This window comes from Littorina saxatilis, linkage group LG7 (assembly GCF_037325665.1).
Source record: "Littorina saxatilis isolate snail1 linkage group LG7, US_GU_Lsax_2.0, whole genome shotgun sequence".
NCBI lineage: Eukaryota > Metazoa > Mollusca > Gastropoda > Littorinimorpha > Littorinidae > Littorina > Littorina saxatilis.
In genome coordinates this window covers 14,581,407-14,653,495 of record NC_090251.1, presented here as the reverse complement: position 1 = coordinate 14,653,495, position 72,089 = coordinate 14,581,407, and the positions used below count along the sequence as shown (strand labels likewise).

Below are 72,089 nucleotides of genomic sequence, written 5' to 3'. Positions count from 1 at the left end.
GCTTTCCATATTCCATAGACGTGCATGCACTGCGCTTGTCAATACCGATTGGACGAATGATGATATTCTGTATTGTGGTGTGAATTTTCGCCGCAGAAGGGGAATCTAATTATACGTCTTTGCGTGCTGACGAGAAGTGTGTCTAAGTGCGCACGCACTCAGGCTGACAGACTCAGTGCAACGTGTTTGTGTGACATTGTTTGAGATTTCACTGCAACACCGAAGAAGTCACCCACTTTCCGCAAGATCCACGCCGGACTGAGGAAGCCACTGGCACGTACCCCTGTAGAATGTCGAAGTGGATAAGCCAGAGTGCAGGGTGGGGGGCACACCCACTCGTCATCCAATGTGCTGCAGTGTTGCTGGTGATGTCATTTGACACCTGTTTGGGCGATACGAACGAACATCATGCCATGGATCTGCCCGTTTCATTTTATTGGGCGGAAGTCAAAGCGACCTATATTGACCCGATCACAAATACACTAGTGCACGAATTATATGACGGGAAATACGGTAACCAAAGTCTGGTGGAATCAAGGACTGGCTTGGCACTTCATGTACGAAACAAGATCAACAGAACACATGGCTGTGACGAGTACCATGGAATTATACCCACAGAACCGTGGATCGCACTTGTGGAGAGAGGGCACTGCTATTTCACGGACAAAATCAGAATCGCCACAAAAAAATATAAGGCGTCTGCTGTTGTGATTTATAACAATGCTGACAGAGGCATCGTCGTCATGCAGCACGCAGGTAAGTAGGCTACAATGTGACTCCCCAAAATGCCACCCAATAAAATGCTAATAACTGGATTGGCAACTCATGCATATTTCGTTTGGTATGCTAACATTGCTCAATTACGCTTATTCTATTTGTTTTAATCTAAACAAACATTTTTGCCAGGTCGATTTGGGGGGCAGGGGCGGGGGGGTACTCTATATTGAGTGGTGTACAAGAATTCATTAATTCAAAAGTGCGAAAAGCAGCTAAAGCAGATATGTTTTACGGATGTAGAAATGTTGGTTTAGATATCACAGGAATGTTTTTTTGTAACTTAGGTGCAATAAGTGCTATACTTTAAACGCTCCAAATGTATCAATCAAAAACATTGGTTGCATTTGCAATGAAAAAAATACATTATTTTCTGGATGTTTCTTTACATGTTAGCAGAACAATGGAGACTGCGCGTGAGGGCGAGAAACAAAAAGACCAAACAGTATTGTACTGTATTGCTTGGTCTTTTTGTTTTAATTATTAGGTTTATAATAAAAAAACAAGAAATGTAGATTGTTGGAACGTTTGTTATTTTGAATGTATTGTTTTGTCAATAACAAACGTTCCAACAATCTACCTTTTTTGTTTTTTGATTCTGAATTTTGGAACGTTGGCGGTCTCTTTGTTTTTGGATTTATTAGATTTATATAAATGCTCTTTGTCAATAACAAACGTTCCAACAATCTACCTTTTTTGTTTTTTGATTCTGAATTTTGGAACGTTGGCGGTCTCTTTGTTTTTGGATTTATTAGATTTATATAAATGCTCTTGTGAGCTCCTTTATAAAAAAAAAATTGTAAAAGCAACTCGATTTTAACATGATCCGTATAATCAGTTTAGCTTATATTCTGTGAGTGTAGAGAACTGTAAATGAAAAGAACGGATAATATGATACGTACGGTACACTTTCTGCATGACAATCCGGGACGTCCCACCAGACAAGATTTTTTTAACTCTTTAAAAGTAAATCAAGATTTTTCACGAGATTTGAAGCAATTCATATTTCAGTTTAATTTTCGAGTTGAAAAGAGCAAGAAACAGAGGGACCCCCAAACCAGCCCAACATCTTAGAAAGAACCTCAAATATATAACATTGCTAATGCTTCTCTCTCCAGTACCACATCATAGAAAGTACTTTATATATATAACTTTGCTTTTCTGTCCAGTACCACATCATAGAAAGTACTTTATATATAACTTTGCTTTTCTGTCCACATCATAGAAAGTACTTTATATATAACATTGCTTCTCTCTCCAGTACCAAATCATAGAAAGTACCTTATATATATTTTATATAACATTGCTTTTCTCTCCCGTACCACATCATAGAAACCGGCACGGTTGGCCTAGTGGTAAGGCGTCCGCCCCGTGATCGGGAGGTCGTGGTTTCGAACGCGTCTGGCATTATGGGGTTAGTGCTAGGACTGGTTGGTCCGGTGTCAGAATAATGTGACTGGGTGAGACATGAAGCCTGTGCTGCGACTTCTGTCTTGTGTGTGGCGCACGTTATATGTCAAAACAGCACCGCCCTGATATGGCCCTTCGTGGTCGGCTGGGCGTTAAGCAAACAAACAAACCACATCATAGAAAGTACCTTATATATACAACATTGCTTCTCTCTCCCGTACCACATCATAGAAAGTAGGCCTACCTTATATATACCACATTGCTTCTCTCTTCCGTACCACATCATAGAAAGTACCTTATATATACAAGATTGCTTCTCTCTTCCGTACCACATCATAGAAAGTACCTTATATATACAACATTGCTTCTCTCTCCCGTACCACATCATAGAAAGTACCTTATATATACCACATTGCTTCTCTCTTCCGTACCACATCATAGAAAGTACCTTATATATACAACATTGCTTCTCTCTTCCGTACCACATCATAGAAAGTACCTTATATATACCACATTGCTTCTCTCTTCCGTACCACATCATAGAAAGTACCTTATATATACAACATTGCTTCTCTCTCCCGTACCACATCATAGAAAGTACCTTATATATACCACATTGCTTCTCTCTCCCGTACCACATCATAGAAAGTACCTTATATATACAACATTGCTTCTCTCTCCCGTACCACATCATAGAAAGTACCTTATATATACAACATTGCTTCTCTCTCCCGTACCACATCATAGAAAGTACCTTATATATACAACATTGCTTCTCTCTCCCGTACCACATCATAGAAAGTACCTTATATATACAACATTGCTTCTCTCTCCCGTACCACATCATAGAAAGTACCTTATATATATAACATTGCTTCTCTCTCCAGTACCAAATCATAGAAAGTACCTTATATATACCACATTGCTTCTCTCTTCCGTACCACATCATAGAAAGTACTTTATTAACAACATTGCTTCTCTCTCCAGTACCAGATGAAACGTCCATCTTCGTCCAGAGGGAAACTGGTCAGAAACTGGCCCAGCTGATTGACCGGAACGTTCGGGTCATGGTGACCGTCCTCCCAGGCAAGAAGGATGCTCTTGTCAAGAGAACAAAAAAAACACATAGACCCTTCGTCGTTTTCGCCGCCGTCGCCGTCGTCCTCGTCCTCATCGTCATCATCATCCGCGTTGCCTGGCTCACGGTCTGCACGCATCGGATTTGCCGTGGCTGGAAAGAGCGGAGAGTTGCGTCCCCTGATAAAGGACTTCCCCTTGTTGAAGATACCTCCACCCAGCCTGAAAACTATGATAAATGTTAGTTAACACACACACACTGACACACGCGCACATTAACACACACTGACACACACTCACACACACACACACACACACACACACACCGTCCTATCACACACACGGTCCGGCCTCTCTCACACTGACACACATACACACACACACACACACACACACACATACACTCACACACATGAACATACATAAACATACATTCACGCGTGCAAACAGACACGCACGCACACACAAACACAAATACACACACACACACACAAACACAATCACACACACCACACACACACACACACACACACAAACACAATCACACACTATAACACACAAACACATGCACACACACACAAATTTACATGTACATTCACGCGTGCAAACAGACGCGGCATGCACACACGCACACACAAACACACAGGCACTGACACACACACACACACACATACACATACACAAACACACACATACACATCACACACTATAACGCACACACACACACACACACAACCCGTACTTGCAAACGCCATTTAAAAGATAACCCACAGTGTGCGTGCGGTAACCGGAACGAAACAGCTGAACATTACTTGTTATACTGCACGTTGTTTGAAAATGCTCGTATGTCCACAATTAACTCACTGCCTGCCAATTTTAGACACGTGGAAACATTATTAAGAGGCAGCGAGCAACATTCATTTCGCATAAATACATTGATTTTCGAGTCGGTCCAATCCTTTATTGCTGAATCTGGTCGACTAACTTGAAGGATTAGCCCACGTACTGGTATTGTGTATGTTTGTGTGCAGGAGAACGTAAACCCGCCTCTCAGTGTTGTTGCATCAATTACATATTTAACATAAGTAATAATTATCATTGAGTTTTTGTTTTTGTTTTGCTGTTCTCTTTTGTGTGTGTGTGTGTGTGTGTGTGTGTGTGTGTGTGTGTGTGTGTGTGTGTGTGTGTGTGGTTGTTTTCTTCCATACATTCGTAACGAACTATGCTGCCCTCTCCATGAAAATGTACATTTATCTGAACTTACTTATTGCATGTCTCAGCATCGATGTTCTCGTCCCACGCGCTTCATTCATAGTCTCACCTTATTTTTATTTTATTTTTATTTATTTTTTCTCTGTAAATCCTCCTGTTTTGATTAAGTTCCCCATACCCCCCTCCTACATTTTGTTCTTCTGGTTAATAATTGTGTTGTCCACCATCATGAAAACTTGTGTAACTTAGCATTGTTATGGTCACGTCAAATAAGCATCTGCTTGAGTTCGTGTCCTAGCTGCATTTTTGTCAATTGTTTCATGTCATGTATTTTGAATAAAATTGTGTTTAAACCAACCCGTACTTGTCAGATTGTGAACAAATCCTAGCAGATTTATCTCAAACCATTATTTCTTGTACATCTGGCAACGCACGTTTCCGAGAAAGGGGTTTGAAAGCGCACAACAATACCAGGAATAGGATGAAAGGAACCAGAACATTATTCTCGCTTTAATACTTGCCTGCTGTCGGCTCACAGAATAGGCCAGGCAGTGTTGATCGATACCCACATGCCGGCTGTTGCAAAAGCTCGAAATCATGTGTAAGATTACAACTCAACCAAGAACGAGCGTTTGTAGGCCACACACTCTTTTGCAAAGGTGAATTGATGAGGGAATGAGAATTGTTTCCCAATGCTCAGAAACTGTGCCAAAAATAAGCAACACAATTAAGGAGCTGAACAACAACAATTTAACACACACACATTCATCACGCACACGCATTCATCACAAACTCACATACGGTGTACATACACACACACACACACACACACACACACACACACACACACACACACACACACACTTACACTCACTTACACACAAAGAGTGAATAGCTGTTGGGCTGAATGCTGAACCATGAAATAAATTAAACGCTTAATTGTGCTTGCCTCCATGAGTGTCTGCTTGTGGGTGTCTCTGTGAGTGTCTGTCTGCTTGTGGGTGTCTCTGTGAGTGTCTGTCTGCTTGTGGGTGTCTCTGTGAGTGTCTGGGCGGGGGGCGGGGGGGATTGTTGGAGGTAAAGCCGGGGAATGATCAAATGCTCCTTGTTATCAAAGTTGTGTAACATGAAGATTGTCGGAAAAGAGCGTCACGTGCACACATCCTTCCATGAGTCACCGGGAAAAACTGATTATTGATCACCTGCACTTTTGCTTTTGGTGTGAATAGCGAACAACAACTTTGCACAATCTTCCTGGCGCTTTGGGAGTTTTAATCACAAATCAACTGCGATAAAATATGAACAATAAACATATGTCAAGAAACGAAGTGCACCGCTTGATCAGATGATAGCCTCGGGCATGGCTTAGTCGCAAACACCAGAGACATATACTATTTGTGTGTCTTTGCAAATACTAATATTATTAGATTTCTTGTCTTTGTTTAAGAAATGAGCTTAATTGTTTGTTTTTAAGTTGTCTCTTCGCATATTATTATCAAAGTGCTTGTCAATGAATGATATTTAAGCTTCAATCAGTGCAGGTGTTCAACGATGTCAGTGTGTGTGTGTGTGTGTGGTGTGTGTGTGTGTATGTGTGTGTGTGTGTGTGTGTGTGTGTGTGTGTGTGTGTGTGTGTGTGTGTGTGTGTGTGTGTGTGAGAGAGCACAAAGTATTCCTACGTGTATATTGCAAATGCACAGTTAACAAGTTTGAAAATACTGTATCTCCTGTCATCTCCAACAAACGGCTTAATTCACACACACGCACGCACAAAACATAATAAATCTTATATGTACGACTACCTTGTAAAAACACACGCAACACGTTTACATGCACAACTGGTGATATAAAACACAATTTTAAAAACAATGTTTTTTAATCAAATTTAAAAAAAAATGTGTATGCTTAGCTGATAAGTTATATTAATAAAACAATAAAAATAAAAACACAAAATGCATGTATACTATACTGTACCGCAGTACTATGTACTGTAGTACTATAGTACAAAGTACCATAGTACAAAGTACCACGGTGTACCATAGTACAAAGTACTTCGTACTATAGTACTACTGTAGTACAGGGTACATTCACAAAAAAGTACCATAGTACAAAGTACTAGGTACTATAGTACTACTGTAGTACATGGTACATTCAATAAAAAGTACCATAGTACATGGTACATTTACCCTAGTATACTATAGTACTTGGAAATTGGTACTATAGTACACGGTACATGTACTATAGTACATGGTACATTTACTACAGTATACTATAGTACTTGGAAATAGGTACTATAGTACACGGTACATTTACTATAGTATACTATAGTATTTTGAAACTGGTACTATAGTACATGGTACATTTACTATAGTATACTATAGTATACTGTAGTATACTATAGTATACTATAGTATACTATGTGGTACTTTTTCACTTGGGTGTGGGTGTGTGTGTGTGGAGGGATGGGTGTGTGTGTGTGTGTGTCAGTAAGCAAGTCCGTGCACTTCAATTTTACGATTTTACAAAATTTGCTCCAACTTCACTGAATTGTAAGTCCTGATATTGATCGAGTTAGGCAAATTGTGTAACACTTGGCACTCAAGTAAATACAACCAAGTTGAAATACGTACCTCGATTTACCCATACAAGTGTTTTTGTTGAAAGTAATACATGCAGCAATAATTCGCAGTAATGTAACAGTTACGCCAGCATACTTCTTGCAGTCTCTGCAAATTACTATCGCACTTAATGCACTATACTCGCAGGAAAAAAAATCATCCTGGTTAGGTTAACACGACTTTCCTTTCTCTTATCTGTTGACTCTTTAACTTTTTTTACAACTGACAACATGACTTCCAGCCAAACGCACGACAACAGACCTGAAATCTCGGACTTGGTGTCCTTGCAATATAGATATTATGTTCAAACAGTTCGGGCCAACCTGCGTACCCTATGTGTACGGACATGATACCTCAACCGCAACTTGTTTCTTTGTTTCCTTATTCTGATGCTTATCAAAGCCCTATTCTCAGTTCCTGCACAAAACAATCTTGGCCTTTAGGTCGAAACGTCGCTGTTATTCGTTCCGTGTTCGTCATTTTAACGTGAGTACATTGCTTTTTGGTCTCTTTATTTCAATCTTGGCCTTGTCATAGAAATACCTTCCGTGTCCTTCTTTCTTTTTGCTCAGCGCTATCAGTAAAATCTGGGCTACGAACTATGTCATCAAGTTGAAAAACTTATGGTGTTTAGGCAAAACACGACAAAAAGGCGAGCGTGTCCCAGTGTAACACCCCGTTCTGACCCAAACCTGGAAGTGTCCCCTGGGGGATGCTTCGGTAACCCAAACTGTACCCGGCAGACCATTTTTGGTGTCAATACTTTTTTGTCCCCGGCACGGCGGCGTGCTGCATTTGTAGCACACTGTATCTCTACCCTCTATCTCTATCTGTATCCTCCATCGTGCGATTTTCCATCATCATCATCATCACCATCATCATCATCTTCATCATCATCATTTACACCATATAATCATTGTAGGCATTAGTGTCAACGTTGGTATAGTGTGAATTTTACCATCGATCACTTTACATGTGTAACCTGAAATTAACATGTTGCATGTTTCGCTTGTTTGATTTGTTTGTTGTTGGGTTGTTGTTGTTTTGTTTTGTTTTTGTTTTATGTATGCTTACTTTGTCATTGTGTTGTTTGTGTTTATTTGCTTGTTTGCTTATTTGTCCGATTTTTTGTTTGCTGGTTTGTCCGTTTAATTTGTTTATTAGTCATGTTGTTTTACTTGTTTATCATTTATTAGACATTTGTATTAGAAGTAAGGACCGGTTGTAAGAAAAGGCGTAGCCTTAAACCTCTATCCTTGAAAAATAAAGTATCATCATCATCATCTCTCTCTCTCTCTCTCACAATCTCTCTCTCACTCCCTCAATCTCTATCCCACTCTCTCTCTCTCTCTCTCTCTCTCTCTCTCTCTCTCTCTCTCTCTCAATATCTATCCCACTCACTCTCTCTCTCTCTCTCATTCGTTTTGGTGGCATTATTGGGGGTTACCCTGTACTAGGTATAGGTCGGTACGCGGTGATGAATATGTGTGCAAGTAACCTTCGCCCGTCCGGGATGTCGACTACACACGGAAGTCATAGTGTAGTGGCCGTGCGGACACATGCTTCTCATTTCCTTCTTTGAGAAACATGGGTCCGCACGGCCCCACGATGTTCAAGTTGTAGTCTAAATATGACCTCTTTTTTTTTATATTACTTCTCGCTCAAATGTTAGGACATAAGAGCTTTTGAGGTGCCTGATGCATTCTTAAGCTCATTAAAAAATTCATTCAATCAAGAGATATTTGCAATTAAACACCCCTCTGGGTCCACGGCGGACCCACGACCACCGGCAAAGGTTAAGGAAACGCAGATCCGGCTGCCGTTTTCCTAAACGCTTCCTGTCGCCTGTCGACCCAACCCCCCACCCCTAAAGTATCAACTCACACCCATCCCCCGACATCTAACAATTAAACAAACGAACAAATCAAAACTGTTTTAATTTGTACCCCTTGCTGTGTCCAGTCTTTATCAAATGTAAGCTGTCATTTTTCACAATTCATTGCCCGTGTGGTGCAAGGTATACATTGAAAACTACTTGTAGTCTACCAAACACGCCCCACAAAGTGTTTTAGATCATATCTATACTGCATACGATCATCATCGAAGCAAACACCGTGGTCCCTCTCATTCCCGCTACACCCTGTGGGGGGGGGGGGGGGGGGGGGGGTGCTGGTGCAGACAAAAATAACTGGGGCTTTTCATGCCTGACTCCCCTAACGAGGGTTCATCACACTTTGAAATTATCAAGTTGCATGGAACTTTTAAGTCTTATACTAACCCATAAGCCAGAACTATCGATTAACATATGTTTGAGACTTTCCGATTTCCGTTGGCGCGATTTTGGTGAAACAATATATGTGACAAAAAGGATAGAAAAGGAGAGCATCATTTGTTTGTGCATCTATCATAGGCACAATCAAAAATCGGAGCGTAATCCCTTTCCTGCATCACGATGCAGGGCCGGACCAAATGAGTTGTAAGGGGGGGGGTTCCTCTTTTTTGGGGGGGGGGCAAATCAGCGAAGTGGCGAAGCCACAAGCGCGCGCCTGCAAAGCAGGCGCACCAACTAGGGGGTCTGGGGGCATGCTCCCCCGGAAAATTTTTGAAAAACGGTTAAAATCTGTGCAATCTGGTGCATTCTGGGCCTTGTTTTGAGGGTTAAGAGCAGCATTGTTTTGGTGCTAAAACTAGTAAAAAAAAAACCCACTCAAAGCAAGGTACATGCTTTTTCCAGGGGTGGGGTTCCGGAACCCCTGGAACCCCCCCCCCTGGGTCCGGCCCTGTGATGAATGTTGATGTGCCCCGAATTATTGTGCTGGAGTATGATTGATGCTAGTCAGTTCTGTTTTGTCAGTTTTGACGTCGCACCTCGTTGCTGAAAATGGTGGAAAACTTGCAGTAGGACTTTTCTCGCAACAACTGTTAAGTGTTTGAAATCTCTGTCAGTTTTGCTTGTGGTCACGTACTTTTACTCCAACCTGATGCCGGACACGAAATTTTTACTCCACGAAAAAATTACTCCGGAGTAAAAATTTCGTACGAAATTCTTACTCCGAGTACACTTTTCGTACGAGAAAAGAACTCCCCAAGGCACGAAAAAATTACTCCCTCCACGAAATTTTTACTCCCCATTTATTTTACTTCCAGTAAAAATCTTGTACGCGGCAAAAATGGGATGCGGGCGAAGGGATAATGCCAATAAGTGATCTCGCGCACACGACTGTCCCGCTACCCTCCTTCCACCCCTCCCACCACCAAGACTAACAGGGGACAAGGGAGTAAACATTTCGTTCACCTGGCATGGAAAGTTAAATTGCTTGTGTTTGGGTGAAGTAATTTATTCGTTATTTATTCGTCAGGGGAGTAACATTTTTGTATGAAATATTTACTCGGAACTCACCTGTCTTGGGGAGTAATTTTCTCGTGAAATGGGGGAGTGCTTTTTTCGTAAAGGGAGTAACTTTTTCGTACGAAATGTTTACTCCGGAGTAAAAATCTCGTGGGAGTAATTTTCTCGTGTCACCGGCCCTAATCACCACAATGCTCACTCCAGTGAGCCACAACGAACCAACCGTAAAATATTCACATTTATAGCCTACTCAGGTCTAATTAGTATTAATCACTTCAGAATAAATAGATAAACCTGAAAAAACAGCAACACAAAACTGTTTGAATGTGCCTGTTCAATGTTAACAGCCACGCACATCAGTGCCGACTTTGGCATCGCTCTGGCACATCTTACACCACCATTCTCATTCTGGCATCGCTCTGGCACCACCATTCTCACCTCAGTGGCATCGATCTGGCACCCTATTAAAAATGTAAGGAGAAATCACGCAAATATCAACATCACAGTGTACGGATTTAGGTCCTTTTCCTGATTTAGGTCCTTTTACAAGTTGTCCGACCTTGTTATTTTTGTTGTTGTTGTTGTTGTTGTTGTTGTTGAAGTTGGTGTGTGTGTGTGTGTGTGTGTGTGTGAAAACATGGTGTTGTTGTTTTTGTTGTTGCTGTTTGAGCGGGGAAGAATAAATGGGTGGAGGAGGATGTGGGGGTGAAAGACGGTAACATTTTGAAAACAGCGATGTACAGTTCGGCTGGGAGTAGGGCGGATATGTGTATGCCCTCCCAAATCCTCCGACCTGTGCCCATCATGTGATTTTCTGGATTTTTATGGAAGATATCCGTTCTGTGTGTGTGACGGTGTGTGTGTGTGTGTGTGTGTGTGTGTGTGCAGGGGCGGATCCAGGTGGGGTTTCCAGGGTTTCCGGACCCCCCCCCCCCCCCCCAGCCTAAACAAAAAAAATAAAATTAATTAAAAAATATATATAGAGATGAATTTGAAAATAAAGATAAAATGATGGCTCAGATTACTCCATTTTCCTTGACTTTATCCTAATTTTCAAGGGAGGCATGCCCCCGGACCCCCCTATGAGCTGGCCATTGTCTTCTAAATGACCGTTTCGGAAAGTAGTTGGGTATTTTCAACGCCGCCGCACATGGTTGGCCGGCTCACCGGCGGGCTGCACCAGATCAATCGATTTTCCTTGTTTTGACTGATTCTAACTTGATTTGTCTTTCTAAATTTACTATTTGGAAGGTGTATAAGGGGTAGTTTCTTGGCTCAGATTGCATCAGATTGCTCCACTGCGATTGTTCTTGTTTTTATCAAAAATTTTCGGACCCCCTCAGGCCTGGCCTAGAAGATGCGAGGGCTTGTCGCCCTCACTGAGTTAACGCCTTCGCGTCGTCGATCTGTTCCAGTAAAAGAAATTTGGACCCCCCCCACACACACACACACACACACACACACACACACAAATTATGCGATCCGCCCCTGGTGTGTGCGTGTGTGTGTGCTCTTGCTCATAAAAAAAATTAAGGTCTCTGCGGGTATACTCTCTCATTCATGCGTTTTGATTGCATTTGGGTAAAAAGACACAAGAAGTTTATTTGTTTTCATGTCAAAAGAGTTGATGTTGAAACTCGAGTTATGATTTCCAGCGGCTTGTGGTGACGAAGGCATGAACCACAGGTACAGAAAAACACAAGTGATTTCTGTGTTATCTCAATAAGGCTCTTCGTCGGTGCCAACTTTTGAACGCGTCCCTCCTTCGTAGGTGCGCATGCTTTGTAATGGTGACTGTCGTTGATGTTAAGTTCAAGATTCCCGTCCTAAATTTGCTTTAACTGTCAACTGGTATCAACTACTTTTTGTATAGATAGGGAGCGAGTTTTAGCGTCAACTAAGGTGACTCGAGTCGAACCGGAGGTCGCAAAAACTCGGTCCGGTTCGACTGGAGTGACGTCACCGGTTAACCAACTTTCAACCTTGCTTCCTGCGTAGGGTCTCTCCAGTTCCAAGATGGCTGCCAAGGCGAGGTGAGAAACTTCTGCAAATATTTTTTGACAAAGTTACGGATTGTGAGAAGACATTTGTTGTAAATCACTTAGCCTTTCAAAAATTAAGGATACTGGGTTGGATACTGTCTTGGTTTTAATGCATTTTATTTTAGCAGTGATGTTTATTTTGGGAAGAAATGAGGTCAACAGGAGTTTGGGTGCGATTTCGGCTCAAATGTACTTTAGCGCCCTGAACTTTTACCCGGCTGTTTTGCGCTCGATTTTCACGCTCACTTCTTCATTGACGTTCGAATCGATAGTTCGATGTTTTGGCATTACATTCACATCAACAATAAAACAGTACTGCTTGTTCATCATCGTCGTCCATCAACTCTCCACAACAGTAAATCCGTAACGCGCTTGTCGCCATCTTGTTGCAAGGGACGCGACTGGACACAACCCAACAGCGTTTCCGCGAAGAAAAAAACCAGACATGCGCAGTGACCCTACCGTAGCTCAACCCTGTTCCTCGCGAAAACTCGCTCTTGATTTCCCATCAAGATGATCCAAGATACTTGACCAAGAAGAAAGGACTGAGTATAAGACAATGGGTGTGACTATGTAATTGCCCTAATTGTTATGATTGCTTCAGAAGCAAAAGCATAAAGATCACATATAAACAGTTCTCGGATGAGGTCGTCTGCAAACAATGAGTCGAATGACATTAACAGTTGTCATTTTGTTGTCACATAAGGAAATATAATATCATTTCACACAGTCTGTGAAAGAATAGGAAACAAACCTACACGGTTGTTTGAATACGCAGTAAGAACTGCCATTGTAAACGCAGGTAGAGGTATTAAGTTAACCTTCGCCCGACCGGGTTATCGACTACACACGGAAGACATCGCACGGCCCCATGCTTCTCAAAGAAGGAACAAGTCGCGTAAGGCGAAAATACAACATTTAGTCAAGTAGCTGTAGAACTCACAGAATGAAACTGAACCCAATGCAACGCAGCAAGACCGTATACTCGTAGCATCATCAGTCCACCGCTCACGGCATAGGCAGTGAAATAGACCTTTACGGTATCTGAGCAGCTCTCGCGAGACACGCTCTTTGTTATGCTTTGAACATCGCGAGAACTTCGAACTTTGGGTTGTGCAGCTCGCACGAGATCGCTGTACCGCATGCTTTGCTATGCTCTGAAGTTTGCGAGAGATCACGAGAGCTTGGAATACCGATAGGGTCTATTGACAAGAAGAGCGGGGTAGTATAGTTGCGCTGGGAAGGATAGCACGCTTTTCTGTACCTCTCTTCGTTTTAACTTTCTGAGCGTGTTTTTAATCCAAACATATCATATCTATATGTTTTTGGAATCAGGAACCGACAAGGAATAAGATGAAAGTGTTTTTAAATTGATTTGGAAAATTTTATTTTGATAATAATTTTTATATATTTAATTTTCAGAGCTTGTTTTTAATCCGAATATAACATATTTATATGTTTTTGGAATCAGCAAATGATGGAGAATAAGATGAACGTAAATTTGGATCGTTTTATATAAAAAAAAATTTTATTACAATTTTTGAGTCACTTGAGAAAAAGTGACTATGTAATCGGTCAGTGTTAGTCTGTCCGGCCGGCCGTCCGTCCGGCCGGCCGTCCGTAGACACCACCTTAACGTTGGACTTTTCTCGGAAACTATCAAAGCGATCGGGCTCATATTTTGTTTAGTCGTGACCTCCAATGACCTCTACACTTTAACGATGGTTTCGTTGACCTTTGACCTTTTTCAAGGTCACAGGTCAGCGTCAAAGGAAAAATTAGACATTTTATATCTTTGACAAAGTTCATCGGATGTGATTGAAACTTTGTAGGATTATTCTTTACATCAAAGTATTTACATCTGTAGCCTTTTACGAACGTTATCAGAAAAACAAGGGAGATAACTAGCCTTTTCTGTTCGGCAACACACAACTTAACGTTGGGCTTTTCTCGGAAACTATAAAAGTGACCGGGCTCAAATTTTATGTGAACGTGACTCATTGTGTTGTGAATAGCAATTTCTTCCTGTCCATCTGATGCCTCATATAATATTCAGAACTGCGAAAGTGACTCGATCGAGCGTTTGCTCTTCTTGTCAGATTTTTAATGACCAAAGTCATTAATTAATTTTTAAGCCACCAAGCTGAAATGCAATACCGAAGTCCGGGCTTCGTCGGAGATTACTTGACCAAAATTTCAACCAATTTGGTTGAAAAATGAGAGCGTGACAGTGCTGCCTCAACTTTCACGAAAAGCCGGATATGACGTCATCAAAGACATTTATCAAAAAAATGAAAAAAACGTCTGAGGATATCATACCCAGGAACTCTCATGTCAAATTTCATAAAGATCAGTCCAGTAGTTTGGTCTGAATCGCTCTACACGCACACACACACACATTCACCACGACCCTCGTCTCGATTCCCCCCTCGATGTTAAAACATTTAGTCATAACTTGACTAAATGTAAAAATATGCATACCCTTCCGTAGACCCATGCTTTCCAAAGAAGCTAAAACGTGCATCCCCTTCCGTAGACGCCGGCCGTGGTTAAATTTCCGCGAGAAGTAATTAAATTAAATTATTAATCTAATTATTACCGTTCGGACTAAAGCTTCTGAAAACAGGAAAAACGTGAATACCCTTCTGTAGACGTCGTGGGGCCGTGTGGACCCAAATTGTTATGTATTAATTTTGCTCCACGCGACTTGCTTATTAACTCCAAAATTAAACAGATCGTAGAAAATGATGTTTAGAGCCAATACCTGAAGGATTGTGACTTCTCTCCCTAGTTTTTATGTAAGTTCCTTCAGTTTGAAAAACATGGGTCCGCACGGCCCCACAATGTCTTCCGTGTGTAGTCTAAATTTGACCGTTGTTTTTTTAATTACTTCTCGCTGAAATGTAATGATCTTTTAGGACACAAGAGCTTTTTAGGTGTCCGAGGCATTCTTAAAAGCTCATTAAAAATCTCCAACTGGTTTAAGAGATATTTGCAATTAAACACCCTTCTGGGTCCATACGGACCCACGACGACCGGCGAAGGTTAATACTAATAGAACAAGAGATGGAATAATAATTTGAAATGTAAGTATTTTAGATACTGATGTGTTACTAAAACCAAGACAGATTCGTAAAGTTTTAATTAAAAATGTAGAACCGATTGCAATAAGATTTTGGAAACATAAATTTGGTTTTGAATTGGTACATAAACATATTGGACAATAGTTACCGATTTAATAAAAGAAATAAGATTAAGATTGTTGCATTGGAAAATAAATACTCCACAAATATTTTGTTATTTAAAATGGGTATTTTGCATAGTGTGGATTGTAGTTTTGTACGTATTGTGTTGGTAAAATAGATTATATGAACCTTTTTCTTTTTTTTTGTAAAAGGATTTCAAATATTCGGAAATATGTTGAGGAGAAAGTGTTTGTTAAAGGCACAGTAAGCCTCCCGTAAACCATCACAGATACTGTCAGGCTTTTACACACAGTATAAACACCCTTCCATTTGAACGCTCACCAAACGGGCTCATCCTAGGTGCCCTCCGTAAAGAGCGAGCAATTAAAAGAATTTATTTTTGCGTGGTTTATCTTACCCCTGAGCCATCGTGAATGTAGTCGTCAGTTAGTAATTTGAATGCGACTTGCTGTGAGCTTATCTGCAATAGTACGTTACTAAGTAACCTCTGACTATGCACGAAACAAACGGCTGTGGTTCACAAGAACTCTTGCGATGGCTTTTGACTGTTTAGAGGAACTGGCGATAGGTATAAATCGTCGTCTGCTACGAGAACCACGACCTTGCGTGACCCTGCTTCCGGGCTTTTCTTTTTTCAAACTTTCAAAACTTCGAATTGTACTGATCTTGTCTTGATGAAAAAAGAATTCTTTTATGATTTAAGAATGTTTGTGTAACAAGCTGTCAATTTATTATTTAGATTTTAAAAGTTAGGTCTTGCACCAAAACACACCACGGTCCGATTGTCTCTGACACTCTCTCCGCAAAATTAATTTTTTGAAAATTGCTCGCTCTTTTTGTAAGGCACAGCTAGGATGTTCCCGTTTGGTGAGCGTTCAAATGGAAGGGTGTTTGTACTGTGTGTAAAAGCCTGACAGTATCTGTGATGGTTACTGTGCCTTTAAGTATGACGTAAAAATTAATATTAATGTGTATAATTGTTTATTTTGTATGATACGTAGTTTTGATTATTTACATGAAGCTGTTGATTATGTTAATGTTTTTATTATTATTGCAAAACTGTGTATCAGGTTTTATAAGTATGGAACTCTAATTAGATATATAGTTTTGATTATGAATTATGGATAAGGAAATTAGAAGAATGAATGAGGAGAAAAAATGTAAATTAAAATTAATGATAGGGTTAGGAAAAGAGAGTGTAGATATTATAATCAATCAATCAATCAATGAGGCTTATATCGCGCATATTCCGTGGGTACAGTTCTAGGCGCTCAGCAGTGATGCCGTGTGAGATGAAATTTTATACGGCCAGTAATTGCAGCCATTTCGGCGCATATTTACCTTTCACGGCCTATTATTCCAAGTCACACGGGTATAGGTAGACAATTATTAACTGTGCCAAAGCAATTTTGCCAGGAAAGACCCTTTTGTCAATCGTGGGATCTTTAACGTGCACACCCAATGTAGTGTACACGGGGGGACACCGAAGAGAGTCTGCCCACAAAGTTGACTCTGAAATAAATTTCCGCCGAACCTGGGATCGAACTCACGCTGACAGCGGCCAACTGAATACAAATCCAGCGCGCTACCAACTGAGCTATATCCCCGCCCGGATTATGGATTTGAAGATAAAACTTGTCGCGTGAAGTGATATCAAAACATTTAGTCATTCGGTATCAAACTGAAAGATCAACACCACAAACCACAATTCAATGTAAAAAGTATGGGTCGTACACAACCCTGGTCATCCGAATAGGGATCAACTCTTTGCAGAGTATGGGTCGTACATGACCCACGCCAGCCGAATAGGGATAAACACCGTAAAATGCCTCTTTTAACTACATATGGGTTGTCCACGACCCACAACATCCGGACTGTGTAGTTCAAATGTTGCCAATGTTTATTTGTTTGTTTACAAAGATAATCCTTTAAAGATTCGTCTATAGGAAGATTCTATGGTGTTTGAGGATTACATGAAGTCATAATTAAGAACTCCCAATATTTTTAGAGATATAGACTATTTTGTGAGGCTTTGGCTTGTCCACAACCCAGGATGCACGGTGAAGCTTAAAAACGTATTCCAGCTCAGCCATTATTTGTTCGTCTGGAACGCCACGTTTTCTTTTTTTGAGGTTTTTAGTTTTCAAAAGTTCGTGTAGATGTACATGTATATATATTAGTGGCATGTGTTTATTGAGATCATCTCTGTGACGCAAACTGCCAAAGGAGTTGCTGCCCCTGACCCACCCCTTGGCGAACAAAAGAAACATAGCTTTCGTGATATATATATTAGTATTATTCAGAAACTTTAACCTGAACATTTGCGGATCTAACTTTTGTACTGAGAAATATGTGATACAGATCTAAAAGTGTTCTTCGTTGACACACGTGAAAGACTGGAAGACTTGTGGACAAATGTCATGATATTAACTGTGTTAGAATGTACTCACCAGAAAACCACTGCACAGTTCGTAGCAGGATACTTTTGTTGACCAGTTCATGTAGTTTTTATTCGAAATGGTGTTCGTATCGATCGCGTTATTATGATACGAACACAATGGAACATAATCTTCTCTTCGATGACGCCATTTTGGATGACGTGTTATTCGAGATCTCATCGAAGAAGAACGATAGAGGAATGTAGTGTTATGAAATGTGCATGTAAATATGGTTATGCATTTTAGAATTAATTCATCATTGATAGGATAATGATTGAGTGAAAGTAAAATAGAGATTTAGTTAGGTAAGATGAATTGTTTGAGCGTTGTTAGAGGTTACCTAGAGAAACGTAAACAAACACCTTCGATCGCCTTGACTCTAAGACGATCGAGAGTGTCGGTTCGTTGCTAGAGGTACGAGACAAACAGAAGAGCACGCAGAAGCAAGGTATGTTGTGTATGTTGTTAGGACAGGTATCGGAGTAACGTAGACAAACAGGGGAGATCGTTATAGACGATCGAAACGTTAGTGGTAGCTAGCGGTAACAGGTAAACAAACAAGGAAGGGGATAAATACTAAAATAGAGAAGGAACAGGAGAAATCGGGGTTGTTCTAGACGCTACTTCTTCGAGACGGGAAAAAGGCGAATGTTCATATCTTTGTCGGGTTCCAAGAGACTAAGGCTATGCTATGGGTTGCTGTTGTTCTACGCTGCGAAGACGGAGCTTCTTCGAGACGGGACGGGGCTAGTCTACAGGAGAAATCGGGGTTCTAAGATGCTGGTCTTTTTCTAGTTCGAGTCTACAGGAGAAATCGGGGTCTACGGGAGAAATCAGGGAAAGGAGAAATTGGGGTCTACGGAAGAAATCAGGAAAAGAAGAAGTTTTAGCAGTCAACCATGGAGCTGTTCAATAGATGTTTTCTGGCTGAATTATTGCCAGAGTTATTATATGTCATTCATATTTTATATGTGAACGAATGATGCATTGAGATACGATACATTGACATATTCAGATGATTAAATCTGAATCTTGAAATCTGCAACAATTTGTGTCCGTTTTTGTTCATCGTCATCATAACATTTTCACACACAACAACAATCAGTGAGAACAATCCGCTTTCGTCATTTCGTTACAATATATATATATATATATATATATATATATATATACATTAACCATCTCATTCCTGAACAGGATTTTATTTTTAACCTTTACACGCACACATAAGTAGTATCTGAATTAATTTAATGCATACACTATTTTTTGCGCATGTATTCATGCAAGGCAACAGCTACCGACATGGATTAAACCGACATGCAGATTTTCTTTGCACAAACTGTAAAGTGTCCTGAAAAATAATCTGCTCTTTTAATTTTACAGGATTGGGGGTTGGCTTATACTTATAGTCTCATACTGACATACGTCATGTCCTGGAGTTTTTAGTTCTTCAGTATTATTTACATTTGATTTTTTCAGTAGTTCTAAATTCTAATACTTTTCCTTGTGTACTATTTCCTTTTTTCATGTGTGTAGGCCCTCATTTTGATGCTGACTTCTGTTTCACTTTCAGGGTGAGGACAATGGCACTGGTCAGGACTACATCTTCTTCTCCTGGAACAGGTCAAAGTCTGCAAACCGTGGTCACGACTCCGTCACAGGGTCAAAAGACTGGGGCCACAACTCCCTCACAGGGTCAGCAGAGTGGGGTCATGACTCCCTCAGAGGGTCAGCAAAGCGGGGTCACGACTCCCTCACAGGGTCAGCCGAGCAGGGTCACGACTCCCTCACATGGTCAGCAGAGTGGGGTCATGACTCCCTCACAGGGTCAGCAGAGCAGGGTCGCGACTCCCTCACACTCACAGTGTCAGCAGAGTGGCGTCACGACTCCCTCACAGGGTCAGCAGAGCGGGGTCACGACTCCCTCACAGGGTCAGCAGAGTGGCGTCACGACTCCCACTCCCTCACAGGGTCAGCAGAGCAGGGTCACGACTCCCTCACAGGGTCAGCAGTGCGGGGTCATGGCTCCCTCACAGCAGAGTGGCATCACGACTCCCTCACAGGGTCAGCAGAGCAGAATTACGACTCCTTCACAGGGTCAGCAGAGCGGGGTCACGACTCCCTCACAGGGTCAGCAGCGTGGGGTCACGACTCCCTCACACAAAGAGCCTTCCATCTTCACTGCCTCTTCATCCCAAAATCGGTCAATCATCACTATTGTGCATGTGGAGAAGGAGCAGAAACCTTACCAGTGCGGACTGTGCTGTGTCATGTTCAGTGTCAACATTGAGCTGGTTAACCATGTGCACATGCATTCCCTCACTAAGCCGTACCAGTGTGGTTACTGCAAAGTCAGCTATGACAGCAATCCAGAGCTGACAGCGCATATTAAAATTCACACAGTGTATCAGGTTCATGCATCGGTCAGTACTGCAGAATCTTGCAAAGGTCGCAAAAAGGCAGCACGCCGCTCTACAACTAAAACTACAACAAGTGGGTGTCGTCGTGAGGGGGTGAATCCTTTGCACTCCCATTTTGAGCCTAGGGTGACTGTCTTAAGCAGTAATGTAGAAACGCCAGATACATTTGAAGAATTAGACGGAAATACTGAAAAAGACATTGGCAGTTGTCTTGAAGCAGACCAAGAAGAGCTAGAACAAAATACTATCATCGAACCATCTTTGAGAGAGTCGGGAGAAGTCGCGGCTGACAAAATCAATGCAGACAGACCTTTCCGATGTGACATTTGTGGGGCTGACTTTAAGGTGGCTTATCACGTAAAAAAACACAAAAAACATGTTCATGAGGGAAAGATCTTTTCAGATGAAAGACCTTATCAATGCATTATTTGTAAGGCTAGTTTTAAACGCCCTCGCGACCTCAGTACTCATGTGAAGGTTTCTCACGAAAGAAGGCGGGCAGAAAGGATCCTGAAAGCAGATAAAAATGAGCAAACGCATCCTTTCCAATGTGATATTTGTAAGGGCAGGTACATATCACTTCGTGGCCTCCGTGATCATGAAAGAATAGTCCATAAAGTACGGCTTCCAAGAAATATCCGTTCTGAATCTGAGGCACCTTTCCAGTGTGAAACTTGTGGATCCATATATAAAAACTCTCGCAGCCTCCTTGCCCATAAGCGTGCAACTTGTTTCAGTTCAGCAGATTCTCTCTCTGGGACCTTCTGCCAGCCAAAGGAATGCCCTATCTGTCAGTGTAAGCTAAAGAACAAACATTCGTATGATAGCCACATGAATTTGCACACAGGTGAAAGGCAGTTTACCTGCGAATTTTGCGGGCGGGTCTTTCTTAGGCACGGATATCTTGTTTACCATCAGAACAGCTTTCATTTTAACAGCAAACCCTACAAGTGCTCGATTTGCCACAAGGGATTCAGTTCTCCCCCAGCCTTGTACCTGCACAAGGCTTGCCATGCCGGTTTGAAGAAATACTCATGCCATCACTGCGGCAAGAAGTTTCTTCGTTTCTCCAACATGAAAAACCATGCCCTCATACACTCCGACCTCAGGATGTATTCTTGCACTAAGTGTAGCAACACGTACAAGAGTCGCAGCAGTTTGGTGAAGCACATGAAGTCAAGACATGCATACCGGCCCGACAAACATGCTGGTGGCCGTCCTCGTTTGTTTCAGAAGGAATAGTACAGAGTAACATTGTCGCTGTCGTGCAAGGATGGAACAAAAGTACATAGAGTAAAAGTAAAACTGTCACTGCACTATATTGAGGAAATGACGGAATGAAAGTATGCAGACTAAAATTTTCAGTGTACTATTTGGATAGAATGAAAGTATGTAGTCAGTGGGTTTTCAAATTCATGTGTTAAATATGCATCAGTCATGCGTCAATGCTATCCCTGGGTTAGCAACGGTGAACTTTAGCTATGAAAAGACCAAACAATACTGTACTCACGTGCAAAATGAACCGGCCTAGACACAAAAGTCTTGTAAAAAAAATTTTAAAATATGATTTTCTTGTTTAAGGAAGAAAAATCGGTACAATGTATAAAAAGTTGACTGCATCAATGTTTCTTTGCTTTCTTGTTTGTCTCTTTTTCTTAATTTTGTTAAAGGCAAAGTGTTTGTTGCTTTAAATGAAGCAGAATTATGAAAGTTGCATATATATATTTAGTCAAAAATAAGAAGCATTAAACACAATTTTTGGTACACGTGATATACAGCCTGTTCCAAAAGAAACGCAACCAACCTGTTTGCAAAATCAAAGTGCAAAATTTATTTAGCAAATAATATTTCATGAAGTTACATACGTGACGACATAGGGACAACTCAAGTTTCAACTGAGCTGGCAATACAGTAGAAAATAGCTGGTGGAGGACACATCCGTTATTAAACGCAGAAAAGACAGCTGCGTCAGAAAAGGGACATAAATTGTGCTTCAATTGTCATTGTTTTCCACTTTTATTGTTAAACCTGTTTTGTTCCACATGTTGTGATTTGGAAAATAATGTACCAAAAATGAAATATGTAACTTCATGAAATATTATTTGCAAAAGAAACGCTGGTGGAGGACACATCCGTTATCAAACGCAGAAAAGACAGCTGCATCAGAAAAGGGACATAAATTGTGCTTCAGTTGTCATTGTTTTCCACATTTATTGTTAAACCTGTTTTGTTCCACATGTTGTGATTTGGAAATGTACCAAAAATGAAATATGTAACTTCATGAAATATTATTTGCGAAATAAATTTTGCACTTTGATTTTGGAAACAGGTTGGTTGCGTTTCTTTTGGAACAGGCTGTATATTGTGACGTCACAGGGTGTTGACTCCGCCCCTTTTCTTTGAACTAGGTCCCCATTGAAAACATTAGTTGCAAATATATTTTATATTTTTACATTTTCTTAAAGGGTTTAGGTGAAAACCATTTTAGAAAAGAGCAAAAATTGTTTGAGTTATAAGCCTGTCACTAAGATGACCCTCACCTAACAACCCCCGGACGTATAAGGTCTAGCGCAGACCCGCGCAAGGTGACATCCGACTCATTCCGTGGTGGAGGGTCATATATATCTTCTTTATTGTGAAGAATTAACCTGATATAGCGCATAGGGTGGCGACTGTGAAAACTAGCAGGGTGTACTAAAAAATCTGACATGGTCAAAACATTCTTACTGAGAATGAGATATTTACAAAAATGTAGAAGCAGTGTTTGTTCGTTGCCTGCAAGAGGCTTGAAATGATTTGCCAACCGATAAGGTCAGGCTCCTTATATACTCCTGCCGGGCCTTTAGTAAAATTATTTATATGCACAAGCCAGATGCGCACGTACAGAGACATCGTTGAATTGATTCGGTGTATCTGTGTGTGTGTATGTGTGTGTAATGTAGATTGACACTGTAGTCTTAAGGAGATGCAATCTGTAAAAACATTCCGACTTTGGCCTCCTAAACAGAGTAACTGAAAATAAAATAGTAAAAGACGCTTTTTGTGTCTCATCTGTTTCTTCACAATTGCAGTGAAATTCAAGTCATAATAGACTCATATGCAAGGAAAAGCTATATTTTTAAATCCTAGAGGTTGCATAAAAGGATACACACACACACACACACAAACACACGCATGTATGCAAACACACACACACAGCTTTTTCAAATTTATTAAAGTAGAAATTTAAAACTGAGAAACAGTTCAACGTTTCAAAATCAAGAATAAACAAGTCGCGTGAAGCGATATAAACATTTAGTCGATCTCTAGGCATCAAACTAAAAGATCATCACCAAAAACCAGTCATCACCGAGACTACTGTAACCCCCCTTTGTCTTTTCTATAAATCTAGCGAGGCCTAATCTCTATCGCCTAGAGTTAACACAAAGGAGTTGGTTACGGGGTGAGTTCGGGCAGGGAAATATAACCTAACTAAACACAGAACAATTTACAGCAGCAACACACACACAGTCACACACCAGTCTGGACTGTCCTCAAACACCACAGTTCTTAGGTGACTACAAATTTATTAATCAAATTCAAATCTTCTTTGCCACAGACACAAAGCACAATCTTCTCGAACCAAAAATACAAGAAGTATTCAGCAGTGAATAAAAAATAAGCAATTTTGGTCTCAAAATTCCAACTACATCTTACAAGTAAAAAGATTTCAATACTAAAATTTCAACTTAACGTAAAAGAACAATCCCAAATATAAAATCACAATTCGGTACAAAGTTGGACGAATAAATCGGAAGAAAAGAGTTTTACTAGAATGGAGGAAAATTTAGTCCGCAATCCTGAAATCAAAATACAATCATCAAAACATGATCCACAAATATAACTAAGTCAGTTTCAAACACAGTCGCCAATTTCTCTCTCCCACCAAACATATAAAATCAGAATGTTATACATGGAGGGCAAAGTGTCTCTTCATAAGAAACAAAAGGAATCTCCCAGTCACACAAATGTTCCCATCTTAGATGAAAAACATAACTCCTCAAAAAGTGTCCTTTTCAGATCAATCTTATTGTTTACCTGATCAAAGTTGCTGATTTAGCTACTTGGTAAACATATAGACATCACTATTAATGAACTGACGCAGCTCATTAGTACCAGCAATCGAAGTTGTCTCCAACAATTCAAAGCCTGATACTGTTTCCCCAAATCCATCCTTTTTATATTTAGTCAAGTTTTGACTAAATATTTTAACATCGAGGGGGAATCGAAACGAGGGTCGTGGTGTATGTGCGTGTGTGTGTTTGTGTGTCTGTCTGTCTGTCTGTGTGTGTGTGTGTGTGTAGAGCGATTCAGACTAAACTACTGGACCGATCTTTATGAAATTTGACATGAGAGTTCCTGGGTATGAAATCCCCGAACGTTTTTTTCATTTTTTTGATAAATGTCTTTGATGACGTCATATCCGGCTTTTCGTGAAAGTTGAGGCGGCACTGTCACGCCCTCATTTTTCAACCAAATTGGTTGAAATTTTGGTCAAGTAATCTTCGACGAAGCCCGGACTTCGGTATTGCATTTCAGCTTGGTGGCTTAAAAATTAGTTAATGACTTTGGTCATTAAAAATCTGAAAATTGTAAAAAAAAATAAAAATGTATAAAACGATCCAAATTTACGTTTGTCTTATTCTCCATCATTTGCTGATTCCAAAAACATATAAATATGTTATATTCGGATTAAAAACAAGCTCTGAAAATTAAATATATAAAAATTATTATCAAAATTAAATTGTCCAAATCAATTTAAAAACACTTTCATCTTATTTCTTGTCGGTTCCTAATTCCAAAAACATATAGATATGATATGTTTGGATTAAAAACACGCTCAGAAAGTTAAAACAAAGAGAGGTACAGAAAAGCGTGCTATCCTTCTTAGCGCAACTACTACCCCGCTCTTCTTGTCAATTTCACTGCCTTTGTCGTGAGCGGTGGACTGACGATGCTACGAGTATACGGTCTTGCTGAAAAATGGCATTGCGTTCAGTTTCATTCTGTGAGTTCGACAGCTACTTGACTAAATATTGTATTTTCGCCTTACGCGACTTGTTACTCTTTCCTTCGACTATCACTCAGTCGTTCCCAAATCCCAGTGTGACAATTCCTCCATAATCCCGATCCACAATGTACAACATTCTCCAGTAACAAACAGTGTAAAACAAACTTACAATCAAAGAACATTAGACAAATAAAAGATGTCCAGTTACATTCAGAAAACTAGTTTCGTTTTGGTTACCATGGGGGCAGCCATTATTGTTATTGTTCCACACTTCCGGTCTGGGCAAGGCCCATAATCCAATCTACCCACACTGGATCCCCGATGGCCCATGGGTATACACTTGCCACGTAGCTTATGCATCAGTGAAGCCCATCCTTCATCCACAAACACACTTCACATCCCCAGCATTTCCTTTCGCCACAAAAATAACTTTGTAACAAGTTATGCTCAAGAAAAATATCAAACTATTACAAAACATAAGAATAGAAAAAAAAACAATGACAAAACTCAGTTTCTTTTTCACATGCATAAAACACAAGTATTCAAAAAAACAATTATTTCGACAAGATTAATTATTCGAAACTTATAAAATCACTTATCATCCTAACAAAATCCTTATAATAAAAAATGTAGAAGTAAAACTTGCACATGCCTGGTTTAGGAAAGTTTTAGGACTCAACAATCTCCAAGCAACAAAATAGGTCCTTCCTCTAAGAACTCCCAAGTGGTAAAGAAAGAGAAAATGAAGTACCAGAGAGATTATTTTCAGCACTTCTCTCTTCCTGCATTATAAAACTTTTTATCTCAGCAGTATGAATTCTAATTACCAGTAAATGTACAATAACATGTTAGTGGGTGTAGAATTTAATAACTAATTTATCAAAAATCATAGGAACTATTTCCTTTTAGCAAATTTTCACAAAGTAAGTGGGTCCTCCAGGCGGGAATTTACAGACATATCCTTGCACCAATGTCTGGAACAATCGCCTAACCTTATGCACCCCGACCTATATCTTGTAGGCAAGGTTACTGACCGATAGTCAAGGCCGTATAGTTGGTCAAGGGAAATAACTGCGACGGAAGCACTTTTCAGCCTGAACATGAGTTGCTTCCCCTAGACTGTTCCTTCCTAGACTGATCAGTCTCTGTAACTCTGTAACCTACCAAAATCCAAGTACCTAATTTTGGTGGGGGTTACACTACATTCAGATAGTCTCGGCTAAACTTCCCCGAAGACCGAGACGGATCACGCTCGTCTCCGCGAAGCATGCGAACATTATACTTGACCTATTTTCTTTTATTCTGAGTGCGTTTTTCAAGTAAACATAACGTATAGATCTATATCTTTTTGAATTCAGGTGAAGAAGAATACAATGCAGTGATTTTTAAATCTGTCAGTGAAAAATCGTTTTTAATGACAACTTTAATGAGCAAACTAATTAACTAATTATTAAGCTTCCGAGCTGAAATGCAATCCCAAAGTCCGGCCTTTGTCGAAGATTGTTTGAACAAATTTTCAACCAATTTTGTTAAAAAGTGAGGGCGTGACAGTGCCGCCTCAACAATCACTAAAAGCTGGATATGACATCATCAAAGAAATTTATCAAAAAAATGAAAAAAAACATCTGGGGATATCATACACGGGAACTCTAATATCTCAAGTTTCATGAAGATCGGTCCAGTAGTTTTGTCTGAATCGCTCTGCACATACACACACACACACATACACACATACACCATGACCCTCGTCTTGATTTCCCCGTCTATGTTAAAACATTTAGTCAAAACTTGACTAAATGTAAAAAAGGTAACAATGCATTCATATGGTGTTGACCTAAGGATAGTTCTTTTTGTTTATAATAAAATGTCTCATAAACTTAATTATCTTGTTTATTGGATCATTACAGCAGAGTCATAACTTTCCTTGTTTCGATTTTAGCAAAATTGTGACCTGTCAGTACTACAGGCGCCTAACGTGATTCGAGTCATGCAATTAAAATTACTACAAGAACACCTCCACATGGCGCGCGTCTTTGCGCTTATCTGTTAGCACCAACCGGGGGTCCAAACCCCGCCCCAGTTCTTGGGGTCCCCCCGGGGGTCTGTGTGGGTGTTCTGTGGGGGCACGCCTGACGCCATCCACTTGTGCAGTCTGTCCATCATCATCTTCATGGTCTGGGGCTCCGTGTCCGCCAGGTCGTGACGCTCCTCGGGGTCATCTGCAACACGTACAACCTTCTGTGTCTTTACTGGCAATTAACCTCACCAATTAACTCACGAATACTGGACTGCTTATGTGGGAGTAAACCATGAGACACCATCGTTTAGACTGCGTACCCCACCTTTAAATGTGTCCATCCGTTAGATCCCTGTCTACTATTCACAAGTTGATTGCGTTGTTAAAAAAAGCACTGCAGAGAATCCCGCAGTGGGGCACTGCGGTTATGAAATTAAAAGCCCCTCCTGTTTTTGGAACCGCAGGAGCTTTCTAGTTTGCTGTTAGGTAGATTTTTGGTTCCTCTTTCCTGTCATGCTCTCTTTTTCTTCATGAATTCTTTTCTTTTTTCTGCCTTCTTGCTCATTCACCTGTATTTTTTCCAAAAATCTCTTCTCTTGCCGCTTGTCTCGCGATTCATGTATAGTTTAATCTGTTAGTGTTCTGATGTAAGTCCAGCAGTAGATAGGTTAAGCCTATTTTAACATACTGGAAACTGGTAATCTTCCAGTAGGTATTAATTTAGTTTTACTAAAGCCTGCTGGAACACAAGTAATGGGTTAGTGCATTTGTAAACAGGAATCGCTTGACAAGTGGCCCCCTTCATCCCCCCCTTCCTCGTCCTGATATGGCTCTGCGTAGTCGGCTGGACGTTAAGCAACAAATAAACAAACAAACAAACACTGCAGAGAATATCTAAAACATGGAGAGCAACAGTCGTCAGACCTGAGGTGGTGACTTGATTCTTTTTTCGTTGCTTGTTGGCTCCTAATCCATCTATCACATTATTTTCAACTGCCATTAACAGACGTTTGAACCATGAAGCCTTGAATTCTTTACTTTAGTCAGAGAAACTTTCACGTCTTTGGAATCATCAAGTTTTAAATGTATAAATGCCGAAGTAGTGGACTAAACAGCGTCGCTTTCTGTGGCACTGCCACTTTGTTTGTACCGTGTTTCAGCCAGACTGAGGTCTGGGGTGCCGCAGACCTACATCATCTACTGTTCTAAATTGATGACGTGTAAAACACCCCGTGTAAACCATCTCGCAAATCCCCATACATCTGCCCTGGCTTTTATTTGGGATAAAAGCATCATTCCACAAGGAGACACACCTGAAGTCTAGACACACCTGAAGTCTAGACACACCTGAAGTCTAGACACACCTGAAGTCTAGACACACCTGAAGTCTAGACACACCTGAAGTCTAGACACACCTGAAGTCTAGACACACCTGAAGTCTAGACACACCTGAAGTCTAGACACACCTGAAGTCTAGACACACCTGAAGTCTAGACACACCTGAAGTCTAGACACACCTGAAGTCTAGACACACCTGAAGTCTAGACACACCTGAAGTCTAGACACACCTGAAGTCTAGACACACCTGAAGTCTAGACACACCTGAAGTCTACATCCTGGCTGCTTTCTGTGCAGAGTTGGAATTTATTTTTAATGAATATATTTCTTTACTTGACTGGACTTGATCAGTGGCTGAGGCCTGTGAGGGTGCGCTCACCGTTCTAAAGTTGATGACAAAAATACACAAAAAGGTGACAATACGTGGCTGTGTAAAAAAAAAGTATGTCACGATCTGTTCATATTTTGAGGGTAGAGTTTGCCAGTGTGCGAGTCCAGTCTACTTGAGGCTGTTGACTGGGGGAGCAGTGACCACAGAATCTGACAGATTCATGTGACGCGCAAAATTAATCCAGCCAAAATTCCCAAGCTGCACAGGAAGGGGCCTGCCAGGCTTCTAGTTTGGGGCAGTTATTTAAGTCGAAGGATGATATCCCCTGCTAAAGTCTTCATGGGTTTGTGGTGGCTTGCACAAGAGTTTGCATGGGAAGGGAGGCAACTTTAGACTTTCGGGAGTTTCCATGTTAGTGAAGGTTTCTTTACATCTATGACACGAGTTAGCTCGAGAAGGAAGGTATTTTAGAGCTTACACGAGTTTGTATGAGTAGGAAGGTATTAGGCCTAAAAAAAAAATAGATGTGGTTACGGTAACCCGACCTACCCTATTTTTAGGGGCCGATCCTATAACTTTTTATTACATTTGTCACAAAAACAACAAAAAAACGAGTGCAAAAAACGCAATGAAAGCGAAAGCGCCCGAGTCGCACACTTATTTCCCTGTCAAGTAGGTTTAATTTGTACACATTAGAAAAAAAAGTTTAAAAAAAAAAAGTGATTGCCTACCTACCTACCCTATTTTTTTTGGCTATGTTACCGTAACCACACCTATTTTTTTTTTTTTGGCCTTACATCTTGCACGAGTTTTTTCATGAGAAGGAAGGAATCTTTAGAGCTTACGAGAGTTTGCATGAGAGAGAACGAACGAACGCCGAACGAACCAACTTTATTTTTCGAGGGTAATGGAGTAGATACAGCAAAGATCTTTTTTCATCCAGCTCTCGCCCAAGAGGGAATTAACTAAGCAGTGCATAATATTAAAGCAGAAGAAGAAGCAAAGCAAAAACATGGTTATTAAATCAGACAAAGAAAAAAAAAGAAAAAAAAAGTGTTCATAGCATACATGCCAACATGGTCATTGGTAATGGTATACATTAAAACACACACTTTGACAGCGAAGGTATGTTAAGAGGTTGCATGAGAAGGTATGACTGTTTATGAGCTTACGAGAGTTTCAAACTGAAAAAGAAGGAATCTTTAGAGCTGATGAGAGTTTGCATGAGTAGGAAGGAATCTTTAGAGCCTACCAGAGTTTGCATGAAAAGCCTGGAGGAATCTTTAGAGCTTATGATAGTTTGTATAAGAAGGAAGGTATTTTAGAGCTTACAAGAGTGTGCATAAGAAGGAATGTATCTTTAGAGCTTATGAGAGTTTGAATCAAAAAGAAGAAATCTTTAGAGCTTTCAAGAGTTTGCTTGAGAAAGTATGACTTTAGAATTAGAGCTTACGAGAGTTTGAATGAAAAAGAAGGAATCTTTAGAGCTGATGAGAAGGAAGGAATCTATAGAGCTTACGAGAGTTTGCTTGAGAAGGTATGATCCTTTAGAATTAGAGCTTACAAGAGTTTGAATGAAAAAGGAGGAATCTTTAGAGCTTACGAGAGTTTCCATGAGAAGGAAAATATCTTTCGAACTGATGAGAGTTTGTATGAGAATGAAGGTATCTTTAGAGCTTACGAGAGTCAGTTTGCATGAGAAAGGATGTGTCTTTTGAGCAAACAAGAGTTTTGCTGAGAAGGAAGGCATCTTTGGAGCATGACAGAGAAGGTATATTCCAAGGCTTACTCCTGATGTTGTATAGCTGAGGCTTCCAGTGTGGCTTAGCGTCCTCCTCATGTGTGGCGTCCTCCTCGCCCTCTGAGCGTGGCAGCGGGTACCAGTCGTTGAAGTGTCCCGGGGACCCCGTCATCAGCTTGTAATCCTTGTACCTGGCGACCCACCGGCCCACATGTCAGCTTCTGTGTACTACAAGCACTTCCCCACACGAACGCACGCATGTGCGCACAAACGTGCACAGAAACGCACGCACGCACACACATCTTTTTTTGAAGCATGCATACATCCACTCCGGCACCCAATCTTGCACACATACGCGTATACACACACACATAAACACACACACACACACACACATAAATACACGCACTGACACACACCGTAACACCGTACGCACACACCTACGCACAAATGCACGCATATATCCGGGCACTCGCTATGCAAGTTTTTTCTCTAATTATTCTCTCTCTCTCTCTCTCTCTCTCTCTCTCTCTCTCTCTCTCTCTCTCTCTCTCTCTCTCTCTCTCTCTCTCTCTCTCTCTTTCAAAAGGAAATAAATCTGAGAACATACCTTATGGCCGTGCTGTTGAGAATGGTGTCGATGTTGTAGACAAACTCGTCTCTGTTACTCAGTGCCCCTTTACTCAGCATGTCCCACTGGTTTACCCCGTCTATTCCTTTCCCTGATATGTATGTCACATTGAAAAGCAACACGGTAGAGGTAATGCCCTTTTCTGGGAAGTTCTCAGTTACATAGCTACAAATATGTCCCAAGTAGGCCCCTATATATTTACATGTGGCAAAGTAGCGTTCTTACACTTCAACACAAACCAAAAATCTACCGTCAGACGGATGCTTTCTGCTTTCTCTTTCTTATTGGTTTGTGAGAGAGCACTCTCAACTCTGTTCCAATGTGAACACACTTTTTGTAACCAGTTGGCAACACTATGTGAGATATCACATGTTTTCTTGCAAAAGCATGCACACATTGTAATCACTACATGTATTTAGTGTTTACCATGTGTGCTACTTTTGTTAGTAGCATAGAGTATCTCTCATAGTGTTCCCAAATGGTTACAAAACGTGTGTTGACATTGGAACACTTCTTGTTTGGAGTGAGGCACTTACCTGGGGCCACACCTGCCAGGTGTAGTATGGTAGGGAACCAGTCTACTGCGTGCATCATCCTGAAACAACAAGGTAAACTAAGGCATGGTAAAGTAAGGTAAGGTACGGTATGGCATGGTAAGGTAAGACAGGGAAAGAAAAGGGAAGGCAGCGTAAGGATATTTCATACAGTCCGTGGGATGCTTTCCTACTTGCGAAAGCGAGCTGCCATAGTCCGGCGCTACCCATTCTTTCTTGTTCCGGCACTTTTTCTCGCCACGCTTGCGTCCGTGTTTTTCAATCCTTTGAGCTTTTGCAGTCAAATTAAAACAAAATTCGAACGCATGCGTGAATAGGGGGATATCCAAACACAGACAGTCTGCAAAAAAGTCGACTCTGGAACAACAAAGTCCCTCACCGAACTCTAGGGTCGAACCAACACAACAGCGACGTACTGGCTCACTATTAATCGAGCTACGCCGGTTTCTGCTTAGATACAACACTACGTATTCCCATAGAACCTTTCAAGCTGACAACATCCGCAATTTTTTTTATCGGCCATCAATGTTAACATTTATACATAGCCAGTTAATGTATGTACGTTACCCGTCGCTGACGTAAGATTTCTTTTGCAGCAAATTCTTGCTCCAGACAAAGGCAGCACCCCGGGTACCTCCCTCCCAGAATGTGGTCTTGGCCCCTCGTAACGGCCAGTTGTTGGCGCCGTAAATCACCGGACCTCCGTTCTGTTGACACCTTCTTCTTCTTCTTCAGCGTTCGACGATGGCTGTGTCTAGATTCTTTGGCCCGTAATGTTGACGAAGGGGGCTGTCATTTCCAGGTCTCTGTTGACACCAAGCATGGGTCAGCACAATACTGAAACACGACACAGTACGATGGTGTCTCATCGGTCAGCACAATAAACCACGGACACGACTGACACAGTACGATGACTGTCTCTTCGGTCAGCACAATAAACCACGGACACGACACAGTACGATGACTGTCTCATCGGTCAGCACAATAAACCACGGACACGACACAGTACGATGGCTGTCTCATCGGTCAACACAATAAACCACAGACACGACACAGTACGATGGCTGTCTCATCGGTCAGCACAATAAACCACAGACACGACACAGTACGATGGCTGTCTCATCGGTCAGCACAATAAACCACGGACACGACACAGTACGATGGCTGTCTCATCGGTCAACACAATAAACCACAGACACGACACAGTACGATGGCTGTCTCATCGGTCAACACAATAAACCACAGACACGACACAGTACGATGGCTGTCTCATCGGTCAGCACAATAAACCACAGACACGACACAGTACGATGGCTGTCTCATCGGTCAGCACAATAAACCACGGACACGACACAGTACGATGGCTGTCTCATCGGTCAACACAATAAACCACAGACACGACACAGTACGATGGCTGTCTCATCGGTCAGCACAATAAACCACGGACACGACACAGTACGATGGCTGTCTCATCGGTCAGCACAATAAACCACGGACACGACACACTGTACGATGGCTGTCTCATCGGTCAGCACAATAAACCACGGACACGACACAGTACGATGGCTGTCTCATCGGTCAGCACAATAAACCACGGACACGACACAGTACGATGGCTGTCTCATCGGTCAGCACAATAAACCACGGACACGACACAGTACGATGGCTGTCTCATCGGTCAGCACAATAAACCACGGACACGACACAGTACGATGGCTGTCTCATCGGTCAGCACAATAAACCACGGACACGACACAGTACGATGGCTGTCTCATCGGTCAGCACAATAAACCACGGACACGACACAGTATGATGGCTGTCTCATCGGTCAGCACAATAAACCACGGACACGACACAGTATGATGGCTGTCTCATCGGTCAGCACTGTGACAATAAACCACGGACACGACACAGTATGATGGCTGTCTCATCGGTCAGCACTGTGACAATAAACCACGGACACGACACAGTATGATGGCTGTCTCATCGGTCAGCACTGTGACAATAAACCACGGACACGACACAGTATGATGGCTGTCTCATCGGTCAGCACAATAAACCACGGACACGACACAGTACGATGGCTGTCTCAAAAGTTCGTACGTAGCCTAAGGCAGTGGCAAGAAGACCTCTATGACTGCGGATGACATGATTATTACGAGGACGCTTATATCTCTATGCATGTTTCATTTTGTACAGGTACGAGGTATCATAGCTCAACCTAATCTCCTTCATGTGTAGGATATGAACTTCTGAGATGACCCTCATTAATCTTACTCACATCTACCGAGTAAGGAATTGACACTGACGACGATTCCAAATAAGTTATCACCATTGTCGTCGTCGTCATCATCATCACCACCAGCAACATTGACATCAACACTATCATCATAACTTGCCACATTATCATGCACATGCAAACAAGGCTGCCCAGTGGGGCGTTGTGAGTTCGTACAAACACTTTAGCACCGGACTGTAAACCAGGGGCATCATCACCATTATCAACATCAGCAGCATAATCATCATTATTCAGAAGTTAGCAGAGTTTCCAATGCTACCATGTTAAATAAAAGCACGCTGTAAGGTGCACTGATTTAGTACATTTAGTTTCTATGGCAACTAGACTGACGTCAGTGGTGAAGACGAGCAGCGTGTTGTCCAGCAGTCCCCGGCTGTCCAAGGCCTGAGTGATGTTCCCGAACGACTCGTCCATCATGGTCACCATGCCTGCAACACCATTGCATTTTCAGAATTGAAATAAATGTTTCCTCATTTTGGCTCAAGTCAGAAACGCGCAATTATTCTCCAATTACACGGTATCACGCACATGTTCCTATCTGTCAGACAGAAGTCAGTTTGTTCTTGTCGGGCAGACCATCGTTCTAGCACAGCACCTCTGCTCTATGGAGTACCACAGGGCTCAGTCTTAGGTCTGGTGCTGTTTGTATTGTACACAACACAGCTATCTACCATCATCAACCACCATGCAGTCAGTCACAAAATGTTCGCAGACGATACACAGCTTCATCAAGCATTTCCTCCTGAAAAGGTCAATGACCTTGTGTCTTCCCTACAAGACTGCTTTTCTGATGTAAAAGACTGGATGAATGAACACAAACTGAATCTTAACAAAGAAAAAACTGAAGCAGTTCTGTTTGCCTCTTCAACCTCTTCTTCTCGTCACAATCTCCCAGTGCCATTCAGTTAGGCTCAGCATCTGTCACATTCTCAGGGAAGGCCAGAGATCTTGGGTTCTACCTTGACTCTGACCTCTCTATGAGACATCATGTCACAAAAACATGTCAGGCACCCTACCTTGAAATTAGGCGCATCAGCTCCATCCACCACTTTCTCACTGAAGAAACCACAAAAACCCTTGCCACTCCCTGCATATTGTCTCGTTTAGACTGTTGTAATGCCCTGTTGATTGGATGTCCTTCGTTAGTTATGTCCAACCTCTCCAAACCGCTGTTCAAAATGCTGCAGCCCGCATCATCTTTAGGTCAAAGAAAACACAGCATGTCACTCCCCTGCTATACACACTCCACTGGCCGCCGGTGGAACAGAGTATCAAGTACAAAGTCGCTTGTCTGCGTTTCAAGGTCTTCTCAGGAAGTGCCCCTCAGTACCTTTCTGAACTCCTGCACATATACACCCCATCACGCACACTCAGATCATCCGCTGACACCAGGCTATTAAAAGTTGAGCGCTTCAACAGGAAGCAGCACGGAGCAAGACCTTCTGTTGTGCTGCACCACCACTCTGGAACTCTCTTCGTTTCTCTGTCAAGACACTGCACCTCTCTCAGCTCTTTCAAACAACAGTTGAAAACTTTCTTTTTCACACAATACTACATGTCTGTTCCATTCCATTTCTGCACGTACTCCTCTCCCACAAAGTTGGCATGATTGTTGAAAGTGTTCGCTGGGTATGTGTGTATATATAGTGTGTATAGCATATATGGATATTGTGTGAACAGTACATGTGGTGATTTTTGTCTGTATGGTTAATTGTCTCATGTAGGTTAATTGTATATTTAATTGTTCTATTCTGTATATGTTCTTTTGTAAAGGGCCTAGAGCCATAGGTTAGGCACTTAAACATGTCCAGTTATTATTATTATTATTATTATCATTATTATTATTAATGCTGAAGGGTGGGAAAGTTCAAGTATGTTCCGCTGTTCGCACATTGAAAAACCGAATTTAAAGACGCAGGTGAATTTGAAAGATACATTCCTTCCGTGTATGCGACAGCATTTTCCATGAGACAAGCTCATCCTTCTAATTGAGCACATGCCGAAAATGAACAGCCTGACTTCTTTTGATGCAGAGTGAGAACGTTTTTCTTTTCACAGACTGGCGTGGTGTCACTGACAGAATCTATTCAACAAATAATCTGACCAAAAGAGAAGTCAGACTGTTGATTTGTTTTATATGTCTAAGTGGGACGAAGCTCTTACACTATGTAAAAAGCCGAACAGATTCGTGACGAGGAACAGGATTGCTTGCACGAGAGGGAAGGTATCTTTAAAGTTGTACCAAGTCAACATGCAATTCATTAACTTTTGACCCTAATTCCCAAAATAAATCTTTGGTGGACATTGCATCGACGCTGTTCATTTTGAATGAACATTTTTCTTGTCACGACATTGGGTCTGTTATTATATTCTCAGTACTTTTTTCACCAAGAATGTAGCATACTTTGTTGCAATCGTAATTTTCGCAATCAGTTTTCATCTGTCTGTCTGTCTGTTTCTTTCTTTCTTTCTTTCTTTTTCTTGCTTTCCTTCTTTTTCTTTCTTTCTTTCTTTCTTGTTTTTTCTTTTCTTCTTTCTTTCTTTCTTTCCTTCTTTGCTTGCTTGCTTGTTAATTTTGTGTTTGTTGTCGGTGTTCTTGGTATGCGCGTTCGTCGAAAGGCACTGTTGAACAGACTAAAAAAAAAAAGAAAAATACTGACCACAATACGTTCTCCTGTCCTGAGTATGGATGTGACTGTAGCGCTGTTCGTACTCCTTGGGAACCTAAGACAGTCAATGTAAAACAGCTACAGTCCGAGTCGCGTCACAGGCAACACGTGAAACTCACTACAGAAAGCCAGAAAATGGCTCTCGGCAGACTTTCGCTCTTTTTTAAGTCTATGAAGTTCAAAATCAGAGGCTAGCAAAGCTAGATTTGAGATTATACCAGTATTTAACATCCAAGTAACGCGCGCGCGCGCTCTCTCTCTCTCTCTCTCTCTCTCTCTCTCTCTCTCTCTCTCTCTCTCTCTCTCTCTCTCTCATTAGTGTAAACGTTGGCATATTGTGTGAATTTTACCGTCGATCACTTTACATGTGTAACCTCAATTAACATGTTGCATTTTTCGCTTTTGATTTGTATGTTGTTGTTTTTTCGTGTTTTTTTTCTTACACATGTGCGTGCGTTTTTTTATTTTATATTTTATATCCGAAGTTTTTTTTAATTTTTTTATTTTCATTTTTATTTTTTATTATCATTTTAATTCTTATTAATTTATTATTGTTTTCCTTCAATCTCACTCTTTCTCCCAGCTTCACACTCAATGGACAGTAAACAGATCATGGACAATTTTTTTTATTTATTTTATTTTATTTACATTTACCCTCTCTCTCTCTCTTTCTCTCTCTCTCTCTCTCTCTCTCTCCTCTCCCCCATACTCTGTCGGTCTCTCTCTCCCCCTCTCTCCCATAGTCTGCCAATCTCTCTCTCTCTTTCTTTCTCTCTCTCTCTCTCTCTCTCTCTCTCTCTCTCTCTCTCTCTCTCTCTCTCTCTCTCTCTCTCTTTGCTTCCTAATTACATGACAGATCTCAATATACTGCCCTAAACTGTAAAATATCTACTGAGGACACTGTGAAATGCGGGGTGCCTCAGGGTTCAGTGCTTGGGCCGATCTTGTTCTGTCTGTATATCAATGATCTGCCACTGCACATTTCTGATAGTAATGTAAGAAGTGATTTTTTTGCTGACGATTCTTCTCTTCATGCAAGTGGAAAGTCTGTTCCAGTAATAGAGTCCTCCCTTCAAACAGCTTTAAACGATGTAAATAACTGGTGTAGTGCTAATGCTATGCTTGTCCATCCAATAAAAACTAAAAGTATGGTAATTGCAACCAGACAAAAACACCAGATTTCTCCACTCAAACTAAATCTTACTATTGGTACGCAATCAATTGAACAAGTTCAACAGCATCGCGTTTTAGGGGTAATTATTGATTGTGAATTCAAGTGGCAGGCACAACTACAGCATATTTGCAAGAAAGTAGCCAAGAACGTTTTCCTCCTATCCAAGTTAAAGCAATTTACGGACAGAAGGACCCTGGAAATGTTCCACCATGCTCATGTAATGCCTCACATTAATTATGTTTCGACGCTCTGGGATGGCAGCAGTGACGTCCACTTGAAAAAGTTAGACTCTCTCTATCGTCGCTCATCGTAAATGATAATGCATCAACAGATATGAAATTAAAAATGCTTAACTTTCTTCCACTGGAAAAGCATCTCATGTTAAACAAAGCCATTTTCATGCATAAATTGTATTACGGTAAAGTGCCGATTTACATTACATCATTATTTAATAAAGCTACCCAGAGATATGGGTCGGTCAACTTGATCCCACCGATTCCACGAATTGACCTGTATAAGACCAGTCTTGCTTTTTCCGGTACTTCAGTTTGGAATTCGCTTCCATCATCCTTTAAGCACTTAAAGTCATTAAAAAGTTTTAAAAAATGTGTTAAAAAACACTTTATGTCTGAGTAGTTTAACGCCTTTTGATTTGCCACTACGTCAAAGATATGCTGTGCATTGTATGTTCTGAACATATTTTTGTTGTACTATTGCTACATGTTCGATTGCTACCAGCTTGTATTTATAATTACCTGCATAGTATGCATTTGATTGTATGAACAACCACATATGTATGCTCTTCATGCCTCATCTTCATCATTATCGTCATCATCATCGTCATCATCATCATCGTCATCACCATCATCATCGTCATCTTTATTATCACGTGCTGAAGTTTTCCGACCTCCTTTTGTTGGTTAACTTTTTAACTTTTTAATTTTTAATTTTTTAATTATATAATTGTGTGTCTATGCGTCCCAAGGACAGATTGTAAGAAAAGGCGTAGCCTTAAATCTTAATCCTTGTTAAATAAAGTTCAATTCAATTCAATTCAATTCTCTCTCTCTCTCTCTCTCTCTCTCTCTCTCTCTCTCTCTCTCTCTCTCTCTCTCTCTCTCTCTCTCTCTCTCTCTCTCTCTCTCTCTCTCTCTCTCTCTCTCTCTCTCTCTCTCTCTCACTGTCTCCTCTCGTTCTATCTTCTCTCTCTCCACTTACTATTTTTTATACATTTTGTCCTATATTTTCTTCCGTCATCATTTCTCCTTTTGTTACCTAACGTTTCTTTATTTCAATTTCACAGATAGCAACATATATGCGAGTCACAAGTCAATTATTTTTCTTAAACTTAACTCTTTTTCAAAAATACATCCGATCTCTAAAGGGGTACCGTATCTATAAATACCTATGCACATTTTTGCAATCAAGATCAGCAAATTGACATAGTTTGCTTCAGCGGATGAAATAGAATTCCTTTTAACTAGGCCAAATAGGGCATCCCGCACATCAACATGAATTCTTTTCGAACAAGCGGTGAAGAAGGCTTCTTCAACAAGATTCCACACTTTGCTTATTTTTCTACAATAATAAAAGAAATGTTCGATATAATCTGTCTCTTCTGTACAATGTGTACAACTAATACTCTCTGCAATGCCCATTTTATACAATATAATGTTCGTTGGATAAATGTTATGAGTTATTTTCCAGTGTAGCAGTCTCAATCTTACTTCTTTTGATGCGTTGCTTGCTATCTGCCAAATGTCCTTGTTTATTTCAATTCCCATCTTTCTTTTCCAGAAACTGACTGCAATAGTCTCAGTTTGATAAGCGTCTACCATTAATTTACGAAACTCACTCTCTCTCTCTCTCTCTCTCTCTCTCTCTCTCTCTCTCTCTCTCTCTCTCTCTCTCTCTCTCTCTCTCTCTCTCTCTCTCTCTCTCTCTCTTAAACAACAACACCACCACCACCAGCACAAACGCACACCCAAATTCTCTCTCTCCTCTCTCTTTCTCTCACACACACACACACACACACACACACACCTGCAGAGGGTTGTGACAGAGGTGGAAGGGCAGGTAGAGGTAGAGCGGCGTGCTTGTATCGTGTTCTGCAATCACCTTCAGCGTGTGGTCGGTGAATAAATACTGTACCACAGAGAAAATAAAGTTGTAAAAGAAAACCCGTCTGGAAACCTGCCTTCAAAAGTAATGAATGTATTTTTTTGACACGAACTAATCTGCCGAAAACGATCACAAACCTCTTTTAAGAAATGCTTACAAACTTACATTCCTCCACGAAAATGTATCACTGATGAACCGATTTCAAGAGGACCTGAAAAATCTATAATATTCTGCCAAAAGCTCTCCTAATTTTCTTAACATATTTTGTTTCTGATGGCAACTACCCTGACGTCAGTGGTGAAGACAAGCAGCGTGGTGTGAGTGATGTGATGTTATCGAATGAGTTCATGTGTAAGCTACAGCACCACGTACAGTGCGTCAAGGGCAATCCCTGGTCCGGAGACCACTCGGGCCATTTCTGACGTTGGGTGAGCGTGACGTCAAAATGGCTTTGACCAGGGTCCTTGGCTACAAGTGTGTCGTTCCGCAAGTCGTATCCCCCGTCTTCTGCACACAAAGTTATAACACGCGACTCACACCTGTATTATGACACCCCCTGCCCCCTTATTGTCTGGTTATGTACCCTGTTTTCTATAAACACACACACACCCACACACACACACACACACACACACACACACATGCACACACACACGAATTTTCAGAGCAAATCTAACCGATATAACAAACAAATTAAAGCTCTTGTGAAGGTCTTACAGAACTTCCAAAAGTCCTCCTGCTTTTGGGATCCTCTAAAGTTCCGCTGCGGAGGTCCGTGGACCCCGTAAAACTTATAATTGGGGGATCCTCTATGTAGATCATCTGTGGTTTGTATGTGCACTTAAAAGACCGCTGGGTCGATATATCTGTGAACGTAACGTTTTGTTTTGTCAATAATGAAACGTTCCAACAACATACCTTTATTGTTTGTTTTTATTGAGATCATGCATGCTTACTTGTCTCGTGCGTGTAATAATCCTCAGCACCGTTGTAGTAACCGAAGTAACTGTCGAAACCACGGTAAGTTGGTGTGTACTTCCAGTTACACATTCCCAGGTGCCACCTACAACAACAACAACAACAAAAGTACATTTATACACTGAGCTGCTTAGTTTAAACTGGCGCAATCTGAAACGTAGGTTTTTTTTCTTGCTTAAAAACAGCTCTCGTTCTAACCATACTGAAGAATCTTTCCATCAATGCGTCTTCGATTTTGTGCAGTATAAAATCGGCGAGCACTGACGAGCATTCAAAGAACATAACGAGTTAGTGCCGTACGTATTTTCATAGTCACGGATAAGACGTCCAGAGGCCTGTTATAAGTCAGGAAGTGATGAGATTTTGAGTTCCGAAAAATATATACTTTTTAGACGATTGTGGTCCGAAATCCTTTAGGGGGTCTTCTCCTTGACAAAATGGTTCCAAATTTGGTTTGAGACGTCCACCCTAACATGGAGCTGAAGATATCACAATGATAACAATGGCGTCAAGTAAACCTTCTGTCATCTTTAGTTCATGCATGTCTCCAGATGAAATGAAGGAGCGGGGACGTAGCTCAGGGTAGCGCGCTGGCTTTGTAGCCAGTTGGTCGCTATTAGCGTGGGTTCGATCCCCACGTTCGGCGAGAGATTTATTTCTCGGAGTCAACTTTGTGCAGACTCTCTTCGGTGTCCGAACACCCCCGTGTGCACACATGCACACGAAAAAGATCCCACGTTCACAGCGAAAGTCTCAGGGCTTGGAAAACACGAAGACACGCATGCATCATCTCTCGTCTCTGATTATCATGATCGTATTTTCGATACTTTGACGAGACAAGCCCAATGCTGGTGTGTCAAAGAAGACAGCCACAGCGGGCTTGTTCGAATCAAAAGTATCACACCGCCACCAATTTTCTTCACATGCAAGAAACTGACATGCTTTTCGTCCATAAATAATTTCACTTCTTAATTTTACCAGGAAACAACATTTCAGTCTTGAGTATGTCGAGGTGGAAATATGTACACAGGCGAAAGATGAAATCGTGACACCGGCCCTGCTCAGTGTACGTAGGCTATGTTTCGGAAGACTTATGTTTACTAGCCACTGACCTACTTTTCAGTGTCAAATAAGTCAGTGCACTCCTGTGGGGGACCAGCTGTCACAGCGCCGATGTTTACCTATTAAATTGACCCACTGTCCTGTCACACAAGCACCAACTCGAGTCAAGTTATGCGAAACAACTAACCAGAAAGAGAGAATGCTTACTGTCCTACAGGCGAAATATTTAGCAAGATATGGGTTATATGATTATTATAATTCGAGTTTTAAGCCCTCACGGGCTTGATGAGATACACAAGTGTAGCCTATGCGTGTTTAGGTGGTATCCGCCATCTGCACTTATGGCAGAATGGCCGAGGTCTTCAGTTTACGTGCCATCAGTGTGGTCTCTGGGTCTGCACATAAAGTTGACCCGTGTCCGTCCCGGCCCGAATTCGAACCTGCGACCTTACGATCACAAATCCAGTGCTCTACCAACCAGTGGTGCATATAAAGCTAAACTGGGGTATTTTCCGTAATTGTTACTGTGCAATGTTATGAAGTTGATCTCCTTTTCTGTCCTGTACTGACACACACATATACACACACACACACACCGCACACACACACCGCACACACACACCTCACACCCACACCCACCGCACACACACACACACACCGCGGCACACACACACCTCACACCCACACCCACCGCACACACACACACACACCGCGCACACACACACACACACACTGCATACTACACACACACACACACACACACACACCGGCGCACACATACACACACCGCACACACACGTGACACACACACCGCACACACACACACACACACACACACTGCATACACACACACACTCAGTGACACACACACACCCGACCGCGCACACACTGACACACACACCCGGCACACCGCCATACACACACTGACACACACACCCGGCTGTGACACCGCCATACACACACATACACACACACACCGCACACACACACACACACAAACTTTCATTGCACGCTGAGTTTCATTGCCGAACAAGATCAGTAGAAAACTGAAATGGTCGCAGCTAACTTGAAGCGCGCGGACAGCACAGTCAGTTTACCACCAAGGACACATTTGCGTGTCACAGTCAGTGACCATCGCAGGGGCGGACGAGGGGGGGGGGGGGGCACAGGGGGCACGTGCCCCCCCCCCCCCCCCGAAAAAAAAGAGAAAAAAAAAGAAGAAGAAAAAAAAAGATTTTTCTATGCTGATTCTATGACCATTTCTAAGTTCAAATGGCACCAGATGGCACCATTTTGCTTCTTTGGGCAAATTTTTTTCCGGGGGGGGGCATGCCCCCGGACCCCCCTAGCAAATTCGGGCGGTTCGCGCCCATCACATTCACTTTCAATTCAAAGTGCCCCCCCCCCCCTTACAAAGCAACTGGATCCGCCCCTGCATCGCCAGTTCAGTTCCCACGTTACAAACGTGTACTGTGTAGTCACTATAAGCCCCCTCTGATTGTGTGTGAGTGTCCTCGTGTGTCTATATGTGTGCCCCCCCGGCTCAGTAACAGTTCCGTCTGTAAGCCGCGAAATTGTCATTCTTGGTCAACTCAGCAGTGACCTCCGAGTCGGATTTGCGTGACCAGTCTCAACCCGTGACCCAAACTGCGTGGTCTCGACCAATCATCTTTGCCTGGGGAAAAGGCGGGTGTTTTTTCCGATGATGATCAACACAACTCAGTCTCATTGCGGCGACGAGGATTCATTACTCAAGTTACTACGACTGACGAGAGATCTTTTATTGGCAAGTGGAATTGAAACTGTTCAAAACTTTCAGTTAAATCAGTCTTATAGTCAGCTGTGTGTATGTGTAAAATGGCTTTCGCATGGACCAACTTCGTTCTATCGGGTGCTGAGGATTTTGTTTTGAGTCAGTGAGTGCCGAGAGTGTGACTCTTGCGGGGCCAAACTGACTTGGATCAACTATTGAGATGGGTGGCGTGATCGATGTGCAGTAAAGACAACGTCTGACTGATGTGACAAGGCGCCCCGAGCCGTATTCTTTGCTGTGACGAGAGATATTTTGTGTGTGGATAAACTTTGAAATGCACTGACGGCAATCAAGTTATGCACTGCTTCACAACTCACCGGCGACAGACATGATCAGACTAGTACGTACTACGTACTACTAGTCATAGCCTATGGCATCCCCGGCAAAGCATGGTAAGTTCTAACTGCAGGCCTAACCTTAGTTTTACGTCAAATGATAAAGTTAGCCGGCAATGTTATCAAAAATGGAGGGGAATTTAAGAAGATAGCCATTTTGACTGTCCGTTGCTGTCATGCATTTTATTGTACAAGAATTCTGTTTTCAGTCGCGCAAGGGACATAACTCTTACAAATGAACTGAAAGTGAAAGTCGCCACTGTAAGTAACTTTCTGAATTGCCAAAAGCCATAGGCTTTGTCAGAAGAAACGACTTTTACTTTGTTCACAAATTTTAAGGCTTTCTAGACGTTGCTGCCTTAATTGTTGTTGTTGTGTGCTGGCACTGGTTGAAACCTTTTAATCTGAAAAAGTCAAACTGTCACTGTCAGTCAGTCAAAAAGTAAGAGGTACCAAAGACTCCAATGTAAGCTTTAAACTTTAAAAAAAAAAGTTGTTTAACTCAATCAGAGAATTGTTTTTCTCAGATCTTGGTAGTTATATGCGATCATGCGCAGAGCAGAAGAAGTTGCCATGTTTAAAATGGAACTAGGGTTGGCCGGGCCCACAGGTTAACTACATTTTCTGTGACCTCGACTCCTGCATCACCTAAAGTACTGCCACTAGCTTCCTGATACCTAGTCAGACTGAGGCATGCTTAGATTGGCCTCAGCTCTTTAAATGCCAGCCTGGGAATTGCTAACACACACACACACACAGTAATTGACCAAAAAATTAAATAATTTTATTTATTATCATGATTTTACTTTATTCATAGTTTTTTTTAATACTTATCAATCTTGTGTGTGGTTGCTGTTATTGCTTTACATTCAGGGTGATGTTTTTGTTTCAAGCAGGCTGACATGGGAGGAGACCTCGGACGTCAACGTCTTCCCCGGCTGCAGGATCTTTGGCTTAATTTCCGCGGACGCATGCAGGTGAGACTGGCAGTAATCTCTGGGTAATGATGTCATTGATGACCTGAATGGCTTTCATTTGGAATGAAATGTGTGCAAATCAAGTGTGGTTTAATTTTGAAAACTTAGTTTCTTCTTGATCATATATACATATATATATATATACTAGAATGAATACCCGCTTCGCCGGGTAGCCGGCTTCGCCGGGAAGAAGTACTTAGAGCCGTACGCCGGCTTCGCCGGGTCCGAACAATGGACCCGCCAAGCTTAGGTCCCTCCCAGATTCGTGGAATGGGAACAGCACGAAAATGATTCAGTGGCCATAATGCCATTCCTGACCATATCGAGTCCCATCCTTGTCGACGAATGTAACCGTGTTAATCACCTTTGGAGGCGAACTCCACTCAAACAGGACTGAGCAAGTTATGGCTTGTAAAAGGAAGGCCAGTACATAAATTTACACAAAAGCCGCCAGACCACATCACAAACAGAACTGAACAATGCAAAGGTGTTGCTCACATAGACACACACACACACACACACACACACAAACACAGAGAAGCCGTATCTATAGAGAGATAGATGACAGTGTATTTTTCGCGTGGCTATAAATTGATTCGACGTTTGCACTTTTACAGTGAGGATAATTTACGGGTCCAATTTACGTTCTGGACACTGCGTTGACCTTCTAAAAATAGTAACAGTAACAGAACGCCGGGAATATCCGAAGACGCTCCACTCACACTATAGTGCACCATTACGAAGGAAGGGAGGTAAACGCTGAAAACCTGGAGAATATGAGAAGATAAGGAAGAGTTACTTATAATGATGAAATGAACACAAAAACCAAAATCGATTCAGCGCTGCGCGCTGAGAGCACGTGTTGAAATATCTCATCGATGATATTGTGTCCGGGCTGTAGCTGAATACGGTGTCCAAATTTGAAAAAGATCCACCGAGAACTTTGGCTTTGGTGTGTCGGTATGGGGGCCCGGGTAGCTGAGGTGGAACCAAAATAGCTGAGGTGGAACCAAAATCGGTTCAGCGCTGCGCGCTGAGAGCACGTGTTGAAATATCTCATCGATGAGGTTGTGTCCGGGGTCTCTCTGAATAAGCCCACCAAATTTGAAGCAGATCCATCGAGAACTTTGGCCGTGCATGGCGAATACACAAATACACAAACACACAAACACACAGACACAAGTCGTATATCTATATATATATATATCCACCCTAATATGCAGCTTGGGAGAATATCTTAATATAATTTTTTTTTAAACACATTTCAGGCATTTCTAAGATACTATGTGGGGCAAGAGGTAAAATTTGGTTTGAAAGGCAAACCAGCTGAAGAAAAGTAGAGCAAAGGAATCCCAAAAGAATGTCAGTCAATCGACCGGCCTAAAATTAAACGATCAATACTGCAGGGTTTAGCCTGGAAGAAAAAGACAATGGGACATTTGTTCCCCTCAACCAAATTTTGATGGGACATTACATAGTCCAAGGCAAAACACACAAAGCAGGTTAGGCAGTGCCAAAATACTTTTGTCAAAAGATGCAAAATAGTGCTATTTGGTTCCATGTGATGATATGAGAATTTGCCAGTGTATCAGGTTAGTGTGTGTTTGTGTTTCGATCGATATCGCTTCTATTGGCAGTTTTCACAGAGGTAAACGCGCAAGTGCAGATACTTTGCAGGATTGCTTGAATACTCATGAATTACATTTCAAAAGCCAATCACAGCGCATTTCACAAACTCCCAAGTTCCTCGGCTTGGCGCACGTTTTTGCTTAGGTCATTCCGAACACTGTACTGCATGGGTCGGTGCAGTGGTACGTAATCTCAGTGTGCCCTTTGATGCACTGAAGGCAATTCCAATGTGACATTTTGAGACAAGGCGCACTTGTAAATGAAACTCTGATACTGATAACCCTGGGTCAATCATCCACAATCCAAGTGAGGTGTAGCTAGCCAAAAACAGAGATGGGTCGCACTTGTTTCCGCAAAGCTTGCGAACATAGGACCTTTTTTTTTTTTAAATGTTGAGCAGTAGGCATTTTTGCAGTAAACATGAGATATCTAAAAAAAAAAGTTGGATTCAGGAAATGAAAAAGAATCAAATTTAATAATGTCAGAAACTTCAACTTTAACTTAAGTAAAAATGTTAGAATTTAATTTTAAATGATGAAATTAATTAAACAATTTAGGAAGTTTAGAAGAGGAAATACAATCCCATAATAGTCCACACTGAGTCAAATATTGTTTAATTAAAATTTCAATCAATTTATAAGTAAAGTTTGTTCTTGCTGTTATATCAATATTGCTCAATATTCAGGGGTTTGTTTTTGTTTCCAGCAGGCTGACATCGCTGGAGACCCCGGACGTCGAACCCGAGGATCTTTGGCTCTGGACGGACGCTTGCAGGTGAGACTGGCAGTAATCTCTGGGTAGCTGCTGTTCATATTGCCTGTTAGCGTTTTACCTGAAACATATGATTTTTTTCTGAGATATCTCGTCGTCACTGCAAATTATGGTACCAAACTAGTTTCCTAAAAATGTATCGGGTTTAATTCTCTCTTGTTGCATTAGGTGTGTCTGTGATAGTGTTAATCAGGCCTAAATATCATTGTCTTTCTTTAAGCCCAAGTGCCATTAATTGTTTTAAAAAAAGTCTGGATAATCACAACCATTATTTTTTATAATCATAAATTTTGTTGATACCCATGAGTACTTGCTGTTATTACTTTACATTCAGATTGTTTTTGTTTCCAGCAGGCTGCCATCGCAGGAGACCCGCGGACCCCGGACGTCGGACCCCAGGATCTTTGGCTCTGGACGGACGCTTGCAGGTGAGACTGGCGGTGATCTCTGGGTAGCTGTTCATATTTCTATTCCTGCTAGCAATATGCCTGAAATTTAAACAAAAATTCCCCTGAAATATCGCCCGCAACTATGCAGAGTATGACATGTGAGTAAGAACAAAATATCTTTCCCAAAATATAGCTGGCTAGCTTTCTGGTGCAAGGGACATAACTGCAGAATGCTCTTGGGGGGGGGGGGGGGTTGTCAATCAATCAATCAATATGAGGCTTATATCGCGCGTATTCCGTGGGTACAGTTCTAAGCGCAGGGATTTATTTTATTTTTTTATTTTTTTATTTTATGCAATTTATATCGCGCACATATTCAAGGCGCAGGGATTTATTTATGCCGTGTGAGATGGAATTTTTTTACACAATACATCACGCATTCACATCGGCCAGCAGATCGCAGCCATTTCGGCGCATATCCTACTTTTCACGGCCTATTATTCCAAGTCTCACGGGTATTTTGGTGGACATTTTTATCTATGCCTATAGAATTTTGCCAGGAAAGACCCCTTTGTCAATCGTGAGATCTTTAACATGCACACCCCAATGATGTGTAGCTGTTTGACATCGGCTGGCAGGTGCAGGGGACCCAACTGGAAGATTTTAGTCTGGTAGGAAAGGAATTTAAACAAAGCTGTATATTCACAAAGCATTTTCAAAGGTGGCCTTGTTTATTCATTTTTAGGACACGAAAGGAAGACATGATAAACCTGAGTGACTTTAAAAAAAAATCAAATGTGGCATAATTTTGAAAAACTGAGTTTATTATTGATCTAAAATAGAAAAAAGTGCAGATTGGGAGATGATTAGAAGGAAAAGAAAACGCATTAGAAATACATGTTTCCGGCAATCCCAAGATGTATGAGGCTAGAGAGAAACTTTTAAGTTTAAAAAGTACAAACCAGCTGTACAAAAGGAAGACAAATAAATTTCAAAAGAAGAAAAAGAAGTACACAAAAATCAGTAAAATAGCTGAACAAACAGATTAAATCTGTTTTGGGGAAAATGGTGTCCATTACAGGGAGGACGTCAGCCGGCTTTATCTCACACAAACTTAATACTGACTATTCCCCTCAGTCCCCTTCAAAGTGCTGCTAATCCAACTTTGGACCAAGCATTCTCCCCTTGGGTTCCAATTTGTGATGAGAAATAGTATTTTGACTTTTAAATTAGCTCTAACTCAAAATATTTCTTTTTTTATGCAAGGGACGTAACCGCTTGGTGCATTTTCGAATAAATCAAATTTTGAGTACAATCAATCGAATTACATCACAAATCTGCTTCAGTTGCAAGATCGTGACATACTTTTCTCCCTCAAAATAACTGTACAGCTTGAAATTGGCGGAGAAATATTCAATCTGAAGTTAATAATTATTGGCTGACGTCCTCCCGATAGCTGCATGTGTGTCCATTAGTATAAATAGAAAATGTCACTCTGAAGGAGAACCAAGGAGAGTCACTCTTATGATAGACATGGCAAAGTTTTCTCCCTTGTACATCTTTTAACAGCACTGTACCGAAAATAATTTTGGGAATGTTTTCGTTTTGGATATGTATCTCTTGTTCTTTGGTTATGAACTGACTGTTAAATATTTTATTGTTATTATTATTATTAGTAGTAGTATTATTTAAGTTATTGAGACATCCCAGTGCACTAAGGGATTTATAGAGCAAATCGAGAAAATTCATTATTGAACGAAGCGCATAGCGCTGAGTTCAATAATTATTTTCGAGATTTGCTCTATAAATCCCTTAGTGCACTGGGATTGTTTCAATAACGATATTGTCAGTACCGCCATAGAAAAAAGAAGATTCCAAGCGCGCATTTTGCAACGCGCATTTGAATAGGCATAACTGTGTGGTCAGGTCGTGTACAGTAAAGATCTACTTTTGTGTGGGGTGTCTCAAGTGTGTCGTGCTTTCGTCACACGCATTTTAATTTCTGTTGGTAAATTCCAGTGTAGCGTTAATCTGAACAGTGATGATCTTTCAGAGAGACCTCATTTGAACTCGGAGAAAGGGCTGTGCTCTTCATTATTTGCGATTCGAAACCTCCAGTCGAGCTTCGACGGATTGACTGTGCGGAGTGACTCCCCTTGAATTGACTCGAAGCCGCGGGACTCGACGGTTCGCACATTTTCAAAACAAATGTGGCATATTTTCGTGTTGTATCTTCATTCATCGGGGAGTCTGATACTAAATATGAACGGTAAGAATGCTCTGAACCCTACACGTATTATATCCCCATCGTTTTTTCGTTCACATTTGCCCAACATGTTAATTTGCTGAGCGGGGTTTATGTCGTCTGCTAGGGCAATCAAACCACTGCATGCAGTCTGCACTGACTGAGTCTGCACGCACGAGGCACGCTGGTAATAAGTCTTATAATGGTAAGAACGTTCTGAACCCTACACGTTTTCGATTACGATTGTTCTTGCCTTGAAATAATAATTCGGAAACTGAACTGATGCAGTCGTATTTCAGTGTAGTCAGTGCGGCTACGTATGACAGAGTCGATCGAGTCAGTCTTCCAAACTGGTCTAGCTGGTACGTTATCGGAATAACACTTGTGTTTTCTGCTAGCGGGTGGGAATTTTATATTAACTCATCATTTGGTAATGTGGATGATAAGCTACATGCCACTAACACGATGAGAAGAATCTATGCAAGTCGGCGAGAATTAGATGAAACCCAGCGGCTTCTATTTTTAGATCAGTGGCAGCCGCACTGTGGCACAGGCACATGCAATCTGTCAGAAAAAACAAACCACTTCTGCTTTAATTGAGAAGTAGGGAATTTATGGTCATTTGGTATTGTGGAGAATATAAGCTACATGTCAGTAATTAATTCTGAGGATGAGAGCACAGTCTTGCTTAGGTAAAGGGCGTAAGAATACGCTCTGTGGAAAAGTTAGCGCACTCCAAGAGTGCGCTAACAGTTTTAGCGCATCGCCATTAGCCAATCAACTGGTTCACATCAGTCATGTGACACCAGTACTTACTGACAATTAATAATATTATTGGTGTTGATTAATGTTGTTGTTATTGTTTGTGTGTTTGTTTTTGTTTTGGTTGTTGTTTTCTTGTACATTGCATAGAATCTTTATATATAATTTAAAAAATAATACTCAAAAATAATTTGAATGGTAGAGATTCAGTTGCATGACTTGTGTTCCCAGCAAACCTTGTTCTTGTGTACTTCATATGTGTAGTTTTTGTCCTTTTCTTAGACTTAAAAAACATTCCCCTCTGTTTTCCCTATTATTTTAAAACAAGTTACAATTAGTTCATAATTATATCTTTATTTGTTTTTGAATTTTTGTGTGTTGTATTTATTTATTTTTTATTTATTTATTTATCTATTTTTTCGTGTTTGAAAATGGATAGTAAAAAAAACAACAGTTTGTAAGTTATAACCTTCTTTTTTTTTGGAGGGGGAGAGGGTGGGTGTATATTTATAATTCAGAAGTAAAGTCCATATAAGTCAAGGAGTATATCATCAACATTTTGTTTGTACTTGATGAGCCTAAATGACTGCCTGCACCTTTGCAATTCTCTTAATTATTCCCTGTCCCATTTAGTAATTTTTCTTCTTCTGTTTATTCGGTTCATTATTCATTATTGTCATATTTTTGTGTGTATGCTTAGACAGGTGTGTTCTTGCTGTTTTACATTTAGCTTGTTTTTGTTTCAGGCGGCCATCACAGGAGACCGGGACGACGTAGCTTAATGGCAGTTTGGACCAGCCCCCAGTCGTCTGGGGGAGCAGCGCGTAGGTAAGATGCGTGTCTCTGGCCGGGTCTTCTTGCTGTTCGGCGTCCTCCCGAAGCTCGCTGGGCCCCCAGCAGGCTCCCTACAGCTGGGCCGTTTGCTGCAGGTTGCTGAAAACTGGGGAGTGCGCACCATGGTTTCTCCCGTGGGCCCGGGCCTTCTTTGATCCTGTCGTCCTGTATGCCCCCGGGGCTGGGGATGCGTGCGGCCTGGGGGTCTGGGTTACACGGCTCGGCCTCGTAGGTATCCGTCCCTCCGCCGGCTCGTCCCCCAGATCGGCCAGTTGGCCTGGGAGTCCCCCTTCCCCCTCATCTCCGACCGGCTGGGTGGCTGGTCCTTCAATCTTACTCATCAACATCAGTGGGGCTGTCTGTTACCCTGCATCCCTTCTGGATGTAGTCGGGGGTCCTCTTACAGGCCCCTGGCGTAGGCTCTGGCTCCAGCTTTTGATGCTAGTTACATTGATGTTGATGAGTAAGCTCTTGGGGGGCTGGTCATTCGGCTGGTCGAGGGTGAGGGAGAGGGGGGGTTCACAATCCAGGCCTTCTGGTCGATCTGGGGGATGAACCGGGGGAGGGGCGGGTGCCTTCGAGGCTGAGCTGTGTAACCTGGGCCTTTGGGCTGCGTGCATCGCCAGTTCCGGGGACATATAGGGCGGCGGGAATCGAAGGGGGTCCGGGTAAACGGGGGGACCAATGCCCAGTTTTCAGCCTCCTGTAGCTAACGGCCTACTCGGGGAGTTCTGCTGCCAGTGGGTGGACGGAGAACACTGGGCACCTGATGCACTCTGCTGGGGAGCGTGTCATTTTGCTAGGGATCGTCACTGCCGGTAGGTAGGTCATCATCATCGTCGTCCTGGTCATCATCATCGACGTCGTCGTCATCATCCTAGGATCTTCAGGTACTGGTTACTAAAGGCTAGAATTTGCGATAAATTGTACAATTAAGTGAGTTTAGGTTAACTTTAGAGATAATGCTTGTTGCCAAAGAATTCTAGTCTAGACTTGTGTACCAAGTTACGTGTTTGCTGTGATTTTATTAGTGAAGTAAAAATTACGTCAAGTTACAAAAGTGACACAACTACAAGGCGCCACTTTTTTCCAAACATCATTGACCCCTGAGCCCTTTCAGTTTTCATCTTTGACCCCATTTGAAAAAAAAGTAAATACAAAAAAATATTTTTAAAAGAACTAGAGAAGAAAAAGACGGAGATGTGTGTATGCACATCTGGTTTTAAACACAACAGTGTATGACAATGAATTGTTTGCCATGCTGTGTGCAAGACTTTTTTGAGTATTCTTATTATGACCTGTATCTGAGGCACCTTGTAGTCCCCAAAAAGCGGTACAAGATCCACTCAGAGTAAGCTGAGGCAAGCATTGTTAAGGGTACACAGTCTGCTAGAACACAGTCTTCTACATGGTGACTCTATTCTTTCTGGGTTCGCACGCCTAGGAAAGTAGAGGAAAACCAAGGTGTATTGAACCCGTGACTGCTGAAAAAATGAAGTTAAAAATTTGGTTAAAAAAAAGTCAATGAAAAAACCATAGCACTCAAGGTATAACAATGCAGAGCTGCCAACCGCTACGCTGTCAGCGTAGCATGCTACTTTTGAAGACAAAATGCTACGCTGTTATGCCAGGCTTAAAATTGCTATGCTCAAACGAATAATCAGAAGCATACAACAATTTGCTCTTTTTTGTGAGTCCTGGTACTCATTTTTGATTCTCACTCTGTGCAGTGCATGGTCAGAATTTGTGTCATGAACATTGTCCACACTGAAAAGTGGCAGTGCAGAAAGTCTATCTGGAGAACCCTAATTAACTTTATAAAAAATATGAATAATTTGTAGACACTAAAACACCATTTGCTACACTGAACTTTAAAAAAATGTAAATTGCTACACTTGAGGTTCCATAGGGGTTGGCAGGTCTGACAATGTGACCAATAACAGAGAACATAATCTCCAGGGGAGGCAACCATCTTGCTGCAGTTCAATGGGCAATATTCAGCGTTTGTTTTCCTTATCAGAGTATTGACTTTTTGCTGACAGCATATAGCGTGATAGGTATCATGGCAGTCAATAAAACTTTTAGCGCTTCAATATGACGTGTTGTTCCCAGCCTCATAGGACAAAAGGTCATTTGGACCTGGATTGTAAATATGTATATCTCATATGTATATCTCTCAAAATGGCTTTGTCCAATTGATGGTTGGTTCTCATGTGCGTACAAGGGATGAGTGCATGCTGGCAATTTACATGGTTACTTTTGTCTTTTCTCTGGTCATGTGCGTGCATCCAACGAGAGCCAACCAGGCCTGATGTTTTTACACCCCCGGTATAGGGGTGGGTATAGGATTCGGTCGATGTGTTTGTTTGTTTGTTTGTGTTCGCATATAGATCTCAAGAATGAACGGACCGATCGTCACCAAACTTGGTGAACAGGTTCTATACATTCCTGAGACGGTCCTTACAAAAATTGGGACCAGTCAAACACACGGTTAGGGAGGTATTGGTGGATTAAGATTCTACAAGGACTTATAGAGGGACATATTAATGGTCAAAGGGAAATAACCTTCTCAGTTGGTGGCAGTGAGAATGGTTATTTCCCTTTGACCAACGGGGGTGTTTTTCCTACCTCGGAGGAATTTCTTGTTTTTGTTTACTGTCACACGCTTTCAACGGACGAGGAACTGATGAGACAGGCAGCCATGCATGCACGTCTGATGACCATACACTTTTAAATGTTCTCTTTTCGTCTATCCAGGACATGCATGCGATGAAACGGGCAGCCAAGCCTGGAAACAGTTTACGTTTTCAGTGTGTGCAACCAATGAGAGATCAAACACATGTTTATAGTTTATGTTTTATTTTTTTCTATTTTCCAGGACTCTCCACAGCGAAGACCGACAAGGTTGCTGCTCTGTTCTTTCTACTCATGGAATCACGTGAGTGGTCTGTTCATTCCTCCAAAGAAAATCACTGTTTATTTTCACCAGTGTAAATGAAAGCTTTTGCATGTAAACATGGAACATCATTCATCAAAAAGCACTGAACTAGTGGTAATCTTTGTTTTACGTAATTTTTCTTCTTTTTCGTTCATGGGCTTAGACTCCCATGTTCATTCATGTTTTTAGCACGAGTGTATGACCGTTTTTACCACGCCATTCAGGCAGCCATACGCCGCTTACGGGGGAGTTTTACGTAATTGAAAATTAAGGATTTTACTCTGCAGTTCTGCTTCTCAGAAAATACTTTGGTATAACTATGCTGTACATGTGTACGGTATTTCTCAGTAATTATATGAGTTGTGCACGTAGCATCCATCACCTTTTAATGCTGCAGCTGAACACCGTTCGTAAGAGACTGCCCAGAAGTTTTTTGATCTTGTACAATATCATTTGAATAGCAAAGAAAACAGTTGAATAGCATAATTGTGAGAAATCTAATATAATTGAGCAAATACCTCCAAGGTGTGTGTGTGCACATGTACAGTTGATTTTGTGGTGCTGAAGTCAGTTTCTGAACTTAACAGCAGGAGAAAGGGGAACACAGGCCGCAGACAGGACTGCCAGAAGTGAACGGCAACTCGACCAGTCGTGTTCCGGCAGCTGCTAAAATCAGGTAAGTACGCACCTCCTAGCTACGTTTAGTGAAATTGTCTCCCCTGTATAACTGCCACGAAGAGACGTTTCTCCTGTTACAGTTTTTACTTTTGGATGAGCAGTAAGTGAGTGAGAGATAACGAGCTGAAATTACTGGAATTCTTCTCCTTGTGTTTGTTGGAAATAAGAGATGTTACCCTAACAATACTTTTTGAATGCACCATCTTTGGATGAGCAGTAGTTTGTTACTTGCAGAAATTCATCGTTTTCACAGAATGCTAAGAAAAACAATCACGTCAGCAGATTATCAACAGATAGTAATAGCAGACATGTCTTAAGTAGTGTACTTCTGAAAAATCCAGGTTAATTCAGCGTTTGTTTGTTGTACAAGCCTCCAAGCTGTGAGTGCACATGTATGATTGATTTGTGGTTTTGTAGCTAAAGTCACTTTCTGAACTTGACAGCAAGGAAAAGGGGAAAAGGGGAGACAGGACTGCCGGAAGTGAAAGGCAACTCGACCAGTCGTGTTCCAGCAGCTTCTAAAATAAGGTGAGTACGCTCCTCCAAGCTATGCTTGGTGAAATTGCTTCCCCCGAAGACACATTACCCAAGTAACAGTTTTGTCTTTTCACATAATTATGCACCCTTTGGATAAACGGCAGGAGATTTCACATTTTCACAGACTGCTAAGACAAAAATCATATAGTTTGAATTTGTGTACAGTGGAACCCCCCTTTTAAGACTCCCTCCCTTTTAAGACCCTGTTTTCTAAGACCTTCTGTTCATAGCCTCTGTAAATTTACCCCCAATTTAAGACTCCCTCCCTTTTAAGACCTTGCTTTCTTAGACTTCCTGTTCATAACCTCTGTACATTTACCCCCATTTTAAGACTCCCTCCTTTTTAAGACCCTGTTTTCTCAGACTTTCTGTTTATAACCTCTGTAAATTTACCCCCATTTTAAGACTCCCTCCTTTTTAAGACCTGATTTTCCCAGATGTATTGACATCACTTACCTGAGCTAAGAAACAGAATATGAAAATGAGAGGAAAAAGGTTTAACGTTTGACAGTGTATTGTTGATGTGTGTTGTTCAGTAACTGAAATCATTTGCAGAACATGCCACCAAGAGAAAGGGGAACTCCGAACAGAAACAGGACAACGGGGGAAATGAATGACAACTCGTCCAGTCGTACTCCAAGGCAACGCTGAAATCAGGTGAGTACAGACCTTCGGGTGACATGGAGTCAAATTGCCTCCCCTGTGCAACTGCCTTTAAAAATTGTTACGGCGTTGAAACTTTCGTTTTTATAAATACAACCTTTCTGAAGTTAAATTTTTTTACAGATGCTAAGAAAACTTATGGGTGTATGGTATTAGAAAAAAGAAAAGTCAAACCAGTAGACCTATTTGTCTGTTCCAAAATACAATTTTTGCAAAGAAAATATAGAATAGTTGTTGACAAGAGATCTACAGCAGAGCTTTTCAGTTTGACATTGTCGTCATGGACTTTCGTGGTATTCTTCTTGTGCTATAACACGGGTTTGATGAACATCAAGTGCAATCATTGCTTAGCAAGTATTTTCTTATTAAATTTGTGGCCATTTCTGCGACTTTGGGCATTGTTGACTGAAGCCTCTGATAAGAGAAACGTGAGGTCAAAATTAGACCAAAATGTAAGCCAACGTTACTGTGCTCACTGAATCCCACTTTCCAAACGTTCAATGAAGTATCAGTGATTGCACATTGTAAAACAGATGAAAAGTCATGCAAACAGTCTTGGGTTGTACATGAATAAATTTGACCACTATGACTTCTTTCAGCAGAAATGGCCACCTTTTATTTTTGCTTGTTCTTGAAGCGTGATTTGTTCTGGTTTTTTTCCGCAGGTGGTGAGCGTCCACGTGACGGCCTGTCTGAATCGTCACCTTCATCTGCAGTCACAGCGCCATGGAATCAACGGTTGTGTGCTGAAGATTTCATTGTTCCGCGAGAAACAGGCTCCGGCATCTGCTGAGGATTATTAGTGTGCAAGGATAGACATTTGCTTCATCGACTTCATCTCAAGAAGTACACCCGCTTGCAGACGGAACTGTAGTCTGCTTAAGATTTTTATTGTGCTACAAAGAACAGTCCTCATCATCTGCTGAAGATGAACATTTATGTGACAATCACCAGCAAATTGAGTATGCGTCATAACCTTATGACCACTGGACTTAAAGCGCTGTGGATTCAATTTTCATCTGCTGAAGAGTGCTGTGTGCTACAAGAAACTATTGTCACTTAAACTAGTTAAAAAAAAGTCCCGGCCGGGCTTAGAAAATATTAGATCTTGTATGTTTATGATTGCACATGTATATTTTTGATGCAATTGTGTATGTTTATTTTTCATGCTTGAATGCACATCTTCCTGCTAAGTACTAATAAAAAAAAAGGGGGGGGGGGGGGGGGAAACCAATCTGGTATAGAGCTGTAAAAGTACTGGTTTCCATGGCATTGTTATGCAAGGGAAGTCACTCTCAATTACCCTGGGAGTAACACAAGGGAAGTCACTCACATTTGAATGACAATATTGTCTCCCTTGAGTTTTGTTTGGGAAAGTTTTGTGTATGCAGATATTTTGTGAAAAGTTTGTGTATTTGAATGGTGTTTGGGAAAGTTTTGCGTATTAAGAATTTTTTTTTCCACCCCTCCCCCTTTGCATTGTATAATAAAAGTATGTTTGTTTAATGATGTGGACTTCATACTAGCCTAAAGAAAACAAAACCTACAACTTTCCCTTCATAGTTAGATGGATTTATTTAGTTTTTCTTCAGCAAAAAATAAATGTATTAATAAATTAAAGTATTTCTTTATTTCTCTATTTAATTTTTTATTTTATATATTTTTTTTATTACTGTTTTTCAGAATAGTTTTTTTTTAATCGTTTCAATTTTTTTCATTTTATTTTTTTATTATTTATTTATGAGTAGTTTCCTTCTTTCTCAAAGACACCCAAAGCACCCAGCGACACATTTTCTGCATTACAGTGAGAACTTTTTTTCTTTTTTTATCATCCTATTTCTGTTTGATTTGGCGGTTTTTTATTAAAAACACTGCAACAACAGGAAACCGGCATGGGAATTGTCCGCCGAAAGACAAATTTTTGCCATAATATTTTTTTATTCTGCCTAAAAGGCAAAAGAGTCCGCCTAAAAAATAAATGGGGGAGGCAAAAAAACCTGAATTTAATGGCTTCTTCTTCTTCTTCTTCGTCGTTCGCTCAGACAGCAACTCCGGAGGCCCTGATGAAGGCTGCTGTACGCCGGAGGCTCTCCATGGGTCCATAGAGTTTGTCCCTCATCGGTGTGTCAGCAGGCAATTTAATGGCTAACTTGGAGCTCAGATCACACCATATTGCACCATTTGGTTTTTTTGAGAAGCAAAAAATCCCCGGACCCCCCTAGTTAGGCTAGGCACTTTGTGCTGTCGCTTTAGCGCTTCGCGTCTTTGATTGCTATTACTTATTGTTCCCCTTGTCTTCTGCTGATAAATATTTTTCGCATCTGATCAGGATTGTTTCAAAAAATAACCTGAAAGACTTTTCCCCCTCCTCCCTGAGAGAATTTGTTCTTTTTACCTATCATTCTTTTTCTGTTTAAGTTGGCGTTTTTTTATATTCAAAAACACGGCAACTACAGATGCCTTATGTTGATAGATATTTTTCGCATCTGTGACAATGTGCACCTTTAGCAGACGGCATGAACCTCGATCACTACAGAGTTGTTTACGTTTCAGCGGCGGCCATGTTTTGTGACGTCATGACCTATCTATTTTCAGATTGAATGAGTTAAGTGTGCTATTTTATGCAATCTAAGCCTATATGTTGATTTTAGATGATAATTATGAGTGGAGATAGACATTATGTTGCTTAGGTACTTTTTAGGGCCCTGTTGTTACTTTAATTGCAGTAATGTTTGATCATCTTCAACCCAAACTTTCGGCGCTCTCTGAAATCTTAGCGCCAGTAGATGAAGTTTGGAATTCCCCTATTATCTCCATATTTGCAACTTTTCCATAAACCTAACTTAGTGCACTCCATTTTTAATTCTTTTGAGACACTTTATTTAGTTAAAGTGCATAAATAAATGTTCGGATCAATTAGAGTAAGTCAAAGTTTTCATCAGTTTGACCTGTATTACGCTGTGTGACGTCACGCGCGTCCTCAGACGACCTGTGTTTTTCTGTTAAGCCGGTTTTACTCGTCATAAGTTGCCTTTTACCGCCAGAATGGCACATGTATGAAAGGTCAGAGGTTTTTCTTGTAATTGAGTGGATTGTATTTGGTGCAAGAAGTGATAAAGAAATGAAAAAAGAATGAAAAACAAATCTAATGGATCCCTTGACTTTGGGGTAGCGTGACTCTGTTGCTGCTAGCTTTCCACTGGGAGGAATTAAGCGATCCGAATTTCCCAGCGATGGGACAATAGGCTGAATAGAGAAATGAATGGATTTTTTTTTTTACATTTTTACAAATCGCGGTTTTAGGTTCGTCGTAATTTGTAAAATATTTTTACATTTTTACAAATCACGGGTTAAAGGCACAGTGCAGCTCACAGCCTTCGTTTTGCGTTTTTGTTGCAGCTGAGTGCATTTACAGTTCAAAAATCATATCTAAAACAAACCCAAAACTACCCAACGACGACATCTGTGAAGCTCGACAGTTTTTTGTTCACGCGAGTGCACACCCATTCCTCTCTCTGTCTCTCTCTTGAAGGTACAGGTTCTGACTGAGCTGTGTGAGTGACAGCCGGTATTACACAAAATCCGGACACAACAATGACTGGTAATGGTCAAATTACTTTATTTGGTTTTTGGGTGTGAATGTTACACAGTGTCCAAAAGTCAACATTGTACAAAAACAAGAATAATAATACATACATAATAATTATGCAATATCTGTGTGCAGACATAATTGAAATAATAATATCAGCAGTGTGTGTGTGTGTTTTGCTTACAGAGGCAAAAAGAAATGGACGTCAATAATAAATTAAAGGCAGCTTGCGAAAAAAGACATCTCAATTCGAAATTATCTCAACTATGCTTCGATCTATACATGAAAAGATTAGCACAAAACTATCAAGGCCGGCTGGTTTCAACACATTCTACAAACTAAGACCAAAGTAAGTATAAACTACGAACATTAGCATTTGAAGGTTTCAGATGTACATAATTATGCTGCAGTCATTTCTCATTCAAGTTTTAATACCGTGTTTTGTGGAAAATAAGAAGGCGAACAATGATGCAATCCTCCTTTTTTTCTCATACTGTCTGATGATTCCCTGATGCATAACAGCAAAAAGATGAATAAATTGGAACAGACTGACAAAAAGGCCTTTGAAAACACAAAGTGACTTTGCGTAATTTCATTTACACATTGTTAAAACAACTTTGCAACAAAAATTAATGTATGCATAACTCAAACACAAAACTTTCAGTGTTTATGCCTGCTGCAAATGAAAGTTACATGATGTAACATGGTGTAGATCAGTCAGTGTGTATGCAGCGGAAAGAATATTGTTGCGTTCTGTTTTACCCACAGGCACATTTCTCTGTTCATTTTTTATGTGTCTGTCTGCTTGTTTTGTTCTGATTTATTTGGAGGGGGTGGAAGTGAGAGGGCAAAAAAAAAATGGAGCTAGTCAGCCTTCTAAGTTCCTTTCCCAAAAGACCGAACATAACCAAAATTATTTTCTCTCCAAGAAACCAGTGCCTAGTGCCGGTAACTTGTCAGCCTATTGCATTTATCTAAAACTCTCCCTGTACAAAAAAGTGTCTGCGGCAAAACATATCCAAGAATACGAATGCGCTCATTTTTATTCTTTTAACATCAAAGATAATTCTTTGTTTTGAGCGCCATTTGTATAAGAAATCAAGACATCACGATAGACTGAATCGCCCAGAAATACCCAGCACCACGTCTGCTTAACTCCTCCTTTTCAATACCTGATTTTCTGAAATGTTTGGATTTTGAAAAGGGTGGTTCCACTGTACCTGACCCTCGTACAGCATCATCTGAATATTCCTGCTTCCCAGGCCTAGAAAGAAAAATTTCATTTGATTCAATATCTGCCGAGTTATACGTTCTTAACGACTGCAATGATCACCCAGGCTGACCTAATTAAGTTACTTCTGTGGAAGGGACAGTGTCAGTGCAAATTAACTTTCAAAATGACAAGTCTCATCCGTCACAGTGGCACATCCTAGCTAATCTCGTCTGCAGTTCAAATCATACACACAAACTCAACAAAACATAGTCAAGCATAATATCATATCAGTCAAACTTGAACGCAAAATGTAAACAACAAAACAAAATTCAGCAATAAGAACAAAATCACATTAGTTGAATGCAGCAGTTTAAGTTAAACCATAACAAGTCGCGTAAGGCGAAATTACTACATTCAGTCAAGCTGTCGAACTCACGGGATGAAACTGAACGCACTGTATTTTTTTCACCAAGACAGTACAGCTTCGTCAATCCCCGCGTGAAGGAAATCGCTCACCTCCCACGTGCAAAACGTAGTGATATTGACAAGCCAGATTAGCGCGGTAGCGTATTGTGCTAAGCAGGAAAGCGCGCCTTTCTGTATTCTTGTTGACATTCTGAGCTTGTTTTGAATACAACCTATCATATCTATATGTTTTTGGAATCAGGAAATGATAAAAAAATAAGATGAAATCATTTTTGGATCGATTTCTTAAATTTAAAACCTAAGACTAATTAATCTATTTTCGTTAATTGTGATCACATTTTAAGAGTAAACATGACATGTATATTTTTAGATTCAGAATGTGATGAAGAATACGATGCAATCAAATTTAAATCTGTTTGCGAAAAATCGATATTAATGACAACTTTACTGAGCAAACTCATTAATTAATTTGTAAGCCTCCAAGCTGAAATGCAATACCAAAGTCCGGGCTTTGTCGAAGATTACTTGACCAAAATTTCAACCAATTTGGTTGAAAAATGAGAGCATGACAGTGCCGCCTCAACTTTCACGAAAAGCCGGATATGACGTCATCAAAGACATTTATCAAAAAAATGAAAAATTTGTCTGGAGATACCATACTCAGGATCTCTCATGTCAAGTTTCATGAAGATCAGTCCAATAGTTTTCTCTGAATCGCTCTACATACATACACACACACACACACACACACACACACACACACATACACATACACCACGACCCTCGTCTCGATTCCCCCCTCTACGTTAAAACATTTAGTTAAAACTTGACTAAATGTAAAAACATAAATAAACAAACAAACATCATAGAAACTTCTTTACATGTACTAAAATGTCTCCAAAATAAATGTTGCAGTAGATTCTCGGACTGCATGTTATTCATTTTAAAAGCATTCAAACAAGCAACAAAAAGAGGGAAAGTTTAGGCTTCAATAAAAGTAAAAAGAAAGAAAGAAACTAACAAACACATGCACACAAACAGTAACAAGAACCAAACAAAAGAAAATGTATAAAGAAACCCAAAATAAATAAGCATGCGCCTCCAAATCCAACACACAGATTTACACAGCACGTGTCAGAAGGGAGAAAACCAAAAAAGGTCAGACCACAGTCAGAAGAAGATTATGCCCCTTATTCAAAAGCTACCTTCTCAACCAAAGCCTTACATTTGTACTTCTCTCTCATGCAGTCTCCCGAACAGTCCACCCTAGATCACTCAGTGATCGCACTGGCCATTTTGCATTCCCAATCTCCTTACAAAACATTTCTTACCATCAAAGAAATCACTCAGTCTGTTAAAACAGATGGTCAGGGTAGCGTTGCATATTTCAAGAAAAAAAACTTAAATCTGAAATCTCAACTAGCACACAACGACCAGAAGCAGATTTTGTTTCTGGCGTTTTCAGATTTTAACTTATTAGGTACGAGAAATTTCTAGTGACAAGAACAAATTTCCCTGCTTGCCGTTTAACAAAAACAACCTCTGGGAGTGCAAATATGCACGTTACCAATTACATCAGGGTAAACTGCTGAAAAGGTTGGTACAAGGTATCAGTAATGAGCACTAGCTCAAATATAAAGTACTTAGTAGTTCAAATTAAAATTAGGTTCACTTATACGCAAACTGCAAAGCCAATTGACATGGTACAGTTTTGCACAAATGTTACTCATCAAATCTCAAACGGCAAATATGTCTCTTGAAATGGACAATACAAAATTTGAAAACAAAGAAGTCTACAAGAAAAAAAACCCACTATATACAAATAAAGCACCATCATTGATTATGGCAAATAAACATGCAACTAAACGTCATAACCTACAAGAGGGAAAAAAAACCACCCACACATTTCGCTGCTAATTTTATTCCACCCATTCTATATTCTCATCCAAAGATGACCTCCCAGCATTGGAACAGAAAGTTGTGTCAGCGTGTGTGTGTGTGTGTGTGCATGTGTGTGTGTCAGAGTCTGAGTGTGTGTGCATGTGTGTCAGTGTGTGTGCGTCTGTGATCGTGTCAGCAAGTAGACCAAAGGTAAGGCAAACAAATGAAGAGAAGATTTATAACAGAGAACATAACTAAACATCATGCACCTTTTCATATTGAGTAGCTGGCAAACAAACGCCATCTGGTTCAATAACAGCAAAACCCCCCTTTTAAGATCCCCAGTTTTCACACCACCCATTTTTGAGACCTCCAGTCTTAATTAACACCACCCATTTTTGAGACCTCCAGTCTTAATTAACACCACCCATTTTTGAGACCTCCAGTCTTAATTAACACCACCCATTTTTGAGACCTCCAGTCTAACAGCAGAACCCCCCTTTTAAGATCCCCAGTTTTCACACCACCCATTTTTGAGACCTCCAGTCTTAATTAACACCATCCGTTTTCAAGACCCTAGGTTTACCGATTTTCTCTTGATACATTTTTCAGACATAACTGTCTCCAAATTGTGTAGGTCTTGAAAGGGTCGTTCCACTGTATCATCAAAGGTCAAGGTCAAGGTCCTACAGTGGACCCCCCATTTTAAAGGCCGAGGTCCAACAGGCCAGAATACCCATGGGTATAGGCGGAGCCTATTTTCAGTGACCGACAGGTCTAAAGTTACCGAGTCCGGTGGATGCAGTAGCCAAGGCATTCCGCTTGATTAAACAAGCCAACAGCAGACTGCCGCATACCTCGCCTTGGTGTGTGTGCCTTTCTTGTGAACCTCAGTCTGTAAAGTCCCGTTATGTGTGTGTGTGTGTGTGTGTGTGTGTGTGTGTGTGTGTGTGTAGTATTCACCTTTTTTTCTGACGGTTATTTGGAAGCAATATTAGTTGCAATAATCTATTCACACTAGCAATAAATCCTCTGAATGCAGATTACACGCACACACATACACACACACGCACACGCCGTCGCATGCACGCACGCATTTGTACACTTGTGCAATACAACTGAGCACATGGTGAAAGTTATGCAGTATCCATGCACTAACGCAACCGGTCAACCTGACTTCGTGTTATAGACTCTCTCTTGGCGCCGCTCTGCTTTTATACCCGACCCTCGGCCTGTAAATTTACCCCCATTTTAAGACTCCCTCCTCTTTAAGACCTAGTTTTCTCAGATTTTTGGAGGTCTTAAAAGGGGGGTTCTACTGTACCACCAACCCACCATGCTGAACAACATAATTATGGAGCAAACAGTAGCATTTCTTTCCTCTTGTTTTGAAACAATTTCATCTGTTCGTCTTCCTCCTCCTCCTCAATGCGTGGAGGGGGGGCGATGCTTTACCACGTGCACCGGGAATGGGCTTTTTGGACGTAACGTGCATGGGAATGGGGAAATTCTCGTAGCGTGCACCGTGCACAGAGGTCCGGCGTGCACCGTGCATGGAGCTTTGGCCTCAACGTGCACGTGCACAGACCCCCCCCCCCCAAGGTGACCCTGTCTCGGCTTACACCGTCATTCATGGCATGGCACCCAGCATTTCACATCACCCAGTATTTGCGTTAACCGGTATTTACCGGTATTTTACCGGTTGAAATGAGAAAATACCGGAACAAAATTGGTTGCCGGTATGACCAACCAGTTGATTTTTTGAACGGGTTGTTGTTTTTTTTTGCTGTTAAAACAACAAAACCAGTACTCTGAGTTAGACTCTTACTGATTCCAATGAGCCGAATGAGTAGCCTGCCGGTTTTTTTCAGGACTGTTTGCATCATAAAAGTTTGCGTACCGGTTTGAAAAAATACAAGCGCCATCACTGATCACCCAAGCAGTACAACCCAGCTCCCTAAAGTTTCAAGATTATCTCTTGTCTGTGCTCCTTCGTAGGTTAGAAAAGGCTTTCAAAGTAAAAACTCAATACTTCCCTTTGATGGATTCATGCCATGTTACTTTTTCACATCACGCAAATAGTATATATATCTTCATACAGTTCCAAATCTGTTTTGCTTTCATATTTCAACGGCTCCTTTGTATGTTAGAAAAAGGTCACAACAGATGTCAAGGTCACATTCACTGAATCCTTTTCTGTTGATCATGCAATTCACTCTGAAGTTAGTCTTTACTTTGTGTCAATAATTTTTTTTTCTGTCAATGGTATATATGCACGTTTATTAAAGAAACGGCTTTGATGGTCACCTTCACATAATAATTTCTTGGTGGTGGATTGACTCCAAGTTATTTCTTTAATCTGTATTAAGAATTGTGTAAGCTAACCTTTAAAAAAAACCTTCAGGTTTCCTGAAGAAGAAGAATGATTTGTTGCGTATTGTCTTGGGTTCCAGTGAAAATATTCTAATGGTTCATAAATGGGTTTTTGAAATCCTTCCTAACACGTGAACTATATATCTCTGTTGCAAACCTGGTACATTGTACTATTCATGACCACACCGTGAACACAACGGACAGGGTGAAGAAGAACTACCTGGCATCAAAACCTACAGTAATACACCTAACTCACTCAACCTTTTTCACTTGTTTTTCTTCACTTGTGGCTTCTTCAACAGAAACTGTAACTCCCTCATGCTCTTCCGCTGCAAGGCTTTTGCTCAGTCTCTTTCACGAGCTCTTCCTGGATTTTAAATCACAGGAAACAATCCTGGCAGATCAATCCTCTCCCCTCTGGGTGGATATTGATCCCACTTCTGCTGAAGATTCTGAAAACGAATGTACCGTAACTATTTTTCAGGCGAGCGTGCTGAGGCCGATTACCGGCCAGTCACCAGCGGCAGACCAGCGGCATCGAGGAAGGGAGCCTCGACAATGAGCTTGCCGCCGTCAGTGAAGAACGCCTTGATGCTGATTGGGTCCACCGTCTCGGGGATGGTGTGCTCGCGGCTCAGCTCCCGCGTGCTGGAGCGGTTGCCAATCTTCTCCTCCCTTCGCGCGCAGATGACCACCCGCTTGTCCTGCGTCTTCACCGTCAGCTCCTCGGGCTTGAAGTCCTCGATGTCGATCTCCAGCTTGAACTTGCCCACCTCCTGCAGAACCACCGGGGAACCGATCCTGCCGCCCGAGCCTGATGATCGCAGGGGTGGACTGTTGAAACCGTGCCCCGCTGCTGCGGACTGCTGGTTGCCTAGCGACTGGAACGGGGGGCTGGGCTTGGAGAAGCCGGGGGGGATGGGGCTGGAGGAATCCCTGTAGGCGGTGGAGGTGGAGGAGGTGGCCTGCTGGGGTTGGTGGCGGGGGGAGGAGGAGCCTAGAGAGGAGGCGGAGGGGGAAGGAGCAGGGGCGGAGTTGAGGAAAGGGGCAGGGACAGGCTTGAAGCCTGTGGGTAGAACGGGGTCTCTGGGGGACTGGTAGGACTTCTGGTAGCTGGAGGAGGTTGAGGAGGTCTGCAGGGGTGAGGCGGACCTGACGGGGAGGGATGTGGTTGCTTCCCTGATGGCGGCGTAGCTTGGCGCGGGGATGGGGGCCTCCACGGCCAGAATCCCGTCCGGTCCCATGGTGCACTGCAAGGTCAGAGGGTCAAGGTCGTTGGGGATCTTGACCTCTCGGCTGAACTCTCTGCTGACGGAGGAGCCGCCCTGCTTGGCCTCGTGGCGTGCCGACACCATGATCTTGTTGGTGTCCATCTTGACTGACACCTCTTCTGGTCGGTAGTCGTGCACGTCAAACAGCACCTGGGTGATGGCACAAAGAAAGAAAAATCAGCATTGCTAGCCTATACCTGTAGTAAGAATAATGCACTAAAATGAAATGATCTCAACCCTTTTGATGTTATTCTTACTGTTGTATTTTCTCTGTACAGTGGAACCCCCCTTTTAACCCCTTCACTGCCACAGTATAACAGCATTTTCAACACGTGGTAGCAACTTTAGCAACTTATCCGAACGGTCTATGGGAAAGAACTGTGTTAAGAACCCCTAGAAGTTGTTGGACAGTGGTTACCTCCCATTTAGTTTTCAGAAATGTCCTGAAATGTTGTTGACACAAATCCCACGTATGATTATGGGCGTACGACAAACTGAAAATGACCACGTATTACATACGGGGTGGGCAGTGAAGGGGTTAAGACCTCCCACAATCTTAAAATCAAGTCTCACAAAAAGATTGAAGGTAAATTTACAAAGGTTATGAACAAACAATCTGAAGAAGCTATGTCTTGAAAAGAAGGAAGTCTTTTGGGGCATTAAAAGTGAAGTTCCACTGTACAGAGAAAATATAACAGTAAGAATAATGCATCAAAAGGGTTGAGATCATTTCACGCTCTCCTTTTAGTGCATCATTCTTACTACATGTATTATATTTTCCACTGATTCTTTGTTGATTAAAGGTACCATTGTTCTCGTGTAATATATTACATTCACCACCAAACACCTGCCCAGACTCTCACATGTGATGAGAGCATGATTAAAATACCTTGCCGGAACGACATCAAGTCAAAAGCGTTGCTCTTACATCCTTCAAATTTAGCATTTGAAAGGGGTATTTTGGGTCTTTCTTTGAGAAAAAAGGCACATATGCAGGGGGGGGGAGGACATGGAGCTTCCGGAACCCAGGAAAACAAGAAGGGCAAAGCCCATACGACTCACATGCTTGACCTTGACCTTTACCTTCAGGGTCAAGGTCAAATAACTAAACCTAGCAATGACATACACTAAGAACTGCTTTACACATTTTTCCTACCAAAATACATGTGACCTTGACCCAAGGTCAAGATCATCCAAGGTCATGCAACACAAAGCTGTTAATTCAAGACATAGGAAGTAAATGGTGCTTATTGGCTCTTTCTACCATGAGATATGGTCATTTTTAGTGGTTCACGAATCACTACCTTATTTTGGTCACATTTCATAAGGGTCAAAGTGACCTTGACCTTGATCATATGTGACCAAATGTGTCTCATGATGAAAGCATAACATGTGCCCCACATAATTTTTAAGTTTGAAACAGTTATCTTCCATAGTTCAGGGTCAAGGTCACTTCAAAATATGTATACAATCCAACTTTGAAGAGCTCCTGTGACCTTGACCTTGAAGCAAGGTAAACCAAACTGGTATCAAAAGATGGGGCTTACTTTGCCCTATATATCATATATAAGTGAGGTATTGAATCTCAAAAACTTCAGAGAAAATGGGAAAAATGTGAAAAATAGCTGTTTTTTAGACAACATTTATGGCCCCTGCGACCTTGACCTTGAAGCAAGGTCAAGATGCTATGTATGTTTTTTGGGGCCTTGTCATCATACACCATCTTGCCAAATTTGGTACTGATAGACTGAATAGTGTCCAAGAAATATCCAACGTTAAAGTTTTCCGGACGGACGGACGGACGACTCGGGTGAGTACATAGACTCACTTTTGCTTCGCAAGTGAGTCAAAAAACTCAGATTCAGCCCTGAAACCCGCTGTCGTCCTCACCTTAAATACAGGGTTGCCTTTGTCGTCCTTCACCACCATGCCCCGCGAGTCATCACCACCCGATGACGCAGTCTCCAGCAGCCGGCTTCTCGAGCCCATCCCTCCAATCCCCCCTAGGCCCACAGGGGCTGGTGCCGGGCCGCCCACGAATCCCCCTCGGCCCTCTCTCTCCGGGCGCAGCACGAAGAACTCCTTGCGCATCTTCTCGATCTCGTCCTCCCACTCCGTGCGTCGCCGCTCCATGTCCAGCTCCATATCCTCCCACACGCGTTTCTGGCGGTCCTCAAAGCCGAGGCCTGAGCCTTCCTTGTTGATGGGGATGCGTGTGGCCATGGTGGCAGGTGTTGGTCCTTGTGGTGGTGGTCGGTGTGTTGGGGAAGTGGTTTTTGTTGGTCAGTATTGTGGATGGTTGTTTGTGTGTTGTGGTAGGGGTGGTTTTTGCAGGCTGTTCAGGTGGGTTGTGCGTGTTCTGTCCGTTGTGTTGAAGTGTTCAGAGTCAGCTTCTCCTGCACACACACAAAATCAGCAAACATTGAAATTTTAAGTCATTCAGTTTCTTACATTACAAAACAAGTTGATGTTTGACAGACTTTCTGACCGCTCGAAAGTGGCAGAATGATAAGATTGAATAGTTGATTGAGATTACAGTGGACTCAGTTCTTGTTTGACTACTTCATTCACTGACTAATTTCCCCGACATATTCTCTATATCCCATGACTTCAAATCAATCAAAGTTTAAGTTATAAAACACTTTGGTTGCCCAAAACCGTATGTGTTTGCAAAACAGCCTGCCAGTAATGTCTACAGGTGTTAGCAATTCAGACTCAAAAGCTAAGTTAGCTTCTCTGCTGCTTTCGTGTCCGCCTCCTTCCAATCTTTGAAAACATTAACACCCTCTCTCTCTCAGTCTCTCTCTCTCTCTCTCTCTCTCTCTCTCTCTCTCTCTCTCTCTGTCTCTCTCAGTCTTTCTTTCTCTCTCCATCTTGACGAGAGAGTTCATTGTTTTTTCTGTTCAGCTCCTGGTTAAAAAATAAACCCAAATAGCATTCAATAGACTGTCATTTAAACTGTGACTTGCCTATTCACAATGACAAACCACTTCCCCTCTCCTCCCCCCTCCAACGTCAGTACAATTTGTGCAAGTGTCAAGACAAACGTCAGAAGTGTGACAGTGTACGCTGTCAGACTTCAGAGAAGGATGAGCACCACAAGAGTACTGCCAGACCGGATGCCTGCAATTCCAGACTGCGGGCACTGCCAGGCTATTTTTACACACACAGACTTACATGCATACACGTAGCAAGACTTTTTGTTAGCAGCTTGCCAAAACACGGTTCTCCTGGTGCGATTTTATGCTTCTGGTGTTGTATTGACCATTGTGAGCTAAGCCTCTCTCTTTTCTCACCACTCTCTCTCCCTCTCTTCGAAGATGGTATAAACCGATCTATCTATTCTCCCTCTTTGCTCTCGTTGTCTTTGCACCTGCCTGCCTGTCGGTCTCGATCTGTCTGTCTATCTGTCTCTGTCTCTCTGTGGCGCAGGGTCTGCGAGTGGCACATGCCGATAGTTATGGTTTATATATCTAGTAGCTGAGGGTATTATGTTCTACACATCCTACCACTTGCCATATTCAATTAGCGGCTAAAATTAGCGGCGCCGTTGGCATATACGTGTCCAGGTTTATTTCATCAAATAGCTATATTGTTGTGCTAATTGTATTACTTGTTCAATGTGTGACTGACTTGAGGTCGAGTCTGATTAAGTCAGTTCGTATTTCAGTCCTGCTCAGTCTGATGTGATGTGATACCAGGCTATGCTATGCTATGCTATGCAATGCTATGCTATTTTCATTTATGTTCTTACGTTTTATGTTGTTTATTGTAATGCTGTATACACCACACCTGAGTTTCTCCTCGTTGAGATAATAAAGTGCTCTATGTCTATGTGCTATGCTTTGCTATTTTATGTCTGATCTTACACAAGCACGTGCCAGCCGTCTAAATGTCCAGCATCTGGCCTATGTCTCGTATTTCCTCCTCCTCCCTCCCCCCCCCCCCCCCCCCCCCGGACAGATCGGCCTTGACCGACATCATGGAACGGAAGGTACAGTGGAACCCACCTTTTAAAACCTAAAAAAAAATCTGAGAAAATCAGGTCTTAGTAAAAGGAGGCAGTCTTAAAATGGGGGTAATTTTACAGAGGGGGTAAATTTACAGGGTAATTTTACAGAGGGGGTAATTTTACAGAGGGGGTAATTTTACAGAGGGGGTAATTTTACAGAGGGGGTAATTTTACAGAGGTTGTAAACTGGAAGTCTGAGAAAACAAGGTCTTGAACGAGAGGTACATGCAGTCTTAAATTGG

The 72,089-nt window shown here is 41.5% G+C and overlaps 2 protein-coding genes across 5 annotated transcripts in view; both read right to left on the bottom strand.

The window, feature by feature from the left end:
- Positions 1-23,741: 23,741 nt before the first annotated feature.
- LOC138970771 (arylsulfatase B-like) lies at positions 23,742-41,528 on the bottom strand. Of its 2 annotated transcripts, XM_070343293.1 has the most exons (10): positions 41,428-41,528; positions 40,911-40,978; positions 40,394-40,495; positions 37,168-37,231; positions 34,838-34,935; positions 32,776-32,915; positions 32,191-32,249; positions 31,634-31,745; positions 31,072-31,214; positions 23,742-27,815 (listed from the first exon to the last, which is right to left on the bottom strand). In XM_070343293.1, the coding sequence occupies exons 1-10, from the start codon at positions 41,519-41,521 to the stop codon at positions 27,643-27,645; spliced, it is 1,053 nt and encodes a 350-aa protein (XP_070199394.1). In that variant the 5' UTR covers positions 41,522-41,528; the 3' UTR covers positions 23,742-27,642. The 2 variants fall into 2 exon arrangements, with proteins under 2 accessions (XP_070199394.1, XP_070199395.1); XM_070343294.1 differs by lacking the exons at positions 31,634-31,745; positions 32,776-32,915.
- A 19,156-nt stretch (positions 41,529-60,684) lies between these two features.
- Positions 60,685-72,089, bottom strand: part of LOC138970767 (major egg antigen-like) — a 78,325-nt gene continuing 66,920 nt past the window's right edge. For all 3 annotated transcript variants that reach the window (XM_070343276.1, XM_070343277.1, XM_070343278.1), the window contains exons 2-4: positions 69,726-70,231; positions 64,732-67,985; positions 60,685-64,666 (exon numbers count right to left, since the gene is read on the bottom strand). In XM_070343276.1, coding sequence (XP_070199377.1) covers positions 67,068-67,985; positions 69,726-70,058 — 1,251 coding nt within the window. In that variant the 5' untranslated portion in view covers positions 70,059-70,231 and the 3' untranslated portion in view covers positions 60,685-64,666; positions 64,732-67,067. The remainder of the gene's footprint in view (positions 64,667-64,731; positions 67,986-69,725; positions 70,232-72,089) is intronic.

Excerpts from the sequence above, each read along its gene's own strand:
- LOC138970771 (XM_070343293.1), bottom strand. The coding sequence starts at position 41,521 with ATGTGTAACTGGAAGTACACACCAACTTACCGTGGTTTCGACAGTTAC. Across the intron at positions 34,936-37,167 it reads GGACAGGAGAACGTATTGTG|GCATGGTGACCATGATGGAC; the intron begins GTCAGTATTTTT and ends ATGGTGTTGCAG. Across the intron at positions 31,215-31,633 it reads CTCAACAGCACGGCCATAAG|GTACAAGGATTACAAGCTGA; the intron begins GTATGTTCTCAG and ends GTGGGTCGCCAG.